The sequence below is a fragment of the Lepisosteus oculatus genome, chromosome 2 (assembly GCF_040954835.1).
Source record: "Lepisosteus oculatus isolate fLepOcu1 chromosome 2, fLepOcu1.hap2, whole genome shotgun sequence".
Classification (NCBI taxonomy): Eukaryota; Metazoa; Chordata; class Actinopteri; order Semionotiformes; family Lepisosteidae; genus Lepisosteus; species Lepisosteus oculatus.
Window position 1 is genome coordinate 26,768,861 of NC_090697.1, and position 60,948 is coordinate 26,829,808.

Here is a 60,948-nt window from a genome sequence, read left to right on the forward strand (position 1 = left end):
TTCTTAAAGGAGTCTTTGACTGAGAATTCTCTCTCTGTCTCCTCGTCATGCTTGGCAGCTGCTGTTTAGCATTCTGCCGGCTGCAGTGATGTTGTGTGCGTGAGGCTCTCTGTGTGTTCGGTTGATGTCCTACGGGACAAAGTCAACCCCATGGACTGAAACAGGAGCCAGCTTCACGTTTTTGCGCCTCTGCCAGTGTTTTGACTGAACCAGAGCATTCAGGTCCAAGCAAGGTTCCCAGAGAGCGAGCTCTGTCTCGCTCCCCTGCTTCTGCCTCGCGCCTCCAGACTGCAATTAACTTCTCATCATCAAAGAGAATACCGAGCAGGGAGACAGGCAGCAGGAGAGAGGCAGAGATAAGACACAAGAATGGGTTTTGCCGCTGGAGTTGGGACTGTTTGAACAGAGGCGGCGAAGCGACGCTCTTTGGGTGAGAGCGTGCGTTTTTAGTCTCGCATTCCTCAGAGAGAGAAAGAGTGAGGGAGGCTGAGAGAAAAAAAAAAGCCCTGAGGGAGATTTTTTTTCTCTGTGTTTCTAAAGAACAAGAAGTCTTCCTTTATCTGTTGAAAAGCAAATAGAATTGCCCTTTTCCAGTAAGCTGTCTGACGTGCACGGATTACTAGCGTTGGAAAGATGGCAACATCTTAAGAGCAGACAGATAAAAGCAAGACAGAGAAGCCTGGGCTGGGAAGGAGAGAACTCCTCTGAGATGATGATGGCACTGTGTTTTTCAGAGAGTCGCGATTAAGAGGTGCCCAAGGTAGGTGACAGCTCCTGAATAGCTCCTAATTAACCAAAGTATTTCTTAATCTAATAAATTGCTTGTTAACGCAGATCAAGATAAGCCTCTGCATCATTTTGGGCATTTTATCTTACCAAACAGCTAATTTTCCCTTGCAGAGGTATAGCGGGGAATGTTCTTGAAAGACAGCACTAAATGAACCTTTAATCCTGTTCTCTGCCCTTATGTCTGTGTATAAGGACACAGCACAGAACTGCCACTTTTTGAACATCAAAGCCTTTTTGCAATAATGCTCCTCTCTTCTAAATTGAGGCTTTCATTTTGCCTTAGGTCTGCACATTTTGTTTCTGTTTTACTGTAGTATGATTGGAAAAGTGGGAAATAATACACAAAGCAAAAACAGAAAACACATGGTCAAATAAATAACCATTTAAATAAGGATGGCTCCTGAACAGCCACAATGAGTGGTTCCCAACACAATGTGACAATTGTGAACACTGCTTTTACAGTACTATAAATAGGTAAATATGGGTTCATGCTGTTACCCATGTAAGTCTAGAATAGTGTTCGAATTAATTGAAAGATAGGCAGAGAGAGAGGTGGGAGTGTTCAGGTGCTCTCTGGGTCCCTGTCCATCTGAACACAGAACCTCCCTGGGAGGGGTGTGGCTGTGGGTGGTGGGGACATGGTAACGGATCTGCAGTGTGTGGGGGGGAGGGGGCGTGGCAGGAAAAAGTTTCATTGAGGACCTGTGCTGAAGGGGATATGGAGGTTTGCAGAGGGAATAGAGACACTGTCACTGTTCTCACGGCTCACACAAGCTTAAATAAAACAGACAGGCTGGCTGGTGGAAAATCTCTGCCCAACACTATGTGTCATTCCTTCTTGAGGATCCGTTGTGTACCCCAGAGCAAGGATCCTCAACCAAAATTAAGATTTTGCATTGCACTGTCATTTTAAACACCATTCCAGAACTCCTACTAATTATGCTAATAGGTTTACTCAGACATGTAGGTCTACTTTTTTCCTATGTGCTCAAATGTATTTATTGTTGAATGTATTAAAATATAAGACACTTTAATGCCCTGTAGGTATATAAGACAAGTTAAAGATTTGATCTTGCACCTGGATTATAGTGACACATCTTGCTTAAGGGGGTGTTGCAGAAATATACACTTGTTCTTCATTAGGCTGAATCACTGCAGTGGCTTTTCACAACACACCGACCACTAGCTCCCTCCCTGTAATGCCAGGTGTATTCAAACCAGCGAAAATGTTGCATTGGAAGGAAAATATTTTTTTCATTTGGTTTTCTACCATCCAGGATTTTTGGAGTGAAGGTTCTGCTTGTGATCACAGAATGACACAATTTGCAGAACACTGATTAAGCTAGAAGCTACATACATCTAACATCTGGTTAAAGAATGTAGATGTCAAAGCAATTCTAGTTTCCTTTTTTTTTCTTGCTGCAGCCTCCAAATGACTTAAGATGAAACACAAAGTTTTCAAGTGTGAACTGAGGAGGTGTTAATACATTTTGCCCTTGCATTACAGATGCTGATCTCGCCCAAGGCTTGTTCAAATCAGACAAAGTGATCATTGATGTTTTTCAGTTATTCCAGAGAGCGCCGTTCACTTTTAGACACATATCTGCCGGCCATTTCTTAAGAACAACTGTAGGGCAGGTCTACGCAGGGTCATTGTACAGTACGTGCTTGCATGGAGCACAACATTTTGTGTTCCACTGGAGTGCTGAAAAATCACGTCTTTTTCACAGGTTGTGCAGGGACTGGTTTCCAGGAGCTGTATAGGCAATACAAGGGTGAAAGCTTAATATTTAAATATTGTACTCTGTATAACAAAAGAGACAATGGTGTAGTATGTAGTAGTTATGAATAGCAGCTCGTTCCTCAGTGGCTGTTCTTCCTCTCCTCTGCCAGCCCCGAGCGCGTGAGAGATGACCCTGGTCTTGTCGATGAATCCCTTCTGCGATCACGCTGCCTCTGAAGGAGATCCTGCGGCCCCACAGTACCAGCCCATCTGGGAGTCAGAGCGCTTCAGCAAGAGCTGCGTCTCCAGCCCCTCTCCACTGGAGTGCGCTGTGGAGCAGCTGGCAGAAGGTAGTGGCACCTCAGGGCCTGACAATGTACCACAGGCGGACAGAACTCCCCAGCCTCCTTGCCACTAGCTGGTTCCCAAGTCAGTCCGGTCATGCCACATGAATGGAGTGGCTTTCCAGCATTGTCCTAGTCACAACTTGTTAACATCACAGTGCAAACACATACATGACCACTTATTTCCTTTCCTTTCAATAAAAAGTGTCTACTGTGTATGCTAGTGCTCTCTTAAAGAAAATGTGCACTGAAAATGAAAATTGCTCAGAAATTTGGACGATGCTGTTGTGATACATTATTTGGGCTCTCTGAATTATGTATCGCTCATATGAAAGGGAAATGTTGTTTTTGAACTACTGAATGTGAAATTTGACAAAATTTAGCATAAAACATGAAACCACAAAATACTGTTGTTCTGCTCCCTTCAGGCCATGTCTGCTGCAAGTGGAGGCCCCCGATTTGTTCAATGATAGAAGAATGGGGTTGGCATGGCAGCATGGTGGTCAGTGCAGCAGCCTCTAGGGTCCCGGGTTAGATTCCAACCATGGACACCTTCTGTGTGGAGCTTGCATGTTCTCCCTGTGTCCGTGTGAGTGTTCTCTAGGATGCTCTAGTCTCCTCACATTCTGTAACTAACAACAAATCGCTGGTTAGGTTAATTTTGTCCACTGAATCCTGTGTGTTTTCTGTGTCCTGTGCTGGACTACCCCAGTCAAGGTGTAGGTTTCAGGATGGGCTCCAGGATGAATCTAACTTTCTGATAATGGTGGATAGAAGAATATGCCTGTGTATGACATCAGGCTTGTACATGGCTTGTATATAACACCAGACCAGCTGAGCGCTGGTCTCAGCACCTGTCCCAGATGTGGTGTCACATAGAAGAAGGTATACATTTCAAAAAGACCGTGTTTCATCAAAGAACTGTCTCATACATTTCACAGTGTTCCATCCTTTTTGATTTATCTCTCCAGAGCCCCTTTACAGAAGAGCTCCAGATCATGTAGCTGCTTCCCGGATTGCCTACTTTAAAAGGAAGTATGTGGAAGATGAGGACTCCCATCTTACCTTCAGGAGCTGCTGTCAGACAGTGAGTGTCATTTCACAAGCTTTCTCTCATGCTCGTAACATTTTTATTATGTATTTGCTTAACAGACATCCTTATTCAGGGTGATTTGATGAATATGAAGTACATTCAAGGAGCAATAATCCAAGTACATCAAGAATAAATTAATAAACTGATAAGGCTAGTACACACAGACAATACAACACAAGTACACTACAAATTAAGAATATACATATAGTGTGGAAACAAAAAACAGTCTGATAGTGTTTCATCACATCAAATCTTGGATCAGTTAGGTACTACAATCCAAACAAGTATTTCCACACAAAAGATCAATTTATAGATGGCAAGTATTTGAGGAAATGTGTGAGCATTGTTTTGAGATTTGGTTAATAAACAACAGGAGGTACAGAATATTGTACAAACAGTTCTTTCCGGATCCTATGCGGATGACACAATCCAGAATAGTGAGGAAGGAATACACTAGGAAAAAGTCATGCAGGAACAGGGATGAAAACAGGGGTATGTGTCCATACGGTGCTGGTGATCCGGGGAGGTGTGGCCGAGGTGAACAGTCCAGAATAAATCCAAAAGGGGAAATCCAAAAACGAAAGCAAAAGGTCCAAGGCTGGGAAATCCGTCCAAACAGGAGATTAAAATCAGGTGCCAGGTCAGGACCGGCGGGGGGCACAATGACAGGAGCAGGAAGCTAAAAAACATAATGGAGCCAAGCGTAACCAGGTCCCGGGCTCACACAATGCAGAGCGCTGGGTGAACTGAGCGCCTGGCTTTTAAAGGCGAACAGAAACAGGGACGAAACAAGGAACAGGTGGCAGGAATGATACAAACGAGGAAGGGCTGGAGCGCCCTTAAGAGGAGGGGTTGCGATCGTGACAAATATGGGTGAATGTACAACTGGTTTAATGTTATTAGCAGAGTACCACAGGATACAGTACTAGGACCACTGCTCTTCCTAATTTGCAGTACCTCTTGACTTATCCTTGTCCCTTTAAAACAAGAACTAAAATGTAATAACATTTCACAAAAGATTTATGAATTGGACAAAGTGCCTTGCTCAAAAAATGTAAAACAATACTTTTACAATACAATAACAAACAGTAACAAAGTCATATTCGTCATAAATGATTCATTTAAGCACAGAAAACACATTTACTGTTTTATAAATCCTCTTTTGGGATAGATTGTATTGACTAGGTGGCTCCAATTATGAGATTTTGTCACTTCTGAGGGTGGGTGTTTGGCTATTCCATCAGACAGAAGGATGTGGTCCTTCAGACCCTCTAGATGCCATTGTTGAACGGCCTTCTTGAGTTTGAATCTCGAATGTTCATTCTGACTCAGGATCTGAAGATTGAGATGGCCAGCCAAGAACATTTTAAGTTAATCATTCCTTTGTCAGTTTGCATGTTTACTTTGGATTATTGTCATGGTGGAGTGTTCATTGTCAGCCAAGCCTCAGTTTCTTAGCAGAGGTGTTTGGCCAAAACTCTGGTATGTGGTAGAGTTCATGACTTCATCTTGTCGAGGCCTCCAGGATCTGTGATTGACACAAAACAAACCCATAACACATAATAAACCCCCTCGCTATACTCACAGTGGACATGAGTGTTTTCCCCTCACATGCTTCACCTACGTAATGCTGATGGGGATGTCCAAGAAGCTCAATCTTCATTTCATTTGTCCATTAGACATCTGGGTTCTCAAGGATAATACATTCTTTTCATTCCTCCTGAGATCTTCATTGTTTAACTGAATAAACTTTTTGATTAACTGGACTGATGCTGCTTCCCAGATATGATAAAGGCGATAACTTGAAGAGTCCCATAACACAGCTGGTTTCTTTAAAGGCATTAAAAGGCAGGAGAAATTTTGGGACAGAGCAAAGTCGATTCTTTCAATATAGTGCTGGAACAGTCTAGAACCTAACAGGTACTATCAAGCAGACTGATTCTTTAGGTCTTAATCTGAAGAGGGAGGGGGGAGTGCGGGCGGGGGGGTGGGGGGAAAATAGAAAGAGCAAAACATTTCAGCTGTAAAGCCTTCTTCAGGTGTTATTTGAAAGCATGAATGTGTGTTCAGTAAATCATTGAAGAATATTAATAAGCCCAGACCCTTACGAGGGAAAACCAAACCAGAGTTGAGTTGCCGAAGTCCGTACTTGGGTTGCGTTAAAAGAGGATCACATTCTTATGCCGTTACTTTGTTGTCAAAGGAAACAAAACCTTTGCGGATGTTTTCAGTCTCTAATTCAGTGACAAAATGTGAGGCGAATATCCCCATTATAATTAACATCTCGGACCCCGCACCCTTTTCCTGTCCGGCAGGTTATGCCCGCCCTGGAGGAGCGGGCGCACGTGCTGCGTGTCTCCCTGGACAAACTGCGCTTCATCGAGGACCCCGAGGCGTTCCTGCGCCGCTCCGTTCTGGTCAACAACCTGCTGCGCCGCCTGCGGGCCGAGATCTTCCTGCAGAGTGACTGGTGCTTCCCCCCACCCCCTCCATGCTCTCCCCCCTCCCCCTCCTCCTCCCCAGCCCCGCCCTGTCCCTGGGAGGCCCCGCCCCCGCGGCCCTGCTTCGCCGGCCCCCTCGGTGCCCAGGGACCTTACCGCAAACGCTTCCGGTTGATCCGCGGGGAGGGCGAGGAGTGCTTCCAGGGCTGCTGCTGTTTCTACGGGGGCCGCTACCTGCGCCTGCCGTTTCCTGTCTGCGAGGAGGCCGCTTCTTCCTCTCACTGCCCTTCTTCTTCCTCCTCCTCCTCCTCCTCCTCCTCCTCTTCTTCCCCGCTCCCTCAGCTGCTCCCCCTTGAGGGTGGAGAGACCAGACTGGACCTGTTTTATCCCTGTCTGGACCTGCCACCGCCGGTGAACCAGGTGGAAGTGGAGGTCAAGGAACGTTCAAAGCTGAGGGACAAAACAGGCTTTTGGGAAGGAGCGCATGGGCGCATCAAAACTGCAGACAAGCAGCATGAGAAGAGAGAGGCGCACTGTGAAACTGCAGGCCATTCGAGCTGGAGTGTGGATACAAGTGAAGCTGGGCAGGAGCCCATGATGTGCTGCCAAATGAGCAGAAAAATATAGGAAAAAGGACACGTTTTTTGGAAATAAGCTGGAGTAGTTTTGTGTGTACCGTGCTGCCGTTGGGGTGCGTGAGTTCACAGCGGGTTTGCCACGGGCTTTGGATTTTAGAAAAAAATCTATATTTTCTGTTGTCCAAAGCAGCTTTTGTGTCTTTGTCTTTGCAAAAAGAAAAGAATCTGAATTCCCCCCCAAAATGGAGAATGTAGACTTTAAATACAATAGCACAGCAAAATGTTGGACCACAAAATGGGCTGACTGAGCAAAGACAGTCGATTTTCACAGCAACAATAATGTGTGGTGCCTTATTTTTGTAATGTTTATATCTCAATTTTGTTTTTTTTCCTGTAATGAAATGGTTTGTATTTTGGAGATCCTGTTAAAGAAAAGTGATTTGGAGCACTTCTGAAATAACAGCTTGGACACTTGGAACATGAATACCACTGACAGAGCTGAAGCAGATGATGAATAAAAAAAAACAATGAGGAAAGAAGAACAATTGTACACACTTCTCCTCTAGGAGGGATGTCCTTTATCCAGCGTTATTTTCCTGGCTTTCCTCAGTACACTTGGTAACACTTACTGTACCTAAAACTGTACCAATACTGAGGCAGATTGAGATACTAGTACCAATACAGGTACCAATGCCAATGCGTGCATAAAAGAGGGAATTAAAATGTTACTCATGAATTTTCAGCCAAATAACATTTGCTTGGCTGGTTCCACGAAAGTGTCTTTTGTTTCAGAAAGCTGGTTACAGTATGTACAAACTGGGAGATTACATCCAGGACAGATGTTCTACAAAAATTCCAGATACCTCGCACTTATTTGATTCCTCGTTTGGCATTCTACAAGTCTTCTTTCTGACACAAGCATCTGCTGATATTGGTTTCCACCTTGAGCTTTTTTAAGTATTTTCTGGCCTGAATCGCAAAATCCAATGATTCTTGTCTGTTTAAAAGTCTATATTCGGGGAAAGCGAATATAAAAGGACCCACATTTCAATTCTTTCTTTTTACGTGTTATTTTTTGCGAGTTTTCTCTCTGTTACTGAGTCTCGTCTTGGAAAGGCACCCAAAGCTCTCTAGCATTAAAAAAACTAAAACTGAGCAATACAGCAGTGTCAGGATAGCATTTCAAACTAAAAGCACAAGTATCTGCATTTAAAAAATGAAACAACTCTCGTTAGGAATATAAATGCTTTCAAAAACATTTTGTATGTGATTTTTGTGACAGCTGTAAAAACTGTAATGAATAAACCAAAAGAATGACTATATTGTTGTATTGTATATTCCCTTTTATTCTGACCAACAGTTCACAAGCCCAGCCCTTTCGGCAGTGTTCAAGTGGGTCAGCCCATGTACTATCCCAGTACTGCAATCTAACACTTCCTTTACTTCCTGTAACTATTGCACAGAACATTGCCTGTTGTACACTGTAGACCCACACATCCCATGAAACGCTATTTCATATTACCAACTTTGTTTGATATTTCCAATGAGAAAACATCTTTTTGAAATGTTCAATCTCTTTGAAATGTTCACGGAGGAAGTTTATTTGTATTTATTTGTCTAAGGAAAGTCTATTTGTCTATACTGTATAGAATATAGTCTTTCGCATTGTCCTATAACATGGTGGCACCTGAGCCTGCTTTCCGATAAGAACAAGTGGCAGTGAAGGGATAAGAAGTGGTAACAAGTACAGGTGCCCTTGCAAAGTGCAGGATGGGTTCTATAGTCCACAAACAGTTGGGTCAGATCTGAGTGATATTATGTTTTGTGCAATTATTATGATTCTGAGTGTTATTATGTTTGGCTGGCCCTGAGCCAGGCAAATAATCGCCGCTTTCTTCCTGTCGTTATGACATCCTGCAGTAGCCTGCTGTACTGCAGGTGAGATTTTTGAAAAAGCATATTTACTGATTTTATATTCTTAAAGAGAAGAGAAGGCATAGTCCAGCAGGTTTGATGACTGACCATGTCTATGTCCCTAATCAAGGAGCTCACTAGAACAAGGGCATTCCACACAAAGTAGTGGGACTGAAGCTTGTGGGCTTTGTTCTACCTGAGAAATTAGCTTCAATAATTGAGCCCTTAAACCTGAAATTATCTTTAATCTGAACTCTTATTGTTTTTCATAAACACAGGAGGTCACCTTTTAGCTATTACATTTCTAAAATAGAGGGAAAAAAATCAAAGGTTCCAACCAAGTGACTTGTTGGCTCAGTTAAGGATTCATTTAAGTGACGAGCTCAGCTGCTAACCAGCTGTAACCCAGAAGGTGTGTGGGTGTCCAGGGACAGGATTGGGAACGCCTGGTCTGTACTGATGTCTGCAGAGAACTGATGACAGATTTTAAATCTGAGCTCCATCCAACTTTATTTTGAGTGGATGGCATTCCTTATTCAGAGATTCGTCTCTTAAATAAATTCTGGAAAAACACCAGCTCTTCTCTGAAAGCATGGAGATTTTTCCAGTGTCTCCTTCCAACTTCTTAAACAGGGACGTGCCATGTTCATGATTTTCCAGTTGTGACAAGTACCGCTCTGCCTCTGCTGGGATTCAATCAGATTGCAATCAGGAAGAGAGCTGCAGAGAGCCGCATGATCCAGAGCTGCATGGCTCTGACTAATAATTCCTTTGGCTGAAGCTTATTATCCACAGCATCTTACAGCACCCATTTATACAGCTGGGTCTTTTACTGGAGCAATAATAGGTGAAGTAGTTTGCTAGAGGATTCTATAGGTGTCTCCTGGATTGTGAACACACAACCTTCCGTTTACTGTTCATTGAACAGCTATACTGTTCTGCACTATTGCACAAGCTCTAGTCCTGAGTCAGCTTTCTCCCCAGTAGTGCCGTCCACTAAAGCTTGGCCAAAAAAGCTGGGCCTCCCACCTGGGGAGTATTCAACACTATTCAGGTTCCAGGGTGTACCAGGCCCACTGTCACATGTGCCACTTTGCACGAAGTACAATTGATAACACTTCTCAATACGAGTAGCGGTAACAGAACCAATACCCAGAAACTCTCAAAACATTTCCTACACTGACAGGCTGAAGGAACCAAACCACTTTAGTCTTGAACAGAGACGACTATTGGGGAACCTGATAAAACTATTCAAAATTTTCAATGGCGCTTACAAAGATGAAGCTTTCTTTCAGAAAGAGGACTTGCTTATTTTATTTTACCAGAATTATCAAGCATAAAATAAACTTTTTCAGGGGAACTGAACATACTAAACATCATTACACCAAAATGAGTACCATCTCGTTTAGTTTGGTAAACGTATTCAACAGAACTTTGAAAACTTGCATGAATCACTAGTCTTTAAGATATCACTAGGCACAGGGATTTCCTTACAAAGAAAATCACATCCCTTCTACATCACAGTCCACTTAGTACTCTAGCTCTGAATCAAAGTAGAGAAACCATGTTGAAATAAATGCGAGATATAGGAAAATTTGGTTTGATTATTTCACAGTGAGTTGGGTGGCACTGTGGCACAGTGTTTAGCATTGCTGCCTTGCAAAGTTTGCGCCCTAGGTTCAATTCCTTGGGTGCTATCTGCATGTAGTTTGCATGATCTCCCTGTGTTAATGTGAGTTTCCTCTGGGTGCTCTGGTTTCCTCACATGGTCCAAAGACATACTGATAGGTTAACTGGTTTCTGGGAAAATGAACCCTGGTGTAAATGTGTGAGTTTGTGTCTGTGTGTGTCCTGCAATGGACTGGCATCCCATCCAGAGTGTATCCTGCCTTGCACCAGTTGCTTGCCTGGATAGGATCTGGCTCCCCTGTGGCTCTATATTGAATAAAGAGGTTAGAAAATGGATGGATGGGTGTTGGACAGTAAGTGCTGTCATCTGCATGTTTTTCTCTCCCTTGTGGTGTGTACTTACAGCCGTTCCATATGGACAAGATTCTGAGCTCTTGAAGACATCAGCACTCCCTCCTCGTTTATCTTCCTGACACACTGGTAATCACTTCCCCCTCCTTCTGTACGTTCTCCGTTATCTCTATGGAAACAATATTTACTGGCTGTATTGCGCAAGGTGGAATCATGATGCAAAGTAACACAGCTTGCGATGCCTGGAAAGATATTTTCTTACAAATTTTGCTTTGCAGTAACACCAGGGTAGAAAATTGCCAAATCAAACCTGCATCTTAAAAGCCCAATCTTCAATACCCTTGTGGTTACAGCTGCTCCTCTCTACAGCTTCCAGTCCATTTAGAGGGCAGTACAGGGAAGTTTATCATTACAGCAGCTCTTTGCCAAACGCACTTTATGTCTACAGTATGTTTTGCACAGCAGACTTTACAGAATGTACATTTCATCAGCTGCAATTTGGGATTTTGCATGCTTTCACAATACTTTTCTTTGACAAGTTGTGTATCAGTATAGAATACAAACAGGAAGCACGCAAAGGATTCAAGCAGACTGCTTCAGAGATACCGTAAGACAGATTTCATGTAAAATGCTCTTTGGATGCAGCACATCTTTAAAGCCATGAGCTGGTGGAGCATACTTTAAGTCTGGCTGGCTATGGCACTGCTTTTGTATTTTGATCATGCTAGTTTGATTTTTTTTATAATAGTGAACAAAATTCATTTTTTTATTGTGTGATAACATTTACAATAAGAATATGATGCATGCCTGCATCAGTCTGTATTTTGACAATGCAGAACTATCTTAATTGAGAAATCTGAGGATTAATCACTTCACCACATTAACACCAGTGATAATAATAATGATGATATACTGTATACTGCTGTGAAGTGTGCACGATGTGCAGTGTGCAAATATCGGAGATCTGATGGGTTCCATTCAACAAGAGTGTCCGTGCTGATGAAGAGTCCTGGGATTTCTCCTACCACTGGAGCCTGCTGCCTGCTGTCTTTGGGATTTGGTGTCTTACAGCAGGAAGGCAGACTGCAATGAAGGGAGCTGTCATTTGTCAACAAGAAACTTTGGCAGCTCCCTGTTTCCATGGGAACTGTCTGTTGCCGGGGAATGGTTTTGCATCACAAGGCCCTGAAATTGGTGCCAAAGACCTACATGGATCTCTTAACATAATTTAATTCTCCTTAAGTTAAAAAAGGGTGTTTTCTGAATGAAACAACGCCAAAATGTTTTCGTGTACTGTTACAATCTGATTTGATATAGAATCATACTTCTATTTACAAGGAACGTTTAAAAAAGTTCTAAGATGAACATATTTGTAAACACTAGTAAACATTTCTGTTTCTTTTGTATCAACGTTGAGTGTACTTTGCCAGTCACAGTATGATCTTAATCAAAGTCACAGTATCCTTGCCTATTTTAGTTAGGGATTGTTGTCTGGCATTAATTAATGCTGATAATTAAAAAATCAAATGTCCTGCGGTTATCAGATTGCTAGCAGCCACTGAACCAGAGGAAACGCAGAAATGCGTGTTAAAATGCTATTCATCTAAACAGCATTTTCAGCATGTGTTCACAAAATTTCATTAGACTGGGAGGTTTTAAAATCACATCTTCAGCTCCTTTAGAAACTAGACCTCTCATATGTTCTATTTTTCATAAAAACAACATCACATCACGTTTTCACATCATCAACCACAACAACATCCACAGACATACTAGTAGGTTAATTGGTTTCTGTGAAAACTGCCCCTGATGTGAGTGTGTGTCTGCCTGTCTGCGTGTCTGCGTGTGCCCTGTGATAGACTGGCGTCCTGTCCAGGGTGTATCCTGCCTTGTGCCCATTGGTTCCGGCTCCAACTTGACCTTGTCAGAAATAAAGAGGTTAGAAACAACAACAACAGAGTTAACAGTGTGCTAGAATTGAGAAGGACAGTTTTCAGTGCTGTGTACCTGTACTTAAATTCCATTTAGAAAATCAAAAACAATAGCAGCTTCATCCAATATATTGATGAGAGTTGTATAAAGTTTAAAAATGCAATCTAAGCTGTGCATTTTTGCAATAAATATTTAAAATGATGTGAAATATATTGAAATGATTTGATTTTGTTTAAAATAAAATAAAAAATAAAGTTCAATCAGATGGACTTAGATAAATAAAACTATGCATAGGAAAATAATAATAATAATAATAATAATTGCTTACACTTATATAGCGCTTTTCTGGACACTCCACTCAAAGTGCTTTACAGGTAATGGGGACTCCCCTCCACCACCAACGTGCAGCCCCTCCTGTCACGCCCCACACTCTCCCTCGCAAATGCCCTTGCATTCCCACTGTTTCACAATCTCATTCCTAATTGAACCCATCACATTCCCACATGCACCAGATTCCTCAAATTCTCACCCCAGACCACTTATCCAACCACATCCCTTTTCCTTCAGTATTTAAAGTTCCCTCACACACACCAACCCATACTCACTATTGAGAAGCCTCCTGTAGAATTCTCTTGGGTGTTTCTAAGCCTTTTGATTGATCTCCTGGTACCAAATCTTTGCTCCTGCCTTTTGACCATGTCTTTTGGATTTCCCTGGTTACTGGACTCATTGCCTCCATAATTGACCAAGCCCCTGGATTTTGACTTTTGGATTGTGCCTGTTCTTCTGTGCATTCTGTGGGATTCATGGTTCTGCATAAGGAACCTCCTATTCTACCAACTGGTTTTCTGACACCACCTGGATGGTGTGACAGCAGCCATAGTGTGCTAGAATGCTCACCACCCACCAGCTATCAGTGGGGAGGAGAGCAGAGTAATGAAGCCAATTCATAGGTGAGGGATTATTAGGAGACTGTGATTGATAAGGACCAATGGGAAATTTCCCCAGGATGCTGGGGTTACACCCCTCCTCTTTTTGTGAAACACCCTGGGATGTTTCCTGACCACAGAGAGTCAGGACCTTGGTTTTACGTCTCATCTGAAGGACGGTGCCTGTTTACAGTATAGCGTCCCCATCACTATACTGGTCCATTAGGACCCACCTGGACTGCAGGGTGAGTCCCTCCTGCTGGCCCCACTAACACCTCTTCCAGCCGCAGAAACCTTAGTTCCTCCAAGGAGGTCTCCCATCCAGGTACTGACCAGGCTCACACCTGCTTAGCTTCAGTAGGTTGCCAGTTGTGAGTTGCAGGGTGATACTGTATGGCTGCATTAAATTAAAGGCTACATTTATAGCAATGCCTTTTAGGTGTAATATAATTACATATTTAACATATGTTATATAATATAAAACCACAATGAAACTTCAGTGTAAAGGGTGTAAATTCATGTATGAAGTCTTAAACTTTGAGGAGATACAGTGAAACCATTATTAATACCCTTTTAGGGTAGGTGCTCCTTATTAATGATTAATTGCATATTCAGATAGTTTAATCTATACTGTGACTCCTTCATCAATAGCCTCTTTAATGTTGCAAGTCATGTTTGTACATAAAGTAGGATTTGCACCCTCTATGCATTATACATACAGTATACATTGAAACTGTCTGCTGGTATTTGTGCTACAGTAAGCTGAATGTCTCAATTCTGGTTTCAGGAAATCGGACATGTAGAATTAACGAATTCTATACTGTATACAGCCTACAGTATCTAAAAAAGATTGAGCATGCTCCACTCAGGGGTGTTTCTTACTGGAGTTTGAGAGTTTCTGCTTTCCAACCTTCAAAAAAATATAATAGCTGAAAAGACAAGGGAAAATAGGTCAATTTGTAAAAAATGTCTTTAACCAACTCAGAGTTAAAGTAATTATTTTTTAAACTTCTTGACAAGACTATTTATGATACACATTTATTTATGATACATTAACTGCTGGAGAAGTGGAATTGTATTTATATCAATTGTGCAAAAAACAAAATGGGCAGCTTGTTCAGAAAATAAGCTACATCTGCACATGGCAAGGGAGAACAACAAAAGTTAGAACTTTTCCTAGAGGAATGAAATGTGTCCCTAGACTAAATCCTGGGGGGTGCAGGAAATTAAGAAATAAAATACTCTACATCGGGCCTTTACTATCAAAATGTTGCATGTTAAAAACAAACAGAAAGCAAAAACATTATCTTCTATTTATGGAGAATTGTTCTAGTGCTTTTTTCTCAACTCAGTTAATTACAGAAAAACAATCCTGATACAGTGATGTACTTCCTTCTAGAGCACATGTTCATATTATGAGTACAGAGAGAACTGAACTAAAGCTTCATTGTTTGGGATACACAGTCGCATTGTTGGACTTACCATTTCAAAGATGGTCTCTCTCCTCAGCATGTGACTGTTTCTTTATAAGCAAAACCCCTTGATGGATTGTACAGCTGATGAAAGATAAAAATAGAAAAAGCTGCCATGCTTTGACCATATTAAATGAGCTAATGGGCTAAATTGCCTCATCTCATTTTTAACCTCTTCTATATTCTTCTCTTAGTTAATAGTTAGGTAATTCATGGCTTTTAAATATGAGGAAGAGATACCAATGCTTTTCTAGTTTTACAAATGAATGCTGAGCTGTGCAAGAAACTAATCATGACCCTACTTTCTTGATCTGTGAAGAAGGAAACTGTGAAGAAAGTATTGAAAATTGTTCATGAATAATTGACAGGATGTTCATTTTAAACCAGGGTTTTGACTACTGTAGATACAGTAGGTCAAGCAGCCTCCGGATATGTAAATACTTCGAAATAATTTTGATATAATAATATTTGGAAGCACTAAAGCAGAAACATCTAACCAAGTGAGATTAGCTTATTTTGTCCTAAGACAAGCTCAGAACATTTCTTATTTTAAGCCCTTTACCAGAGTCTCAACCATTTCTGAAATAACATGAGAGAGATTCAAAAGTAATAAAAATACTGTATAGCATAACATACATACTGTAGCTTCTGCTTGTGTCCTCTGGGCCATGCTGCATTGTTGTAACATTTGCTTGTGAGATTGTCTAGTGTAAATGTGCAAGAAAACCTAATGTGAAAGTTCTTTGAAATGTGAAAGGGCTTTGAAAGAATGAAAGAATACTGCCCATGCACACTTTCCCCTTTGTTTCCAAAAAAAAACTTGGGAACCAAGTGGATCTTCTTTTGTAAAATAGTCTGAACCATTGGAAACTCTGAATATGGTTGGGATGATTTTATGTTTGTCTTGAGCAAAATGTCTAAAATTCAAACATACTGTAGATAAACTCCCCCACTGAGTCTAAAAACACTACAAATCTTTTAGGAAAATGACAAAAATGTTGATGCATCACTTGAAGCTACCATAGGAGTTAGTGTCATCTCTTTTTAACATGCTCCCCTATGTTCCAGTCTGCTTTAACTCCCAGTCTGTGCCATGCTGTGCCTGAGGTAAATGTTGGAATGATCTCTTTCTTTCCATTTCAAGCTCTTGCAGAATTGTAGTGAAGGCTTCTTTTATTCTAAGAAGAAAGAAGTTCAATGCTTTTAAACTTAATGTGACATACTTCCAAGTATTAGAAGCTATCTTAGTACATTGCCCTGGCCCGGTCAGCAAGTTAATCAGCTGCTTCTGGGTGTGCCTAGCCCTAAAACCTTTAGTATCGGCTGGTTGGAACGCACACTTTTGCTTAAGGGTATGATCCCAAGTGGGCTCTTTGCAGACAGCTTACAGCACGCTGTCTTGTGTTATAAACTCTAAAAATAACTCTTTCCTCCAGCGTTTATCACAAAGATCAGAACAACTTCAGGTGTCAGCATCACAAGCAACAGTTACTGTAGATCTCATCACGGGCAGGCATTTCAGCATGTTAACACCAAGGTTAAGATCAAAGCTACATTTCCCCTTACTTCTCCAGACGTATCACAGCTCATGAAAACATTTTAGAAAGCCATCTATAGCTTGTGGGGTCATATTTACATTACATTAACATTTGAGCACCCTACTCCAGAACAAGGCTCAAGAGCTGAAATCTTGTGTTTCTGCTTTCTCCTGTGAGGTATTAACTTTACCTTGTTCCATCACAGTCAACACTTTTTCAGTGCTAGCTTTGGAGTCTTTGTTTTATATCCAGTACAGATCGTACTATATATGGCGTTATACTAGGTACAAAGGAGGTAATACATACTGTACCCAAAGGTACTCTCACTTGCTGGCAAGTTAAGCTCTACCCCAGGCCACAGCTGTGTGTCAGAAATTGAACCTTTCAGCTGTTCAAGCAGTCAAGGATGTAGTCTGGGTCTCACTATACTGCTGTTGCAAAAGTTTAATAATCATAAAAATAACATTCAAAGTCAGTGTATTAGGTAAGCAGTCAGATTTGTTTAAGATAATGATGAAGGCAACCTAACAAACCTTAAATCAAGATGACGAAAATGTGCAAACTCTGAAATTCTCTCTGATTGTGGCTTTGGCATGTCAGTGGAAAGGATAAACATTTTGCATATTGCGTGGTTTTATGTACTGTTGCGCCTGACGCTTCTTTGCTAGAATTTCAAGGGCCCATAATGTTCAGTTGGGACATCAATTTTCATTGATATTATTTATTTCCATTTACACTTCATGCTGGCATGGAAGATTAGCTTTAGTAATAAAAGCACAGGTTTGGCTGCAGAAAAACCTGATTAATAATTCAGTGCAGAACAATACAAACTGACCATTCATCTATCTGGTTTGTAACCACTTTATCCAATTCAGAGTCACAGAGGAGCCAGAGCCTATCCCAGCAAGCAACGGGCACGAGGCAGGATACACCCTGGACTGGACACTAATCAATGGTAAGACACACAGAGACACAAACACACAACCTCACACCAGGGCGCATTTCCCAAAACTCAATTAACCTGAAATGTACAAATCTACAAATCAGAGATGGTCGTTTGGCACATTGAGCCTGATTCTCTTGATCTCTTCCATGAAAACCTGAGTATCATGCTCTCTGGTAACACAACCCTTTGTGTAAGGAAGTGCCTCCTGTTCTTGGTTTTAAATTAACTTCCACAGAGATTCCACTTGTGTCCTCTGGTTTGTGTGTCACGGGTCTATCTGAAGAAGTCCAATGGACTGAGAACGTCAATCCCTTTGAGGATTTTAAACATATGAACCCACCCAAACCATGTTCTAATAAAGCAGCAAAATATACTGTAGCCTTTGGCGCTGTAGAACACCTGCATCTCTGGTATGCTGACAGAACCTGCTCCTTCTGACTTCTGACTTCATAACATTTGGTCTTTTTTTAATGTATCTTGACTTTCAAACATGGGTAGAAGTCTTGCTACGTTGTGGTTTTGGACAGCTTAAAATTAACACAATTAATTATAATGTTATTAAGAAATAAATGTTTCCTTTGCCTTTAGTTTAGCACCTATGGCCTACAGCACATGTACTGTAAATACGTTTCTATTTAAATGCAAATATTTGTGTGTGAATAGGGATTGCACTGTTGGAGAAAATTATCACAGTAGATACTGTAATTGTGTTGTTCTGTGTGGACAAAAACCTATGCATGTACATGTGGTATTTAAAGATCTATATATCTTTATATATGTACTTAACGAATATGAACAATTTAATTCTAACTATTATAACACCTTTAACCGTTATTAGTGTAGTTTAAATTGGGTGCAAAACCATTTAGTGATCTTAAATGCACCTTGATCTTCAAAAATCACAAACCACCGCTAATCTGGCTAAACCATAGTTGAGCAGCCAATATGAACTTCTGTATCAGCTATCCAATCAAATTCATCAGAATATTTATATCCTCCTGTCTACAAGTCTAGAAAACCAAAAGCCTCCTCACTGAAGTGCAACATAGAGACCTATGTGGATAAAGTGTTAGTTAGAACAGAACAATGTGAAAGGTGTAAGACTCGTGCACAACAGGGGGATTCTTTGCTTACCTATGTTTGCTTAACTTGTGGTTTTCTTAAAAGCGGCACAGCACCTGCATGAAGTTTGTGGAAATCTTTATGCCTTTTCAGTCCTCCACACCCTTCCACAGGGCTGCTGAGGATACCTTCCCCACAGCTCGAGTCAAGGGGAGCTGAAGTGCTGTGATGCAGGCTCACGCCACACACCCTGTCTGCTGTCTGCTTGCCTTGGCTGTGCTTCAGGCAGCCGATCCTGAATCAGCTTCTTGTTTCAACCCAGTGCGAAGCACAGGAATGCTCCCTCAGCCATTTGACTTGAAGTGCTTCCGTGTGTCTTTGAGCTGCGCAGTTAATCAGTGGCATGTTTTTTTTCCCATTCTTTTCCAAACCGCAGTACTGGCCCACTGTCCTATTTCCTTAGGCGATGCCCTGACTTATGCTGAGAAGCATTAATCTGTCTGACAGGGGTGATGTGTACTGGCAGCTCTAGCTGCAGGGTGTCAGGAGGTCCGGAGCTCGGCGTTTATGTGAGCCTGACAGTTATGTAACTCCGCAGAGAACGACGAGCGCTATTCCTGCAGGAGGAAACCCCCTTTCAGAGAGTAAGAGGATGGGTGTAAATGGTGCAACCACCTACAAGTCGACAGTATGTGAACTACAGCTCTTTAGTCCTGTTTCAATCCACACAACGAACAGGGAGATAATGTAGTGCAATTGTACACAGAACACCCCCTGTCTCAAAGGTAGCTTCTAGTGAATGACTAGCAGGAAGGCAAGGTTTTATTTAAGGTTTAATTTGTTTTTTAAGATTTAACTGGATGATCAATAGGTCTTACTAGGAACACCCCCTTGGGTCATGGTGATTAAAACCATGTAGTTGCTATCAATTATGGATACGAAGGCCAATAATCTCTTAGCTCTTTGTCATATCACAACATTACGGGATATCAAACTGTCTCATTCCAGTTTTTGAGCATAGAAAATCAGTTAGTAGCTACAGATAGTTGAGACTTTGGGTTTCATCAGCATGACATGGCTATCTTTGAAAGAACACATTCCAGGTTAGAATGAGAGAGCAGCAATTAGAATGATTTATGGATATGAATATTTATTGACCCATTGATCCAATCTTGTTGGTGTTTTCATTTTGTCCTTTACCCATAGCTAACTTCTATCTGTGGTGACAAACGAGAGGAAGCTATTCAGCCCATCTAGCTGGTTTCATAGTAGTTAATTGATCCAAGAATCCCATCCAGACATTTCTTGATAATTTGGCACTGAATAAGGAAATGCTTTTATTTAGATCAAGCCATTTGGCAAGGACTGGATCAGAATACCTCTCTGATGATGGCTTTTCTTCATGAAATTAAAGGTTGTTGAAGAGTTTGTTGTCTCAGGTACTGCCTTTAAAGAGTTTGAAATGACTTCGTTTTAATTCTGTAGAAATATCTGTATCTGCTGTTCCACAACGTTCAGTATAGTGCACACTGTTAATCCTTTTTTTAAGTTTTCTTTCCTTTTCATAAAATGTGAAAATCACAGTATTTGGATTACCATTCCTATGCACATTTCATTTAAATCTCTATTCACACTCAAATGTAAGCTCTGGGTACCTTTTTAATCTAAAATTGTATTCTTCATTTTGATAAGACTGATGTCATATTATAGGGTACCTAAAACCAGTGCTGTAACCCAGTCAACTCACAGCACTCTGCTTTTATCCATATGGAAGAACATGGAGGTGATCTTCGATTCCAGATTGACTGAACTTCAGTTAAAGAATATTGTAAGGAATTTGTTTTTCTATCTGTGAAACATGGGTCCTAAAACTCCTTGCACTGGCTTCCTTTCAGGTATTGAGTTGGTCTGATTATTTATTTTCTGGGCTTAGAAGTCCTTTTGCTTCAATTCAAGGCTCCACATGTCTTCACACTCTACTATTTAGCTGGTATGTTATCTGAAACTTTCCTCTCTGTGATCCATGCTCAGCTGGTTTATTGTGTGTCTCCACTGACTGCAGTGCAGAACATTGCTGTGTGCCAATGTTCTGGAAAATCATCCCAAAAGATGACTAGACAAGATGTTTTGTGATTGTCCTTTAAATATATATTTTTAGCTTTTTTAAGTTTAAATGTATTTTCTGTACTTTAATCCATTGCAAAAAGAGCTTTGAATGGGTGTCGTTTAAAAACATATTCAATATATTATTATTATTATTATTATTATTATTATTATTATTATATAATAAAACCAGTGCTGTAACCCAGTCAACTCAAAGCACTCTGCTTTTATCCATAAGGAAGAACGTGGGGGTGATCTTCGATACCAGATTGACTGAACTTCAGTTAAAGAATATTGTAAGGAATTTGTTTTTCTATCTGTGGAACATGGCTAAGATGACTCCCATGATGTCACCGCCCTTCCCTGTGAATAGCAGGGACCGCAGCCGCCGGTCTAACGGGAGATTTCCCTTTAGCTCAGGTGGCTGGGTCCCTGTTGAGTGACACTGGAGGTCCGGGTTCGAGTCCCCGACAGTCGGGGGGCCGACCTGAGGCGGCAGTGGCGAGGGCGCATACCCACGTGAACCCCGGAGAGCTACAATATGATTTCTATAACTTCTTCCTCTCACCAGATATTTTTCGGCAGTATCTTGTTAATCCAGATCTTAAAAAGAGATCAAAGCGATTTATTCCAGCACCTTACGAAGGATGTGTGCAGTGCCCATTAGTGCGATCTTCTGCACTTCGTCCGCTGGTGGACGGCCTGGGAGCAATAAAAGGTTATGATCAAATCCCTTTTTGAGTGTCCCTAGTGCTCCAGCTGTTATTATTATTATTATTGTTGTTGTTGTTGTTATTATTATTATTATTGCTGTTGTTGTTGTGGCTAATTGGCCCCAAAGCTGGTTTGATGGGGACAAGAATGGTGACATAGACTAAGCATGAGACAGGTTTCACGGACCTAGGTTGGCCTTGTTTGTTTGTTTTCTTTCTTTTTTTCCCTTTCTCTCTTTCTCTCCACCAGGTTTGTGTTTCGAGCCATAGTTCGTTTGGTGATGGTTAATTGGATTGAGTTGGGCAGAAGATGCTTCCTGTGTTGTTATTGGATGTTGAGTTGCTGGCCTGCCTCTCGTGTCCAATTAAATTCCAGTTTCCTCTCGCTTGATGTCGGAGCTTCTCTTCCACTTTACAATCATGTAGAAGTGGAGCTTCTTTCTTGGCCTCGTTGTGTAGAGCTTGAGGTTTTTTTGTTCACTTGTCGTTAGTGTGCTGGTGTGCATTAAATGTGTACTTAATGCGAGTATGGACTTTTAATATTAGGCAACTACTGCTTATGTTCTCCCATAGTTTGTCTTGTTTACGTTGTGCTTTTTTTTTGTCTTCATTTTCTCTTGCGGTTAGATAGATTACCTTCTGTTAATCCATTTAGTGATGTCCCTGTATTGTAATTTATGTTAGATAGTTTAGAGAAGGGTAGCGAGTTAGGTTGACCTTTCTTTGGCTTTGCCATTTTTGTTTTCCGACCTTGAGTTCGGTTTGTCTTTTCTTTATGGCAGTGTTGTTGTTTTTCTTTTCCGGGAATCCCTATCGGATCTTGCACGACTCTTACTTATTCACCTTTAAATATTTGTGTTTGCTGTAATAATATTCGTGTCTGTACTGTTTTAGAATAAAAGATTGACAGAAGCGAACCTCTACCTGTGTCGCCCTATATCTGCTCCCGAGGAACAGGCCCTGGTATTTAAATCAATTATGATTTTATTTCTTAACATTTTATGTTTGAGGCTCCTTCATCCCCTAGTGACTGAGTGAGCCAAATTAGGGGGTCATACCACAGGGCTACAGCTTCACAAGTTCTTGTGATTACAGAGATGTGCTATTCACGAGGGAGAAAGACTGCAGGTAGAGAGGGAGGGGGAGAGCAGCCTCCTGTAGCTTGACTTGCGGTGCATGAAGGAAGAAAGCTGGGGGTGGGTTGCTCCCCTTATGTAGTGGGGCTGGAGGTGGTGATGGAGAGAAGGTCAGGGGGCACCGGCACAGTCCCAGATCCTGGATAGGGGGGAGCAGAATGTTATAATATTTCTGAGTTGCTACAGTAGTTCACTGACTAAACACTATTGCATAGAGAAGTGAAAAGGTCGTTTAGCACACTCAGTAAGTTTTCCAAACTTCATTTTTTTTTCATTTTGCAGTCCAGTCAGTCCAATATCAAAAAGGATTGATATCAGAATACAGATAAAGACAAAAAATTTCAAGGAGTATAAATGTAGTTAATGGGCAAAGCAACAAACAGCTACACTGGTAACAAAGTATTGTACATGAATAAGAAAATATAAAAGAAAATATAAGAAAACAGAAATTAACTAGCTTAGTTTAGCTTTCACAAAACAAAAAAAGAAAGCACTTTTGGAAGCGCAGCAGAGTTTGTGGCTACCTTCATGGAAATAAAAATAAATCAGCCGACGGAAGGAAATTGGTCCGAAGGGAATTTTTCCCAACATGAAGCCCACTGAGCAGCTCTGTTCTTTCTGTGTGTCTCCTTCATATTGATAAATGAGGGAACAGTGCTTCTCAGTACCAAAAGGGGAGTTTTAACTCCAGTTTGGGAGGAGGGATTGCTCACTCTGTCTCTGCATCTTTCACACTGCTTGCTTTTCATCTCTTTGCCTCTCCACCCTCGTTTAATAAAAAATACTGATGCAGTCGGGAATCTGCCTCGTCCAGCAGGCCCAGGTCAAAGTGCTTAGATCAAGTGGGTTACCAGTCAAGCAGAAACCTCTGTACAATCCCTCCTGCAGTGTTTGTCTTGTTCCAGTGGCATAACTTAAGCAAGTCTTTAGAGACGGGGGTCCTGAAGAACCACACACCTGCTGGTTTTCGTTGCAGCTGAGCTCTTTCCTTTAATGAATCATTAAGTGAACAAACAAGTTCCTTGGTCACAAAAGTTTTTTTTAAGTTACTTAAGTTATGAAGATCGATAGTTAAAAGACAACCTCCTTCTTGTTTGGGACCTGAAAGCAATTAAAATGTTCAATTTAATCCTATAAATTGGTCTATTTGGAACTCCAGGGTTAGAGGTTGAGCACAAGTTATAATTTCTCCAAGAGCGTGCCACAATCCTCTTTTCCATCGTAGAAATGGGGCTGACCTGATTTCCTGAACTCCGGGGTGATGAAAACATTTATTTCCTTTGAGCTCCAGGTGTGTTGCAGGCATGAAAAAATACAGGTAGAACACAATTTCTTTTCTCTGATTTTTAACCTTCATTTCATACAGCTTTACAGTTAAGCATTTCAAAACCTTAAAAAATGCAGCTAAATTTTGTAAATTTAATCCATTGGAGGACCGCACACGTCTTTCATCCTGTCCGTTAAAACACGTTAATGGCAAATCTTATCTAATCTTAAATCTTACGTACTGCCCCGAGGCACTGTTATATGTTACAGTGCTGGTAAGTTACCCCAAAACTTATACTGAAGTCTGTACATATTTATAGGAAGTTTTAGAATATTGTTACCCACTGGAGTTATTATTCAAAGCAGGCTTGAAAATGTGGCATAAAGATGTAGCCAACATGTTTGTATGTGTTTGTCTGAGCAAGGCTGGCTATTCTGTATCACTGTATTAAAAAAAAAAGTTTAAAATCCACCTTTCAACATCTGGGTGCAGTTGTACGGAATATGACTTGTTTTGACTGGCCTCTTTCAATGTAGACTTTTTTTTTCTTCTATGGTCCAAATTGAAGTTTCTTTATTTTAGGCAAACATTCAGCTGCCCTCCCTGCGATGGCTGCAGTCTCTCAACAATGGACTCAGTGTTTGGAGAAAGCCACAGAAACGCCCAGTGTGTGCAGGCCAGACAGGGCAAGACAGCTAAAGACACATTCTTTCAGAGGAAACGCTGAGGTTCTGGGCAAGATTTTCTTTTCTGTTTGGCTTGGAGCACTTTTCTATTATTCTTGTCTAACCTGTGGTAAGCTGGCAGATTTTAAATAATTAACCTGGAAGCAGACCTGGCCACCACACAGCATGTTACCAGAGCATCTCAGAAAAGCAGACCTTTTTTATGTTTCATAACACACATTTAAAAAAAGCTCACAGCATGAGGATGATCGGATTTGAATATACCTGTTCAGGCACATCCCTCTTTTCTGTAATAATTCAAATGCCTTTTGCAAAACATTAACTCCAGAGTATGTGCTCAAACCTCTTCTGCTCAACTATAAAAAGACTGGAAACAGCAGAGATCTTTCATGGGAGAAGCTAACCTCTAGATATTGCAGTTCCTATCATGGGCCAGTGGTTTGGTTTATCTGCATGAATGGAAAATTGTGGAAAGACAAACTTTAAGCTCTCTGTCAAACATGAAATGAGTTATACATTGGACAGACAAACCTGAAGCTGGTGTGTGGGAGACAAAAAAAAAGTGTTCTTTCTCACAGGTTGACCCCCTGCTGGCTTTCGTCTAATATTGAGACCGTGTGCCCTCTCACAGTTGCATTACGCTGAGTGTGGTGTAGTGCACATGGTGCCAGTGAGTGTCTGGAGGTCTACCAGCCTTTGCACTCATGGATAGTCATGGAGGCAGGTTGGTATAGAATAGTCAGAAGGGATTTGTCTTTCAAGCTCATCCAAAAACAATAACCTCGCGGATTTTTTAACATTTACAGCGGGTCGCTGTCATGGAGCAGGCTGCCAACAAGACTGGCTTTGCCGCTAAGTTATTTGCTTGGCATGTGCCTGCTATCCTGTATCCAAGGCATACGCAGTGCCTGTACTCGTTAGTGTGTTTGAGGGAGGCTCCACTTGGATCACAGGGCGGGATCCTGGGCCAAGCGGCCATCATCACTGCACACTCCTCAGAAGCCTCGAGAGCAGGGCAGGGCTTTGCCTTTCAAACCGAAAAGCACTGGAACATCCCTCCTGCTGGTGTGCAGCAGAATTAAAGGACCAGACCTGTGCGGAATACAGCTTTTTTATTTCTTATTTGTTTTCCACCCTTGCTCCCAACTGGTCTGTGGTCATATTTCCCAAAGGAAAGTGTTACTGAGAAACACAAGTCCACATTTTCCCTCTGGGCGAAGGGTGGGCAAGCTGCCCTCCCCATAAGTAAATGCATGAGATGGGCCCACAGGGAAACCTGAGCTCATGGTGCTTAGGTTCAAAGCCTTTGGCAAAGTATTGCTCTGCAGGGGATTTGTCTTTTTTCACCAGGGTGGAAGAAGGAGAAGAATCTCCAAGCGCCACTCAGTTCGCAAGGCTTTTGGCATCAAAGAATGTAAAAGAATCACAGAGGTTAAAAAAAGACAGAAAGAAAAATACGACTGGGGTTTTGTGCAGGGGGATAGTCAGAGTACAGTACAAGCTCTGTATTCTTTTACTTCAGGCCCTGCCAAGGGGTTACTTCACCCCAGCTCCCTTGGCCTGAGCTGCACTGTGTGACTCAGTGTCTGTAGTTCTATTAACCAGCCCTGGCCTCCTAAACACCAGTGTCAGTGTGGGAAAGAATTGCACAGGCTGGTTACTATTATTCCTTTGGTAACTCTAGACAGGGTATTCAATATCTTCAGCTATGCTCCAAATTGTGTCTTGGCCTGTGCATCGTGGAAAATCCCAACGCTTTGGAGCTGGTGTGGGCTGCTGTGTTAACATCTCTATAACTACTTACAGATACAGTATTTATGGCCATTGTATCCACTTTTCTCATCACCGGACAGCAAATTAGTAACACCAGCTGGAAAAGTTAGGACTTGAGGGATGCAGCTGGAACTCTTTACCATGGCTTTTATAAATCACTGTGAAATGCCAAAGAGTCTGATCCCTTAACCACACACACAAACCTTGCTCTCTCAGACACACACACACGCATTACAACCCCTTACACACACTCTCTTTCTAGCATACAAACACAGACCATCATGTCTGCAATCACAAGCAATACAGATGGATATTTGCACCCAGAGCTCAGGAACAGGATAACATCATTATTGATGAAAGATGACAGATCCAAAGAAAGACATGCACTTTTGGTCTGTACTGTACTGTATATCTGCCTTTCACCCCCAGACATAGTAGAGGCCAGTACAGTAGATGTTTTCTATACAGTATATCTACTGATCTGTTGTATTGTCTATTATTCAACGCAACATTTCCACCAACTGGGCAAGCCTGGAAGGAGAATTGTGGAAAGAGTTTTAAAACCAAAAATTCATCTGATATTCCAATCTTACATCTTATTCTACCAGGACACTACTGTTTATCCAGGGACTTGTAGCGGGATATTTTTTGTTTAAATCTCAATAATATAATTTCTAAAGAATTTTTACAATACTCCCGATTTAGTTTGTGCAACTCATCGCTCTCATTGCAACTTTCTTGTGCAATGTCAAGACACTGAAATTGAGGAAAACAGGGCATTGGGGTAGGTCAAATCTTCCTCAGTGCAGAATGTATCTTGACCTACCTGTAATGTGTCATGAAAGAGATTTCACCTTCTCAAAGTGAAGAGAAACTTTCAAATTCAGACAAGTGGAGGTCAGAACCTTTATGGTTTGTTAGTTAATGGATGCATGGTTCTCATCCACTCATTTCCACATTTTTCAGCTTTAACATGACAGGGAAGTTGGTTCCAGACTCCCATAAGACTTTCTGTAAACAAATGCCTCCTGTTCTCTGCTTTAAAAGCAAGTCCTCCGAGTTGATCTCCTTGATTCCAAAGAAGTCCATTGGGTTGACATAACCAGTGCCTTTGAGAATTGTGAAACCTTGACAGAGATCCCATTACAGTCTTCTCTGTTTAAGGCCAAACAAAATGCAAATCTTTCAGCCTGTCAAAGCAGAACAGTCCCTTAAGCCCAGGAATGTACCTGAATGCTCTCCTGCTGCATGATTCCAGAGCTGCAATATCTTTTTTGTATTACAATGACCAAATTTCTCCCGAATAAACTATCTTGTTGTGAAACTTCATGCTAGGATATTAATAATTGGCCATATGAGGCTTTGTCCTCAGTCCGCCCCGTCATAAACATCTAAAGCAAACAGGCAGATGTAAGAATATTTGCCATGGATATTGTCCCAACACACAGACACATCCCGCATGGGCTCCAAGTGAATTCTGTTGAACTGAAAACACGTTACAGGAAGCAAGCAAATCTTTATTTTTGGCAAAAGCAGTGTGCTGCTTCAAAAGCAGAGCTGCTGGCGGTGGTCCACTCTCTTCTCAGAGTGTAGGTGGCAGCAATCAAAGCTCAGCACTTAGACACTGTTTGAAGTCCCTTGCAACTTCACCATGTGTCCACGCAGCACGGAAACCTACACTATCTCAGAGAGGAAAATAAATTGAGAGTAATAGCGAACAGGGAGAAATCTCTTTTTTTCTACTCCCTTTTGACAGAGCTGCGCCAAAAATAACATTCAAATTGTAATGAAAACCAGGCTGCCGTTCCCTTTTTTATTTGTTATTGAATGGTGAGGTAACTTAAAGTACTGTATCCCCCCCTTCCTTGTTAAGTCTAGCAGTGAAGCCACACTTCTCTGTGTGTTTCATAGATTAGAAACACATTGCCACACATCACTCGGCATCATTAACGCCACACATCTGTCAAAGCAAGGGCTTACATTGGAAGCCAATGGTGACATCTGTTTTACATATTAGAAGGGCATGGCTATACTGTCAAAGTTAACCCTTCAGTTACAGATTGACCCATGCACAGCTGAAACACTGCAGTCCCCTTGTATCGCTTGAGACAAATGTGTTGCTCTTATGGTGTGCTTTGTACTGGCAGCCTTTGTGAAGGTTAATTTCTCAGTATTCCAGTCATAGCAATGTGTTCTGCAGAAGCACATTGATAGAGCAGCCATACCAGTTTAGCATTCTGCTCATTTTTGACCACCTCACCTAGAAACATGTTGCGTTTAGCAATCTTTATTGTCGTAAAAGGCAGAGATCTGAGTTGCAGAAAAATGTGGTGTGTAGTTTTTTGGTTGTGTCACTAAAGCGTTTAGGACTTAATTGAACAATGTACTGTAAGTTGTTTTTCTTCAGGAGGTGGTGCAATGTCTCCCCCTTCTGTCAACTCCCATTCCCCCCAAATTCACTCCTTGACCCCTGATTGGAAGGTACACTTCCTGAAGGACAATGGCATCACAGATGACATGACCAATGTCACCTGTCCCAGAATTCCCAGCTTTGAAGACCAAGCATCTTCTGTGACAATTGGGTGCTTGCCCTGTAACTTTATACGTAGCTCATAACAATGTGTGAAATTCTAGATTTGTTTTGCCTGGGATTTTTGTGTAAATTTATTATTATAATTGTGTTTGTACCTTGCAGTGTGGTTAGGAGTGTTGTACTGGGAAGCAGTTTCAATTGGTTTATTTTCAAGTTTCATGTTCACACTTCAAGACATGAGCTAGACTTCTGCCCAAACCCTGTCTTGTGTGTCATGACCCAGGTCATTAGTTTCTGTTATATTAGACAGTATGTATACGTGTGTTTAGTTTGTGCTCAGTTATACAGTTTGTGTAAATGACCATTGATTTGATTGTTGGAAACACAGATATATCTCCCACGCAAGAAAGAAGGAGATTTTTTAAGCCAGTAGTTGAATAAAGTGGAGAATGTCTGTTGAGGAGAAGGTAAGGTGAAAACTTCATCTCAGACTTCCCTCTGTGTGGAAGACATATGGGTGAAACTGTGTATAAGATGTTAGTTGTGTGGTTAAATTCTGCATTTTTTAAAACTTTTTCTAAATATATTTTGTTTAAATCTTGTTTTGTTTTTTCTTTTATACAACAATGGGTGTAATTGTGTCCTTAAAGCACTGTTAAAGCATTTGTGGGAAACTCCATCTCCACTAAGGACACTGTAATTTAAAAAATCAACAAACCAGAGGTGTCAACAGTGGAAACAGAAGATCACCCTGGGCTGAGTCAGTCATTGAGCTTTAGTGCATCAGAACATAAGAAAGATTACATGCGAGAAGAGGCCATTCAGGCCATCGAGCCTGTTTGATGATTAACACTTAATTAACCCATCTCCTCCTCAGTTCTTGAAAGAATCTAAGGTATCTGCTATAACAACATAGCTGAGTAACTTGTTCCAGACTCCTACAACCCTTTAGGGTTAAAAAGGAATCTTTGTTTTAAGTGGACTTACAGTGGACTTAAGTGGACTTACAGTTTTTACTTGTGTCTTCTGGTTCATGTTTCACTGTTTATTAAGAAGTGCACCGATGATGCTGTTGTGTCAGTTCACTCAGAAGCACATATTAAGAAACTCCTTGAGCAGGCTTACAGTATATCATTTGTGAGCAGTCCTTAGCTGCTTTAGTTTATATTCATAGCAGTGTTCTGGAGAATAGTGAGATCTTCCTATGCTTCAGATGTCATTTCTCCCAGACAGGTGACATAGAGAATGGCATTCGAGAGTTGGAACATCACCCCAAATGTGTACATTCAGCCTTCAGTCACCAGAGGAAACTCTCATTTGAAGAGAATAACACTAGATCTAAAACCAAGCTAATGATTTATTCATCAGTTGTGATTCCATATCTTACGCTATAGAGCCCAGACAGACAACACGCATGAAACACTTCAAGGGACTAGAGAAGAATCATCAGCAATGTCTGCATAATTAATAATAATTGCTTACACTTATATAGCACTTTTCTGGACACTCCACTCAAAGCACTTTTACAGGTAATGGGGACTCCTCTTCACCACCACCAACGTGCAGCCCCACCTGGATGATGAGACGGCAGCCATATTGCGCCAGAACACTCACCACACATCAGCTATCAGTGGGAGGGGAGCAGAGTAACACCGGAGTTACACCCCTACTCTTTTCAAGAAATGCCCTGGGATTTTTAATGACCACAGAGAGTCAGGATCTCAGTTTTACATCTCATCTGAAGGACAGCACCTGTTTACAGTATAGTGTCCCTGTCACTATACTGGGGCATTAGGACCCACATGGACCGCAGGGTGAGCGCCCCCTGCTGGCCCCACAAACAGCTCTTCCAGCAGCAACTTTAGTGTTTCCCAGGAGGTCTCCCATCCAGGTACTGACCAGGCTCACAACTGCTAAACTTCGGGGGTTGCCAAGTTGTGAGTTGCAGAGTGATATGGCTGCTGGCCTAAGATCTTCCAAATACATCCAGAAGACAGAAGACCTAAGCTTCTCATAAGAAAATAATTATCATTGAGGCAACAATAATTTCACATCAGCTTCATTGGGCTGGTCAAGTGGGTGAACGATGAACCCCAGTCTCCCAAGGGAACTTTTTGTGTGATTGGAGAACTCATCGTGTTCACAAGTAATACTGGACTTGGAGCACTGGCAAATACTGTATAAGCTGCAAAAGAATTTCAGGAAGATTTAGCCAAAATTGTCTAAAGTGTACACTTGGCAGATGATATTTTAAAAAGACTAGTGTTGGATGTCTCACATAACTTGAAGAGGCTGCACATGAAAAAGGTGTTTAATTGACAAATCACATACAACCTACAGCATTATGTGAAAAAAGTATCTGTCATTTGAAAACTTATTTTCAATATAGTTCTAATTAATCAAATTGATAATTTCTTATTGACAGGCTTACACCTGTCAATAAGAACACATAAAATCATCAAGGATGACACTCGTGCTCAACTGTGGAAAAGAAAAGATATATTATGGTTCTGGAACCATTTTATAAAAGTAAAATTTTATAGAATGATTGATTTTTATAAAATGAAAAAATGATGGTCACTCATCTCAAAGCATTGAAAAGATTTTTGATGTTATTGGCAATTTCTGAAAGGAATACAATCTAAAAACATTTTTTATATACTGCATATACTGTTCTTAAAACATCATCTCGAGGCATTTTAGGATATAACAGCAAAGGCACAAATTAACCCTGGAGCAGCAGAACAGAAAGCCCAGTCTCCCAGCATCATTTCACAGCCTCCCAGAATCTCCCAGGATCCATAATCTTCCAAGATCTCCAAATATTCAGAACCCTGTACTGGGACCAGAAACAAGGCCAGAGCCCAGACCATTTCCTGGCAGTTCTTATATAGTATGTTGTTGATGTCAGCGAATTCACCATTCACAAATTTGCTTATTCGCAATTCAGTCTGGCCAACCATGTCTGGGACGGAATAGTATTGTTGGTTGAAACCAAGCTGAAGCTTTCAAATGAAGTGTAACTTTCAAATTAGCCGCACGACAGACTTGGATCGGGAGACGAATCTAATAAGTGAGTGAGCCTATCCCCTGCCCACGTACCCACCAGTCAGCATTGGCATTCCAATGTGGTCTTGTTTTCATCTTGTAACGAACACTCCTGGTTCTGTGTTTGTGGCTTGGGGAATGGCAGGCTGGAGTCAATTTTATGTGCTCACTGACAGTTTTATTGTGATTGTTATGGTTAATGCTGAATGTTTTATTAGTCAAAAGATATTTAATTTAGCTTAAAGCCAATGTAGTATCATATAAGAGAGAGTTACCTATGTCTTTTATCCATATCTACTATATACTATAGTACATCATGTAATTTTGTATAATGTCTAGATGCTGGTAATAATAAAGTCATTGTTCTTTAATCTGGGGGTCTTATGTGCTGGAAGAGAACAATGCTAAGACCAAAGTTGTGTTTGAGCTCAATGTGCTGCAACTTGTGCTGCATGCCTGCTGTTGGCACTCATGAAACATCATTTTCTTTGTTAACATTCCAGGAATGATACATACCATTGTTACAATATCATCGCACGCTTCCTGCCAGCTATTGTTGGATCTTACAGAATTAGCTGAATTCTTAGGCGTGTTTCATTCCACCAAAGTTTTTTCCAGAGTGCTCAAAGAGACCAACTCAGAAGTTCCCTTCATGTTATCAGAAGTACTGTTGACATTGAGGACAACTTGGAGAAATTTCTATCATGACTCTGCAGTATGTATTATATATAGTTTATCTCGAATTCAAAGTAGTAGTTTACTGCACGTGATGAGTGATTTCCAGGTGATAAAATTACAAAGAGGCCATCCGGCCCATCTGACTCCTTTGCTTAAAAATCTGACCTTTAACAACAGGACTCAAGCACTGGCACAAGAACAGCATCCATTTTTTCAGGAAAGGAAAAGGCTACAAAAATCAGGAATTGTATGAAGACTCCTTCCTGAGTGCCCCTGAGCCAGGGACTGTGAGGGGCATAGCCGAGTGGAAAACCAGGGTGGCGATGTGCGAGACACAGCACTCAGCCAGCGTACACAAGCTCTTGTGAAGTGATGGTCTGGCACGAAGTCCCTGTTCTTTTTATTCAGTAACAGTACTTCACCCTCAGGGAATCAGATGCATTCTTAGAATTTCAAACTGCTGAATGTTAAAACATCTCTTACTACTGGAGGGATCAAAAAATAATTACAGTCACAAAAATGGGATTTCCATGGATCCATTTCGAAATATTCGCATATGTTTTTCCCTGTGCAAGAGAAAGTAGGGTTTCATACCTGCAGGTTTCAGGTTTACCTACTGAAAGATAGTCAGAATTTATGCTGTGTACAAGAGCTGTCTGGTATTCAGTACTACAAATCTCTTCTTTCAACTTGTTTACTTCGTTATGCACAGCGCCTATAAAAGGTCTACACACCCTTTTCAAAGTAACATAAATGAGGTAAAATAAATTCTGATTTAATGTATCTTGATTTCAGGCTGATGAGCCACAAAATGTGTTACTTTGGAAAGGGTGTGTAGACTTTCGATACTTAGTTACTGAGGTGGTGTCTCGAAACGAAGCCAGTCCATTGCCTCGCCCACTAGCCTCCTCCATCACATCCTATCTCACCAGGGATCTACAGTACATCAATTTCCTCCTTGTCTGCATCTTCTTTCACTGAGTCAGGCCATCTTGTACTAGGTCTTCTCTGTGGCCTCTTTCCCTCAATATTCTCTCCTACCAACTCTTTTATTAGGTCTTGATCTATTCTCATTACATGGATAGACCACCACAGTCTTCTTCCTTTGACAGTAGCAACAATATCAGGGTCCTTATTAAGCTCTCTTAATTCTTTGTTTTTCCTTCTTCTCCATTCTCCATTTTCTTTCACTGGTCCAAAAATCTGTGGTAAGACATTGTTTTCAAACCCATGAGTTTACTCTCCATCTTTTTAGTGAGAGTCCAAAGCTCTGCCCCATACAGTACAACTGACTGGAATACCTACTTGTATATCCTTGTTTTGGTTGGTCTTGACAGCAGTTTTGACTTAATCATTTTCCCCATAGCGAATCTTGATCTACTTCCAGCCTGAATCCTTGATAGAATTTCTTCCTCTTTACTATTTTCCTTTTGAACCACTCCTGCCAAATACTTAAAATCTTCCACTTTCCTGAAGGAAATTCCCTCTACTTCCAGAGACGCATTTGTATTTCCTCATCTACTTACAGGGAGGTATTTAGTTTTCTCAATATTGATCTCTAGACCCACTCCTTCGGCCTCTTTCACTACAACCCTCATGCCTCTCGATTCTTGTTCGATTTGAGCTATGAGCACTACCTGATCTAAAATATTGATCTTTCTGCAACTTAATTCCTGTTTCCATTTCTGCGACTTTCCTTTATGGCTCTTTCTAACACTAAACTGAATAACAATGGGGACAGGCAATCTCCTTGTTTGACGCCAGTCTTTACCTCAAACATGTCTCATAGTCGCCCATTTACTCTTACTCTCCATCTTGATCCATCAACACTTTTTTGTAAGTCTTTTCAGTTTCTCTGGGATTCCTGATTTTTCCATTTCTCTCCAAATTGCTTTCCTGTCTATGCTATCTTCAGGAAGACTTTCTATAGGCACTGTAAATTAAATTACCAGTTAGTTTTGTATGGTATTTCAAAGAAGTATTTATTATTAGTGGAATTTATTGCATTAATTAATTGCATTCATACTGTATATAGTGCTAATCACTACAAGGGATATCAGCACTTTACCAAGGGAAAGGAAGTGATTACCATCTCCACCTGGGAGACACACAGCATCATTCTGCACCAGCAGCCCCACCTGGAGAAACACAACACCGTTCTGCACCAGCAACCCTACTGCACAGCAGACCAGGCAAAGAAATGAGAAATTCCTTCACAAATTGAATGCAGGAGGAACTTCAAGGAAGCCAGAGTGTACATGCCCAGAGTTACAGAACACCCCTATTATTATGAGCAGTACCATGGGCCCTGTAATTATCAAGTGGTCAGGACCTTGGTTTGCTGTCTCATCTGAAGGATAGTGCCTCTAAAGCACACTGGTCACCATACTGGGTCACTGGATTGGAAATTCTAGTCCAAAGGTAGGAGCGCCATCTACTGTTCCACCAACACTACTCACAGCAGCACCCTGGTTTTCCTTGAAGTCCTCCGATCCTAGCACTGACCAACTTTCAAGTGTGAAATTGTAGTCCATAGGGAAGAGCTCCACCTACTGGTTTTCCTACACCACATGCTGCAGTAACCTGATTTTCCTTAGAGTTCTCCTTCCCAATACTGACCAGTGCTGACATGACTGAGCTTCTGAGACCTGACAAGATCTCACTAGACTTTGGTAACCCTAATGTATGTGTATAAAGAACTGTATAGTGTCCTCTGTGCTTAAGGATATACTTTTTGGCATAGATGCCCTGTTAACACTTATTCCACAAAGACAGGCAAACTGGCATTTTTTTTTGTTTCTGTTAGACCCAGGTAATATATAGCTTACAGTACAAGATTAATCTCTTGTAATATTTTGATAGTTCAGTTTTAAATTCTCAATGTATTTTGAGAAAGGAAAAGCGTACGAAAGTGGTTAAATAAAAATTATGAGCAGATTTCAGCCTGAAAACCTGAAAACACGAGTTCCCAGTGACCCTTCAAGAGGCAGTCATGTATGGTTTTTGTGTCCATTATGTTTCAATCCAAAGACGTTCTTGTATTTGTAACCCTTTTTCTTACAAAACTGCAAATTGCCAGAAAAATCATAAAAATGACAATTTTTAGGAATAATGTCTAACTATAATTTGGATAGCAGTGGTATTCCTGGGATTCCTTTCCCTGAAGTTTTAATTTGTTCTTGTTCAATTAACCAAATGCTAATGCCATATTAGTTAGTTCCCCACAAAGACCTAATCTATTGTAAGACTAGACTTTCCTCATTGCCATTACAAAGAAAAACATATTGTAACGCTTACGGCCGACAGGCACTGTGTAAGAGCCGGCGTATCAGAGCAGGGGACGTCACCGCCCTTCCCTGTGACAGCAGGACTACAGCTACTGGGCTGTAGGAGAGATCTCTCTTTGGCTCACCGGGCTGGGTCCCTGCTGAGTGATGCGGGAGTCCCGGGTTCGAGCCCCTGACAGTGGGGGGCTGACCTAATGCGGCAAGGGCGACCGCCTGAGCCCCTGTTGTGTTACAATATTTTACATAGAAAACATAACCTCATTAAGAACATTTTAAGAAAATTCTAAACAAAAGCACCATTAGATATCTTCCTTTGATCTGCACAGTGATTTCTCTTCTTCACTAAATATCTATTTGAGAACACAAGAACAGCTGCAAACGAGAGGAAGAGCGCATTCAGCCCAAATGGTTGTTAGTAGCTTTATTAATCCAATGAAGTTAACCTGCTGTTTTTTTTTAAAGAAGCCAGGATAGCACAGCTGGGACCTCTGTTCCAACAAACCTTCACATAAAGCAGTGCCTCCTATCCTGATTGCAGGATCTTATCCAATGTTTTTTTAAGGAACCAGAGTATTGACTTCAACAACCTAACTGGGTAGCTTGTTCCACACTTCCACAACCCATGTCTCTTGTCCTGACAGAAGGATTTCATCCAGCCATCTCTTGAAAAGAAGCCAGGCTATCTGAGTCAATAACATGACTGGGTAGCTTCTTCCAGACCTTCAATGTCTTCATGATCATTAAGTTGAAGAAAAACACAATTTGGCTTTTCCTTGAGAACAGAAATAAAATTAGACAAATCCAGAATCGCTCAGTGATGTGATTACATCACCTAACAGACTTACTATGAACATAGAAAAAATGCTTATTAGTTTTAGGCACGGGATAAACTTTTAAGAATAAGTGAGCTCCCATGCAGTAGAATTAGGACAATGGTTTTCAAAGCAGTTGAAAAAGCAAAATATTTTCTAAGGGTATTTAATGGAGGACCAAATCCCAATCAAAAAGACAGGCAGACACCTACTTCAGTGAAATTGGAAAGTCAGTTTATTGTTCTCTACATACATGAATTAACAAGAGCCAAAAAGGGTACATTCTGTACATTCAAGTCAAATACAGGATTAACCACACTGATTCAAACATTGTAAACAGGTCATTAAGATTTTTCAACAAAGCATGCCATCTTATTTGTAACATAGTACTTTCAAACATGTGGAGTAAATGCATTTTAAAAATAAAATTGAATGAAGGAAGGAAAAAAATGAATATCTCACATTAAATAACTTTTTCAACAGTATTGTGGTGACTTTGTAACAATGTAACTCAGAACTCCCCTAAAATATTTCAACACCTCCAATAAAAATAACTACTGTACTGAAAGTTCCTTTCAGCTTCCTGCAGGTGGCAGGATAGCCCACAATGAACAGCTGGAATGGCAAGTTGAATATTTCACTCAGTTTTGCATGTTGCAGTATACAGCTGTTCACTGTAAGTGAAGTACTGTAAGTACTGCTTACAAATGACAGAAGTTCTGTTGGACTTTTGTGCTGTTGGAAGTCATTGGACTTTGTTACAAAGAATTAAACATTTAAGGAAAAAAACAGACTGAAATTATTTGGATAACGCAGCTAGAATGTTTCAATGGGCAAGGGACTTGAGAGAGGATAGCCACTAAGTGCAATGTAAGTGGGAGGAGAAATTGATGTCAAACTTCTACTAAGATTCATGCTGGAAAATGCCAAGCTCAGCGCAACAGCAGTGCCCTTTGTTTACAGCTATAACACTCTAGAGATTCTCAAAAGTCAGAAATACAGATGTTAAGCATCGTCTCAGAAAATGGAACAGAAATGTAAACAGACAGAAGGTGGCAGCACTACTTTCACTGCAGCTAGATCATCATTTTTCTCACCAAAAGCATCACTTACTGTACCTGTCAGAGTCATAGTGTATCTTATTTGTAATTATACAATGTAACTATCCTTTCACATGATCTCATACTGCTTATCTGAAGCTCCAAAAATGTAAAGCTCTCCATCAAAAGAAATATTTCAATACAGATCTGAGTTCTCCTATTTTGCTATGTACTTTTATAGATCTAAACCAAGACAATCAATCAAATCACAGTTCAATTTTATTTTTTTCTCTAAACAATTATGAAATGCCACTCTGCAGTGAGTCTCAGAGTGTGGAAGTGTGAATGAAATTTTATTTCAGTAACAATATTTGTTTTACTGAAACCTTTTCCTGAGTAAGTAAAAACAGAAGGATACTGTATATGTAAAATGTTGTTTCTTGTATGCTATGGTACCGCCTACATTCATGTACAACTTTAACTAAACCAATCAATATATATTGCTTTGGAACTTGAGTAATGAGTAACATCATAACATTTTAACATGGTAAAATCTGAACATGTCACTTCAGGTCTCACTTCAGGTCTCAGTTGGCACAGCAGCATGGTGGTTTGAAATGCTGACTTGAATTTCTTGTCATGGGTTCCATCCTGGCCTGAGGAGCCTTCTGCGTGGAGCTTGTGCGCTCTCCCTGTGGATGTGTGAGTGTCTACAAGGAACTCTGGTTCTTTTCCTCAGTCCAAAGGCATACAAGCTAGTTGGATAACTGGAGCCCTTGGATAAAACCCCCTTGAACACAGGGAACGCATGCAAACTCCATGAAGAAGGAATGACACTCAGGACTCCAGAGCTATGAAGCCTTCCCAGTAGCAGTAAAACTGTGATACATCTTTTCATGTTCTTTAAATAATTTTGAAATGCTATCTGAACAAATTTGGGAAATGCACTTAACCATCAGCTGGTTGTTAGAACACGTAGAAATACTTCCAATTAATGGAATTACCAAACGATCAACCTCTCTCCCCATATGGTATGCTTTAATAGTACCTTGAAATGCTTGGAGCTTGTCTACTGAGTGCTAGATATACCGTATCAAATTCAGGTACAGTGTTTTCTACTTACATTCCATCCTAATAAGCCTGGAGCAATGTGCTAAAATTAGAATATGTAACAAGTAACAGGTTTAAAACAAGTTAGACAGTATATAGTATAGTTTGAACAGCTGCTATTTGTCCATTTTTTGTGAGCATATTTTAGTTAACACCAAAATAAAAGATTACAGAAGTCAGGCTATCTTGCCCGTGAATTCAAATGCACTGTTTTCATGTTCTTTGGCAGTGGCGCGTCTACAGAAGCGAGCTGTTAAAAACAGCTTGTGCAGAGGCTTTCAACCCACACAGTAAGCCCTGAAGAGGCTGACAGGACACGATGGCAAATTCCCCCATCCACAGAGCTCTGCTGCCATGTGCGTGTATCTCGGGACAATTAAGAGACAGATAATTACTTAGTTCTTAGACCAGCCCCGACAAGCTGGTGAACGAAGGAAGAGCAGAGACAGAGAAGTACAGTAAAAGGGAGAGCAAGACAGAGAAAGAGAGAGAGAGAAATGAAGCTCTCTGCCCTGATGTCAGCAGCAGGCCCAGCAGAAGCAGGCCTAAGCTGTTTTTCTGACCACATGGATGAAGTAGCAGGGCACATGACTTTGCCCGGGGCTGTAGGCCATGAAGTCTCCGAAGACGCTATGCTCACACTTCCTGCCGAACGCCTCCATCAGCAGCTGCTTGAAGTTGTCAAGGCAGTGGGGGTAGTAGGACAGTCGGAATTTGCTGGAAGGAGAAAATGAAAAAGACAGCATCTCACAGGAGAGGCAGAACAAGTGAAACCCTTACTCACAACCCTCCTCTTAAAAAATAATCTCCAGTTATTATTATCCTTCTTATTGTATCAACCTGAATTTTGGAAATTATTATTTTTAATCAAACTGTACGACCAGGGACACCACTCTCACCCAGTATTCTTTGGTTCTGGAGAAATAAAACACAAACTCAGAGACAGTGGCATCACCTCATCTTTTATTAACCCTGACTAGTCTGCAGGAGAAGACACACCTTTACCACAGGATGACAGGGTCCCTGGTGCGCTGTGAGACTATAAGATAAAGATGGATGTATCAATAGGATGTATCACTAGTATCAGTTATCGAACCGTCAGGGATACAGATAAGAATGAAGGCCCTAAGAAAACAGTACACTAAAACCTCTAGATTTTTTTTTCTTTTCTTGATTTTATTCTAGTGAATAATTGATCATTATTAGGCTGATTCAGTTAGACAGCTCTATCACTAATCAGCGTGCTTGGGTTTAACCATGAAAAGAAAGAACCTTTCTGTGTGTCTGTGATACAAATGCAGTACATACTTTAAAAACTACATCTTACAACTATGAAATGAATATTTGTTAGCTACATTTGGATATAAAAATCAAACCTCCTAGACCAATTTCAAATTCAATTATTGTATTATAATAGCTCTGACACAGATACTATATACAGTATGTATAGTGCAATATTATGTATACAAAAACATATAAACATGTATTTTCTTGTTTATTAGAGAATGGAGATTCCTATGCTTGTTTATTTTATTTTCGCTATAGCGCAAAACAGCTTCAAGTTGACTTCACTTCCTAATTCGAACACAGCACTGCATCACCTGAGAACTTTTAGAGAAAGTATTTAGTCTCTTTGAGAAGTATCCCATTTATACTGTAAATTCTTTAAGTATAAAATACTGACAATTGACCTTAAATAAGTCATGAATGTGTTCGGCAGCTTTGAGCAACACTTAAGGAAAAGGGAAACTGCTATTCTTATTAGAAATCTATTGGCAAACAGTAGGAGAACTACCCTCTCCTTCAGCTTTCCCCAGGGGAATATTAACCTTTTACACTTGTCCATTGTGGCCAGTACCTGAGCTCAGGTGTGCTCTGCTGGCCCTGAGGCTGGGGCACCTGCACTGTGTAGTCCAGTGTGACCATGTGGGGCTTGCTGTTCACCCACAGCACAGAGGTGGTGATGTCCTGAGTCAGATCACTCTGAAACACAGAAGGAGAACAGTTTCCTTCAGTCTGCTGAGACCTCCAGGTGAAGATTTACTCCAGGATATCAAACAGGAATCTCCAGGAAGTGAGTGCTTTCAGGCTGCTTACTTTATATTGAGTAAAAGAAACATATATGACAATAAAACAGCATTATCCATGACTAGAATCTGCACCTGAGCCTGAAACTCCCAAAGCCAGGAACTGATCAATTGTTATAGCTGAAACTGGAACTGCTGATTTTGTATCTTTTGAAAAATCTCCTTACAATAAAAAACAATTGAAATAGTTCCACATTTCTTTTTTAAAAGCACATACTTAAAACTGAGATCATACTCATTGCTTTTACTGCAAATGTATTCTGAAACCTGATGTGGATTTAAGAACAGATGGCTTTCCTTCCTCGGCGCGGCCCATCGGTACATGAAACTGCATCTGAAACTGCAGCCTGCCCGGAGCACGGCTCTCTACACCTACGTCCTTTGGCAGGAGTGCATGTGTTTAATCAGAAGGCAGTCAAGGGAAGTGGATGCCTTTCAGAAAACGCATCCAATCATTCAATAATTATTACCTTATAGAGAATCACTTTATTTTGAAGGCTGGACTCCTTCTTTCAATGGTGGCTAGTGTTGCAGTGGTTAGCATTATAGCTCTGGGGTCCTGGGTTCATTTCTGGAACTGAGGTGCTTTCTGAGTTTGAATATTCTCACTGTGTTCACATGAGTTTCCTCCCACAGTCCAAAGATATACTAGCAGGTTAACTGGCTCCGAAGAAAGCAGGCTCTGTGTGTGTGTGTCCTCTGATGGACTGGCGTCTCATACGGGCTTTTTCCTGTCTTGCGTCTTTTGCTTGCTGGGTTAGGCTCTGGCTCCCATAAGACCCCGTATTGCATGAAGCAGCTAGGAAAGGGATGGGTCTGGGAATGGCTCCTTCAAGAAATGGCTGGATTAAATTCTCATATTCACCTTGCCACTAAAATATCAATTACAGATATACTTAGAAACACACCTCGACAAAATGAAGGAACCGAACCTCCTTAGTCTTCAACAGAGAAGACCATAAGGGGGCCTGGTACAAATATTCAAGCTCCTCAAAAGCTGAGACAAAGGTCACCCAGTGAACTTTTTCACAATCAATGGTGAAACGCAATCCATGAGGTGACAAATGGAAACAACGTGAAAGTGTGTCTGAAACCAAGAACAGGAGATACTTCTGGCATCGTCCATTCACTCTAGATGGCCAAGCCAAAGTAGTCGTGCCACTCTTACCTCCTCTTAGGCTCTTATTCACCTTACTGGGGGATCCTCATACAGCTCGTAGAGCTCAACATTCGTTCTTATTCGCCACTCTTCTCCTTCCTCGACTGACCCGTAGATCTTTCGGGGGATCTTTCTCTCCCACTTGTTAAGGAGTCCTGCATCTCGTTTTGTCAGCACCCATGTCTCCGCTGTGTAGGTAACCACAGGGCAGATAATGGTCCAATATATCACCTTCTTTATTCTCCTTGATAAAACTCTGGTCTTCATCGGGTCCCGCACACTAAAGTAGTATTGATTTCCTGCATTGATGCTCTCTCCAATTTCCAGGTTGATTTAATTTTTCTCAGAGATCAGCGAACCCAGGTATTTAAAAGAACTGGCAGCCCTGAATTTCGAGCGGCACATCGCCGGTGATGGCGCCCCTTCCTGGTCATCGCCATGTATTTGGTCTTCTCCATATTGATGGACAGCCCAGACCTGGTCGACGCTTCTTCCGGCTGAATAAAGTTTTCTTTAAGTGTCCGGACGCTCTTAGCCAACAAATCGACGTCATCCGCATAGGCTTAATACTGTCCCAATCTATTCAGTAATGTTCCTTCTCTGTTGATATCGATGTTCTGTATCACTCATTCTAGAACCAAGTTGAATAGTAGAAACAAGAGCGCATCTCCTTGTCTAAGGCCTTGTCTCACCTGAAACTCGACCAATACCTGGTTCTGCACCTTCACCTAACCACTTGTTTTGGTCATGGTCATGTTTACTAGCAGGATCAACTTCTGTGTTACTCCTAGTTGTCCTAGCATCTGGTACAAGTATAAATAAACTACTAACTACCAAATAGGTTGGATGGACTGAATAGCCTCCTCTGATCTGTAACTGTTCTTATGTTCTTGACTGCAGAGAAAGACTTTACTTCAAATTTCAACGTCCTTATTGATGCAATGAGCTGATTTAGCACTGTAACATACTTATTCGGCTATATAGGCGCCTGTTTTAAGAAATGCATTAGGATTCTATTTCTTGCTTTGTGATTGGTAAGCTAGACTTGCCTTCCTCTCTTGAATGATTCAGGAGATCTCTACATACTGTACAGTACAGTACCATGGCCATTTCATGATGCATGATCTTAGAAGCTACTGTATGCAAAAACATGCAGGGACCACAAACTTAGTCGTATACCTGTCCATCAAGGTGTAAAGATGTGCAAAAGGGTGAAAATGTCAAGCCTTATTGCCACATTTGTGATTAACAGCTGTAACCTCTGAACTTTTTGGTGGAAAAACACATCCAATACCATAACCTGCCACATTACAATTACAACACTCACTGGTGCTCTGGAAAGAGCATTTTCAAACATTTTTTGCAACTCTAATCGTAGTGACAATTGACAAATGTCCAGGACAGAACTCCAGGAGACCCAGCTGGTTACCTTGTAGTAGGTATTCTTGCCCTGGGGGGCCTTTCCTGTTTCCAGGATGTAGTCGTAGTTCCTGTGGTCGATGATGAGGATCCCCCCAGGCTTCACCATGCTTGCAATGTTCTTCAGTGCCAGTTTCTGGTCACTCTGGTCCCCTAACAGAATTACAAGCAAGTCCGGGGGAATATGTTAGGGACATTATGGAACAATCAATCAATTTATTTGCTATACTGCCCTTTGGAACACTTTGCTGCCAAATGCTGTACAGGTTTATAAAGCAGTTCAACAGCTGCTGCTGTAACAGCGACCAATCCACCTTGTGTGTGGATCTTGTCAGATCTCATAGGCTAAGAGAGGCTGGGCTGGGTTTGCAAGACCTTAAAGAATCAACATGTTGCCGATCTAAAGGGTCTTAATATACCACTAGGTGGTACTCTTGCTTATTGGTCATTGGTCATTAAAGATCTTGTGGTGCTGTTCAAGAGAGTTGGGCCATTAGTCCTGGAGTGTCTCATTTCCATTGGAGTGGGGGCTGCCGGAACAGGAGATCTGCTGTGAGTCACCCGTGTGGGCGCACCCCTTCGGTGGTGGAAGGAGTGGGTCCCATCCTATATGCAAAACAGTCTTTGAACCTTTGAGAGGAAAAACACTTTGTGCGAGAAAATGATTATCAAAACACAGACTTATTTTTTATTCTTGTTCTGATTATCTGCTGCTGGTGACTGGTAGTCTGAAGATAAAGCCACCCTTAAGAATTTGCTTATCATGTCAGGGCTCAGAAGGTAAAGGCAAGTCTTTGTTTAATTCCTAGAAAGACACCTTATGACCTTCTGACCTGAGGAGGAAAGAGCTTTTCAGTCTACTAACATCAAATAACAGTGAGTATAGCTTTTGTTTCATTTCTGAGCAATTTTGAAAAGTAATCTTGAACAAAATTGTAACATGGAGTTGGGGTAACACTGGACTTCACCTTAACAGACCTCAAATTTAATTAACAAAATCTGTGCAAGCGGAATTTTGTCTGTAAAATCAGAAACACCAACAGGACTTACTCCTTGCAAGAAAGTAACAATGAAATGCACAAATAATGAAACAAGGCAAAAATAAATACTAAACAGGTTTAAAATTCAGGAAAATCAGTGATGTCCGACAATTACTTTTAATGGGTGTTTTTGTGTAGTAAGTTTATATAGTATTAGTAAACAATAAGGAACTTCTCTTTCCTCCTAACAGCACATTAACCTGAGGTTTTACTGTACATGTCATTATGTAAGAAGACAAAACTAGAAATATATTACTAGAAGTGTTATACTTTTTACTTTATAGCATGACAAGTACAAGTAAGTTTTGTGTCAAGGCTATCTAATTCATTTCTTTATGGATCACTGTGCATAGAGATACATGGGTGAAGAATTAAGCAAACTGAGGTGTACTGGCCCCTTGTGAAGACCTGCAAAATCCCCAATCCAGCTTCACTTCAAACACCTGCCTCTCGGACTCACCTTTGAAATCTGGCAAGTGAGCAAAAGAGTTTCCCAAGCAGATGACAGCGTCAAACCCATTTCCTGGCACTTCCACATCATCAGGGAGAGACAACCAGTTTGCCTCCTCGATCACTGCACAGAGAAGAACAAGGCAAACCCCAAAAAGTGACTAAAAACAGACTACAAGGTAACTGTCTCTATTGTCATCCCTCATCTTAAGGGCACTCCGACCTTTTCCTATTTTAGTTCATTATGTGCACCTGTCCCTTGTTTTCCTTGTTATTATTTAAAGCCCGGCGCTCCCGCTATTCCCTGTTCTGCATTGTAAGATGGACGTCCGGAAGCACACCTACCAGTTGGTCCAGGAGAGACCCAATGGCATAGACTTCATCATGGCATCCTGACCTGCTGAGTCCGGGGCTCGGAGCACCTGGCCTCATTACTGTTTTTTTCCTTCTGGTTCCGTCCCTGTTTCTTTTCCAGATGCAGTTTCGGTTTTAATCTCGTCTGTCTCGGATTGGATCTCCCGGCTCCTGGACCCTGGACTGCGCCCCTGTTTCCCCTTTGGACTACCTCAGGACTTGTTCGCCTGCGCCACGCCCCCTGAGCACCCGATCCCAGCCATCACGCCCCCCTGTCTGTCATCCCGTCCTACTCCTGCTGTGTTTCCCTTGAAGTCTTATTCCAGTCACTTCCTGATTATACCGTCTGCATAGGGTCCTAAACTATGCTTCACTGGAGCCTGGACTGGCGTCCGTGACAGTAGCCTCTGGTTTTATTGAGGTTTCAGGAGCCCTGGAGGATCTTCTGGTTTTTGTTCCAACCTGAGTAGTCAATTAAGCCATTAATCTTATGATTTTCTAAATTAGACATATGTAAAATGTATTTAATGATTCACTGTGCAAGACAGATCATTGCACAAAACATGCACTTCATTAAAGCTAGAAATTACCTCAATTTAGGTTAAAATTATTACAATCAGATTATTAGACTGACTAACTGAAAATGCGGGAGGAACTGAAACCAGATGACAATGGGCTGTCCAGCAACAAGGTTTGAGAATCCTGCTTTAGAACATTAAAGGTTTCTCCTATATATACTATCCTCTGAGCACTCTCACAACCAGCAAGTTGTGGAAGGAATAACGTCTTTACCCAATGGGTTGTGGGAGTGTGGAACAAACTACCCAGCTGTTGCCAAAAAAAACAGCAGCATGACATCCTCCAATCAGGACAGGAAGCACATTTTAACACAAAGTGAGTATGGAATAAACTACCCAGCCACATTGCTGAAGCTGATATCCTGACTTCTTCAAGAAATGACTAGAAGAGACCCTGGGATCCATTAACAACCACCAACCAGGCTAGACTCCCGTTTGTAACCTTTCTTATGTCCTCATAAGGACATGGGGACATCAAATCACGCTGTTGTCTTACCCTGTTTAAAATCACTTAAGCCCCACCACCCACCAGAATGACAGACCCCAGGACCCCTTACCCCACTGGTCGAAGGATTCTTCTTTCCTCCTCTCCCACCGGGCCTTCAGGGCGTACTTCAGCATCTTGTCACTGGCATCCACACTCATCACCTTGAAGCCCTCCTCCACCAGCATGATGGAGTCCACCCTGACCAACACAGCACAGCACACGTCAGAGCCAATCTGCAGCACCCTTGCACCAGACACAAGCAGGGATAGCGGCACTCCCCATTTTCTGAAGTCCCTAAAATCACCGAGCTCTATCTTCACTACCTTCTGAGTGTCACGGACGTCCAAAGGGACTAACCGTGGGGAGCAGGAGAGCAGAAAAAGACCCATATGCGTAGCGGCGAGACGGGAAAAAGGCCCGGACTCATTAGTGCAAAGAGTTCAGGAATGCCGTATAGAAACCTATGCCCTCAGAGAGCGGACGTGGGGCGCCCTGGTGCTAGGCAGGTCTCAGGACATCCGAACGTCAATGCTGAGCGAGGACAGAGTGCAAGACCCGGAAATATATAGCCCAAGGGAAAGAGAGGGACAGGAAGGACAGCAGACCGGAAACTAGGGACAGGACAGAGAAGGAGCACCCTCTGGCTGCAGAGGGCGTGACACTGAGGAGTGTGGAAGAAAAGTCTCAGACACCATATAAAGTTGCATCTTTTCACAATCCAAGGTGAGCACAACCATGCAGGGCAGTCACCATATCTCTATTTCTTCCACACAATAAAAAGCTAATGTCCATAGCAGGGCCACAGCAGCTCAGCGAGACAGAGCTGAAAAAGACATTTATAAAGCACTCCAGAAAAATTACGTCCTTAAGTGTTTACAATAAGGACTAGTAACACCTGTAATGGTAATCTCCTGTGATTTTCCTTCTATATTAGACTCAAAACATCCAAGCAGCTGTAACTGCTTTATTTGGTCTATATGTTTATTCAAAACAACTTACATTTGTACCCATCTACTGTATATAGAGTAGCTGAAACAATTGAGGTAAGGTACCTTGGTCAAGGGTACAACAGCAGCATCTCACAAAGAAGAACCTTCCAATTATAAGTCCAGAACCCAGACCACTTCTCCACACCACAGTTTCCAGTGTATTCAATGTAAGTGCTATGCATCAGTGACAGAGGAACCTTACTCTACAAAATCCCACATTTTACCTCTATTTTTCTAATCTGAATGAATTGACTGAAACCTTGTTTGATCAGACAAATTACTCAAACAATAGGACTGGGCTTGGAAAGGCCTGGAAAATCAACACATAACTGCCCAGATGCTTCATTCATCCTTGTTAAGAAAGACAAGAATGGGTGATTCAGCCCTTCAGGGCTCACCTTTCCCTGGACACAAAGAAGCATACAGTACTGAAAGCTTTCAAAAATACTTGTGTCATCTCCTCCAATTGACTAGTAAAAAGTTGCCACAGGTATGTGCTCACATTCTGCATGCTGAACTTTCTGCTTCTGTTTATTAACTAGGCATCTTAAATACCTTAGTCAGATCTTCTCATAGGCATCTTAATCCTCACCAACGGTCAAAAACTTGATCTGAAGTACCAGTTCACAAGCGCAGCTATAATTCGATACTCCCACAGAGCTGGGATGTCTGAGAACACAGGCAGAGCTGTCCTGCAGCCTGCACAGCTGTGGTTTTAGCAGCTGTGCTGCATTCCCTCCTCCAGAAGGGAAGGCCCAAATTTAGCAAGGCTCCCACACCTACGCCTCTAATTTCCCCAATGACCCCGAAGAGTTGACATTACTAGCATGTGTACGAGAAAGCCCACACCTCCTGAAACCACAGAAAAGTAAAGGACACTGCGTTCATATTCGGTGGAAAGTCAAAACACTTTCAAGGAGAAACCACCAGCATTAGGAAACCGAAAATTCAAACAATAGAACACAACCTATAATTACAAAACAGCTCAGGAGTCCAGCATTTCCTAACCAATCGTATTACTAGTCATACAGCTCTAGACTGTGATTTTACCAAGGGCCTGAAAAGAAACTCAATACAGCAGTGACTATAACTGCAAGTATATAACAAACCAAGTCACTATCATTGAACTTGCACATACAGTAGTACTGCACCTTTTCAATTTGTATGAGTACTTTCTCAAAGAGCAACATTCTAATATATGTCAGCAAGTAAAAGATTCAAAATAATTGAAAATGCTTTTTTAGGCACTAAAAAAAAAATTCAGGAAAACGTGGCATGTTTGAATTGAGAATTGGATAAGAGAAAGCAGAAACTACAGATGAGGATGAATGCTCAAATTTGGGGTAACATAATATGTCATTAATGGAATACCACAGGGATCTGTACTAGGGCCACTGTTTATTTGACCACTCCTAATTTAAAGCAATCATCTAGATTCTGGTGGCATCCCATAAAGAGTGTATCCCGCCTTGTGCCTGCTGAAGAAGCAAGGTTTCAAGTTAGCTACTTCCACACTCCCACTCCCACTACTAAGAAAGGCTTCCTATTCTCTGAAGAGGGCTTTCTCTCATTCTTCCACTTTTCTCTTCAGCACTCTGGCCAAGACTCCAGCTGTGCAGCCAGAGACAGGACGGTGGTGCTGCTGTTTCAGGGAGGTGTCATGCTATCCTAGTATCTTGCATCTTCAAGGGGGAGAAATCCATGACACCTGCTGACAACCAGGTCCCTCTAGGAAGGGAGGTTTGCCTTGGCAGGTCCATGAGAAACACCTTCTGTCATTCCTCTTGCGCCAGAGGAAACTCCCACTGTGAGGTAAACTGTCTTCCACTGCCCCATTTCTCCATGCTTCAAAATCAATGTACTGCTCTGAAAACATTTTTCAAAGCCAGCCTGAGACTTAGTGAACTTAGTGAAATAAGATTTATAAAGGATTTCTACCTGGATAAACTGTAATATTTGACATACAGGCTCCCTGTGTAAACTGTCTACATTTAGAAGTACCTATGTTATATGTTAAAAAGGAATTAAAATACTATAAAATAGTTGAAACAATAGTGACGATGTGACCTCATACTAATCTCACGCATGAGCTGGACAAGCAGATTCCACTCCTGCACTTTTCTAATTTGTCATGATTAAATATGGTAAGAATTTTAAAATTACATTTTTTGCACCTTAAAAACCTGCCATAGCCTCTAAAAAGGAACTTATTTGTGCATATATCCTCAAATGTGTCGAGGTATCTTTACAGCAGAACAACTGTGCATGACAAAATGCAGAAGATAAATAACGTGCCCGGGGTTACAGGTGGAAATTGAGAAAACTAGTATATAAAACAAGACTGTTAATACTCAAAACATTCAGGGGAGATGAAGACACAGAGAGGGAAGTTGTGGGGGTTGTAGTTTATTAATTGTTGCACAGTAAAAAAAAGGAAAATCGCTTTTTGTCATCTAAGACAAATCTGTTTCTTTAAAGATTTAGCTGGGTTTAGAGTTGATTCATTTGGGCCCATTTGCAGCACGATCCCCACTGTCACAAAGGATTTTGCATAAGCCGTTATTTGGTTTACTGGGGAATCCTGTTTACCCAGCTGGAAGAAACAGATATTATTTTTGTCGATGGTGTGTTTTTCTTTTTAAAACTGAGATTAAGCAGCTTCACATGGATGAATGGCTACTTTCTCCAAAAACCCTTACTCATTTAAATGACCTTTTCAGAAACAAAAGTTTGGTATTTGCTATAGAAACTGGAAAACGTTTTTTTTTTTTAATTAAGTAGGGCCTATTAAAATAAAAAAAGCAAAAACTTAAAAAAGCCATCTTACAGAAGCATCACTACTTATTTATTTGGCCTCCACCTTTATTTGAAGCATCATACCCTTGTACTCATGAATACTGCTGGATATTTTACTACAGGAGTCTGAGTGAAATTTGTTGATGAAGTGGTAGTGTCTCCCTCCAGGATTTGGGGGATTTGAACCCACAGCCTTCTAGTTATGAATCCAAAGTATTAACCACCATTCCACTTATTTAAATTCCATTTCTAACCCAAAGGTAACATATTCCAAAAATACACAGTTAATCTTTAAATTACAACTTTGACGTAAATCTGTTTTAGCCAATATATTGACACATCCCTTCAAATCATTCCAATTACTGATTTCAAAATGTCCATGAGTTGTCATCATGGGAGATTTTAATTTACCTCACATAGTCTGAGAAAAGCCATTAGAAATTCCGGCAGCTGAAAATGTAATGGCAGACATGGCTTCATCACACAGTGAGAACACCTACAAGAGGGAACACCTGTATTGACCTACTGCTTTAAAACTAACAAAATGGCGTAAAGAAAACAGAGGTGAGAGAACCATTAAGAAATTGTATATGGTACTTTGAAGGAGTGCACCATAATAGGAGCATAATGAATTACAATCATATGTAAAAAGGATATTAGAAAGGCCAGAAGAGAGACAGAAATAAATACTGGAATATTTAACCTCACTACGTGACTATGTGAGGCTGTCGCTCAGTGACCACATCACTTTGTGAGGCTAATACAGACAATACACTTTTTTCAGTATCACAGCAGTAAATGAATAGTAAAGCACGACAGTGTCTCAGAGATAAAAATGGAAAATGTTTAGACTCTTAAGAGGAAATAAAAGATGCATTAAATGAATAATTTTTTAAAGATATTCACAATAAAAATATAAAAGCATGCTTCAGGCTGAGGAAATACTAAATTCTATATTAGGTATTATCATGATATAGGATATATAGACGAAGCAGAAGTGTTACGGGGACTAGAAACTCTAAATAAAAACAGATCTCCAGCGCTAGATACTATTCTACTAATTGTAAAGAAAATAGCTAATTCAGTGCCATGACAAAAGAATGTTAACTCTTAACCAGATATAGACCAATATGTCTCACTTGTATCACACATAAGATTATGGACTAAATAATCAAAATGGAAGCAGCACTGAAGAACTCCCCCCAGCACCACCCAACACTTGTAATTGTTATTTAATATATCACTTTTCACAACAAATCATCTCAAGGTACATCATATAGTAATCCTGATCCATATAAAAAGAACTGCAGGTCCAGACATTTGGCATCTGGGTTTGGCTGAGGTGTCAGTGGTGTAGAGCTCCCATCTGTGGGATCAGAATCCCTGCTAAACAGAAATAACACAAGGCAAAGAGAGACACAACAGAGACAAGAAAATCCAAATAATTGCAAGAAATAAATATTAAAAGATAGATCAACCAAGGACATTTTAAGGCTGGTTTTGAAACTGCAGACTAACTAGAAACTAAATGCTTTAAAATGATTGAGCCGCTTTAAAAAGCTGGTGTTCCAATTATTTAAAAATCAATGAGACTGTGCACTTGCCAGGTCTCAGCAACTGTGAAGGCCACTGCCAGAACAAACAGCCCAGCTGACAGCTTCCCAGCAGTCTGGTGCCCTTCTGCACCAGCGTGAGATGGGAAAGGCTCCTGGTCAAGGCAAGGCCACAATCTGCCACTCCCAGCATGCCATGGGAACAGGCGAGGAAGGTTCAGTTAAGACACAAGGCTCCAGGACATGGACTTCACAGCAGTGACAAAGCCAGCTTGCTTTTGATTTACATGATTGCAGAAGCTTGTTTTCATTTTAAACAGCTCAGAACAGCTGTGCCTGTAATACACAGTACCTAAAAACTTGCAGTCCAAATCATACAGTAATCAACAAATTGAGGAATAGAGGACTTCTGAAAAGCACTGTTTAAACAATTATGGAAGACAGCCAGGAAGGCTGAGAACAGCTTCAGCACTGCCTGTTTTCAATTCATAAGAATGGTTAGAAACTAAGGGACACCACTGGGCCTTCTAGCCTCATTGGTAGCTATTAGCTAATTGATCCAAGGATCTCATCCAGCTGTTTCTTGAAGGAAACTAAGATATTAGCTTCAACAACAGAATGAAGCTTGTTCCACATCACTGTGAGTAAAGAAGTGTCTCCATACTTCACACACAAGGATTTAACCAGCAAAGAGATATCTCAGAAAATTTGTCTTGCCACAGCATTTAAAGAAACTAGAACGTACCAATTCCAAATGCTGTGAAAAACTAACCTCTGTAGTCACAGATTTAACAACTGTAGGGAGTGTATACTGTAGAAATACACTTTATCTGCATGGCTAAGGAGAGATCTAGAATTAATAACTAAAGAAAGGTTAAAGTTAGAACATCTCTATTGCCTCTGAAATAAATGATCAATTTCTCTAAACCAGCTATTTGGGACTTTTTCTGTGTTGGGTCCACCCCCACCCTGATACTGCCAGTAATGTAATTTCCAAATAGATGCCTCTCAGTCTGCAGTTCCAAGGGGATTACAGATCTGAACTCATCTGGAAATCGCCCATCATAATTGCACACGCATGGCCCGAGTGACCTACCAAGGACAAACACCACACCTCTGCTTGCTGCTACACCTGGTGACGTCTTGACCTGTCACCATCCACGAAGAAACGACTTACAAGTCTGGGCTCTGTACACTGCTCTCTGAGGTCCTGGAAAACCGACAACAACTAAGCATGTGCCTGCAATCACCACCATCCTGGCTAAACCACTAGGACAAAAGAATCTATTTGAGAGGAACTGCCAAGAGGGACTAATGTAAAATAGATAAATTATGCCCAAATCTTCCTCAAATACTAGAGAGGTCTAATGATAAGAGCAATGCTTCCACTGTGATTTTGCCTGATGGCCAATACAACAGAGTGGGACATTTGCCAAATTAACTGAATATCTATGTATATTCAGAGTAGCAGCTACAAAATAAAGAGAGCTGGACTTTCCACGTTTATCCCCGGACTAGTCTCATGTTGTAGCTGGGTTCTTAAGTCCTAAGATTTCATGCATGCTCCTTCACCTGTAAACACACACCACTCTTGCCTTTCCTTGCACCAGGAGGATGGCAAAGTAGACAATGACAGGAAGAGCTTCATCGTGGCTCCAGGCATTCCTCTCCTTGCAGGACTTTCACAACCTGCCAGGAAACATCACCTGGCCACACACATTGATCCGCCTTTAGACTATTCCGTTTAATTTCATTAAACTGAACAGTTAGAGAACAATTCTATCATTGGAGAATTATCAAAGAATCTAAATGTAGGCGGGGAAACTAAGCAAAATCTGCAAGTGTAGCTACACATTAATCGTCTGCATGATAAGCCTGTTAAACCCATTAGAGGTCTGTATGTGCCTTGTGTACAACTAGTTTCTCATCCAACAACACAATTATGACCACAGAACGCTATTCATTTTCAGCATGATTTTCTGTAATTATCCAACTGGTAGTTTACAGCACTAGCCCATCAGCTTTCTAATGGGAAACTGAATATTTTTTTCAATGAATAACTAAATGGTGTACTGGTCTTGTAGCTACTGTAACACCAGCACTCTTTTACAAAAGAAGTCAAGAGAAGTATTTATAGAAATACACCACTGCAGCCTCACTTAAATGATATGAACATCATTTTACGTTTTGAAATAAACACAAGAACAATCCAGGTGAGCTGCTGGTTCACAGTCATTACACAACAGCATTTCAGCCTGTACTCTTTTGCTGCTGTGTGCTGTACATCAAAGAGATGCAACAAACATGTAGCCTTTTACATTAAGAATACCACAGGGCCTTAAAACATACTGCCTAGCAACCACGCACACTCTGTGGGATCACTAGATAGCCTGAAGAAATGTCTTCCATCTACATTTTGAAGTGCCTTAACAAGACTGCAGAGCTATTCTTAACAAACACATCCAATTGTTGCTAGATTACCGAGTGATGTGACAGGTGAGAAATGGCACAAGGAACATGGTGCTCTGCTGTGACCTACCCTCAGAAATGACACCACCGCACCTGCACTATAGAAGGAGTAACTGAGAAATCCGATCGTTTTACACCATGCCAGGATACAAATCCTGAAGCAGCTCTTTGTAGGGCCTTAACTCCTAAGAATCCCAGATCAGGGCCATCCAACCCTGGTTTGACGGGCTACTGTCCAGTGGGTTTTATACAGCAGGTCTGCTTATGTCACCAAAACCACATGAACCTGGAAAACTGGCAAAACCAGTCCAGCTGAGCAGAGCATGTGGGTTGTTAGGAGATGTAATAATAATATTTCTTTATTAGCCCTATACAATTTCATGCATTTGGAATTCGTCTTTTCACATCCCCCAGCTTTTCTCCATGGAGACACAGACAGGGAGAGAAGCTTGGGGTCAGAGTGCAGGGTCTGCCATTGTACAGTACCCCTGGAGCAGTTAGGGTTAAGGGCCTTGCTCAGGGGCCCAACAGAGTAGGATTCCTCTGCCATCCACAGGATTTGAACCAGCAACCTTCCAGTCACAGGCGCAGATCCTTAGCCACAGAGCCACCGCTCCACCCTGTCCTGGAACGAAAACTACCAGACACTGTTGCCTGTATTATATTCCAAGTCTCTATATATATTCACATCCCACTTGTCGAGACTGCTGGTAAGTTCCCAGTGCATTCCAATGCCATAGCGGGCTCCAGGACTAACGGAGTGTTAGCATTGCTTGTGTTTCTATAAATGAAACTTAACATAGTACACCAAAAATTATTAATCTTATACAGTACATGTGAAATCGATGTTGAGAACGTGTCTTATTTGCGCTCAACAGACTGGGCAGTGGTGATCACAGATGAGATCAGACAGCAACAGTCTCAGCCCAGCAGTGTTGTGATATTACTACATACTGGAACACTGACAACCCACGCAGAAAAGCAGACGGTCCTCAAGAAAGCTTTAACGTTTGTTTTTCCTTTTCAAGGCAAGAATACAAGAATACACGTTGACAACGTTTTTCTACCGGAAAAAAAACCGTTAACCGTTAGGTGTGTTAAAATCACCTGAGTAAAAAAAAACAGAATGAACCAAACGAAAGAAATGGCGGTGAATATTGTTCAGCACTGCTGACGTAGGGCGGAACAGATCAGATACAAAGATAAACAAATATCAGACAGGAGACAGCCAAATCAACGCGTTTAGCAGTTTTGTTCGCCATAACCCACTGTCAATATGACCATAAACGACAAGACAGACAAATCCGAAGGACATAATTCAAAATCTTGGTGGAGAACAAATATATCAATCATATTTTATATGAACAGGCCCATATTCGCAGAAGCATACCAGTCTACTGTACCGCTGTCCAACCATGATACGGTTGATCTTGATACAGCCTTAGGGTAATTGCCTGGGACACGAATTGGTCACCTTCATACATACAGAGTCCAAGGATTCTCAGCTTCGTGTTTCCTGTGGTTTATTATAGTACCGTACACAGTGTGTACCACTCCAATACATTTTCAGCAAGGGAACTGGATGAATCGATTCAAAACTAACCCACCGCTCATATTTTTTTACGGGTTTTTTTAGGAGGACCGATTTAATAATAGTTTCGGACTGACAGGGAACAGGGATTTTCATGGAAACTAGCTCGTCGTAACTCACGGCCATACCCCGTTCCGCAGGCGACATCCAGCACTCTCTGACAGCCGTGCTTTTTGAGCAGCGACAGCAGCCAGCTTCTGTACTCGTCCGTTCTGCTCCGGGTGTCGCCGATGTACAGCTGCCACACTTTGGCCGCCTTGCCGTCGGCATATTGATCAGGTAGACCGACAGCAGCTACACCAAGGGAGCGGGTCCTGTAAACGCTGTCTACCATAACTGCAGAGAGTTTATTCCTTACTTTGAACTAAAAAAAAAATCTTAAAATGAGGAAACCCTAAGGCTAAAAGAATGTGAAAGGCTTTTGGAAATCGCTGTAAGAACAACACTGACGTGGAAGATTCAACCTGACTGTTTTCGATACCCTCCTGCGTGCTATTTTGTTATATGCATACCATGAATGTAGAAAAAACTTTGGACCAATCAGAGGCCGGTATACCTACACGCCTTCTTTCCTATTGGTTCCTAATGATGTGACGTCTGACCCCGCCCATGCACGCTCCGAGTTCAGGGGAAGAGTGTCTGCGGACTGTACCTGCCAGCTGTCAGGGGTCGGCAATTCAATAACTGCAAAGGGACAAGTAAAGGTTTATCCCATGCTGAAAAGAGAAGAAAGGAAACATAACGTTTCGGCTCGTGTTCTTCGGGGTCTTCTCCACCCGAAGACGGCTCCACAGCCGAAACGTTGTGTTTCCTTTCTTCTCTTTTCAGCATGGAATAAACCTTTACTAGTTCCTTTGGAGCCTACGCATGTTGACGCAGCTACAGTACCTTCTTGAATTAAATAACTGGTTTAGCCATGCTGAGGCTCACTAACTATTTTAGCCACGAAGGCTATGTTTATTTTACATGATTTCCAAATAACACTCCATTGTACAAAGCAGATAACAAAGGCAATTTGTGCGATTTGGTTTGTAATGCATATCTATTCACACCTTTTTTCACCCCTCGGTGTAAAACAGTCCATTTTCGTTGGAACTCAATCTGGAGATAAGGAGAAGCGTAAACCTAATGAATACCTTTGTTCTGGCAATCCAGCATCTCGGTTCTTCCTTTGTTATGACACTCTGAGTATCACTGAGTAGCTCTGCAAAGATATTTTCAATACAGTAGTTATTTTTAGTCATAAACTCGAAACATAAATCGTGGTAAAATGCTTTAATACAGTAGTGAAAATACTCCTGCGAAGTGGCCAATAGTTTTGCGAATACATGCAAGGGAGAGAAAATATTTAAGCACTCAAGGTATAGAAATCTAATCCTACAGCATGCTCACACACATACTTCATTTAATTAAATGCTCCTTGTGCGCTGACTTTGGGGGATTTCTGTAAGGTCATACAGTTCATTGCTCTCACGACGGGTTTCCTTGAAACATTGTGTCACAACCAGGTGTTAATTTGTGTACACCTGCTCCTTGATGGAAATGATGCTATTGTAACATACTGGCTCAGTATCCCTGGAGCACCGGGGTACTTTGAACTCATTCATCTGCAGTAGGACAGCTACGTATAGTGGAAGCATCACCAAACTGAGGTTCTGTTTTATATAGATACACATGTTAATAGACATCACATTTAAAATACTTTCAAAAATTACTCTCTGTTGTTTTTGGTGTTAGCAGTCTCGCAGTGCTGGGGCCCTGGGTTCAGTTCCTGGGGCGCTATCAGTGTGGAGTTATCCCCATGTTTGTGTGGGTTTCCCCCAGGTGCTTCAGTATTCTCCCACAGTTTATAAAGTCATACTGATAGGCTAACTGGCCCTGGTGTATCCTGTGTGTATCCTGTGTGTATCCTGTCTTGTGCTTTTTGCTTACTGGGTTAGGCCCTGGTGTTCCTCATGACTCTATACTGGATAAAATGGTTGTGTCTGACTTCTGGCTATAAGTATTCTTATCCTTCTTGATCTTAGTGCAGCTTTTGATACTGTAATGTAGTTCAAATGCTTTTGGACATTCATGTCTATCAGCGGTACTGTTTTTAACTGGTACTTCTCTTATCTAACTGTTTCCCCTGGTCCTCATAACTCCTCCATGGCCCCAGTCAGTCAAGGTGTGCTGCAGAGTTCAGTCTTGTGCTTCTTATTTCCATGCTTACTCTCAGTCAGATTATATACAGTACCAAAATGGTCTTCGGTTTAATTCTTATGCAGATAATACTCAGATTTACATTAAAACTTTTCCCCCTTTGATCTCCAACCCCAGTCACTTATCTCTTGCAAGCATGATGGTTGACATCACATTTTATATAAGATCTTGTTGGAACAGATAAAGGTTTATTCCATGCTTAAGAGACACAATGTTTCGGCTGTGGAGCCTTCTTCAAGTGAAAAGGTTCTTCATGTAAAGAAGGCTTCACACCTGAAACCTTGTGTCTCTTTACTTTTCTTTTCAGTGTAGAATTAACCTTTACCTGTTCCTTTGCAGCCTATGCATACTGAGGCAGCTACCTACTTGAACTTCATAAAATCTTGTTACTGACTTTTAAGGTTACAAATAATATGGCTGCATCATATATCTCTGGATTCCTTCAAGTTTACATTCCATCCCATAGGCTCAGCCGAGGCTGGTGCTATTGTCCACTGTACCTAGGATCAAATTTTCTGCTGTCGCTCCTCTATTGTTAAGAAGTCATTTCATTTTCACGCTACTGACATTCCTAGTGGCTTTTCCCTATCTGTGCCCCCAGTCCTGACTAGAGGATCTCCTTCAGATGTGTCTAAAGAAGACATAATGGTTTGGTTGCTTATGCCATAATCCCACAACTCTCTGGGTAAAGAGATGCCTGTTCTTCATTTAAAATGCACCAATAAATGCATAACTAAGTGTATGTCCATTGCACAGGGAGACCATACAAACCCCTCACAGATGGCATCCCAGGGGCCCTGGGTCTCGCAGTGCAGGGCAGCAATACCAGCCACTGCACCACCATGCTGCCCTTTTGTACTTTATATTTTATATTATTCTATTATATAAGGATAATAGTATCGGTAATGGCTTGGGAAAGATTTATTATTTGATCATAATACAGAAAATAATAATAATAATAATTACTTACACTTATATAGCACTTTTCTGGACACTCCACTCAAAGCACTTTACAGGTAATGGGGGCTCCCCTCCTGGATGATGCAACAGCAGCCTTAATGCACCAGAACGCTCAGCACACATCAGCTATCAGTGGGGAGGAGAGCAGAGTAATGAAGCCAATTCATAGAGGGGGATTGTTAGGAGGCCATGATTGGTAAGGGCCAACGGGAAATTTGGCCAGGACGCCAGGGTACACCTCTACTCTTTTCAAGAAACGCCCTGGAATTTTTCATGACCACAGAGAGTCAAGACCTCGGTTTTACGTCTCATCCGAAGGACGGACAGTGTAGTCCCTGTCACTATACTGGGACATTAGGACCCACATGAGCCGCAGGGTGAGCGCCCCCTGCTGGCCCCACTAACACCTCTTCCAGCAGCAACCTTAGTTTTTCCCAGGAGGTCTTCCATCCAGGTACTGACCAGGCTCACACCTGCTTAGCTTCAGTGGGTTGCCAGTTGTGAGTTGCAGGGTGATATGGCTGCTGGCTGTAGAAAAGGAAAAGGAGACCCCTACTATCTGATACATTTGATTCTGCAGCATGTTTTATCCTTGATATCATTTGTTAATGTTTATCACTAATAGAAGAATGAACATACCGTGTAATAATAATAATAATTATAATAATTGCTTACACTTATATAGCGCTTTTCTGGACACTCCACTCAAAGCGCTTTACAGGTAATGGGGACTCCCCTCCACCACCACCAATGTGCAGCATCCACCTGGATGATGCGACGGCAGCCATAGTGCGCCAGAACGCTCACCACACATCAGCTATCAGTGGGGAGGAGAGCAGAGTAATGTAGCCAATTCATAGAGGGGGATTATTAGGAGGCCATGATTAGTAAGGGCCAATTGGAAATTTGGCCAGGACACCGGGGTTACACCCCTACTCTTTTCGAGAAGCGCCCTGGGATTTTTAATGACCACAGAGAGTCAGGACCTCGGTTTTACATCTCATCCGAAGGACGGCGCCTGTTTACAGTATAGTGTCCCCGTCACTATACTGGGGCATTAGGACCCACATGGACCGCAGGGTGAGCGCCCCCTGCTGGCCCCACTAACACCTCTTCCAGGTGTATCAGCAAGTGTTCCACGTATTTGGCCAGACTTGTATTACTTGCACCGTGAACATAAAGCTTTTTAAAGCCAAGTCCCGTGTGTCAGTTACAGTAACACTCTTGTAACTGTCTGTGGCCCAACAATAGTGATCCTCGACCATAACACAGGCCTGTAGGCTCTTTCAAGTGCTTTCAAGTGCTTTTCAAACAGCTAGTCCTTCTCCTTCACCTGAACAGCTGTTTAGAGAAATACCCAAAACAAAAATAACCTGATAGGTTATTGATACATTATTGGTTAGCATGAGTTGACAGATTATTGACATTGGTAAGTTATTTTCTGTATTAGCTATTGGCTGGCACATATTCATAGTTTATTGGTTAGTATGCATTGATAGGCACACACAACCAAATAAGTTACAGTAGATCAGTCGAATAACCTTCTCTCAATTGTTCTTCTCTCCTGTGTTCTTATCTTACCTGTCAGTCTGTCAGGATTCTTTTCTTGTCTCTGCTCAGTTTATACCCCTATTGCATTGCTCATCCTGTGCCAATCTGGTAGAAATACCGTTCCTGTTTTCAACACTGAAATTAGACAGCAGTGTTAAAAAGTAAAAGTCCTGCTCTGAAGCTATTGAGATTTGTCCAAAGAAAATATTGCCCAAACAAGAATCATGACCTGCATCTCAATTGCTTTGTTTTTTATTTTGCTTATTCCCTTTCATCCATGGACTTTATTCCCATTTTGAAGCAAAAGTTTAAATCATTTACAAGATAGTAGATTGT

At 41.4% G+C, this 60,948-nt stretch overlaps 2 protein-coding genes across 4 annotated transcripts in view; one reads left to right on the top strand and one right to left on the bottom strand.

Moving 5' to 3' along the window:
• Nucleotides 1-8,288, top strand: part of sertad4 (SERTA domain containing 4) — a 24,039-nt gene extending 15,751 nt beyond the window's left edge. For 2 of the 3 annotated variants that reach the window (XM_015357295.2, XM_015357325.1), the window contains exons 2-4: nt 2,683-2,862; nt 3,828-3,943; nt 6,265-8,288. In XM_015357295.2, the coding sequence (XP_015212781.1) occupies nt 2,700-2,862; nt 3,828-3,943; nt 6,265-7,017 (1,032 nt within the window). In that variant the 5' untranslated portion in view covers nt 2,683-2,699 and the 3' untranslated portion in view covers nt 7,018-8,288. Of the gene's footprint in view, nt 761-2,682; nt 2,863-3,827; nt 3,944-6,264 lie in introns of all 3 variants that reach the window. The other variant, XM_015357302.2, reaches the window with a different exon arrangement.
• A 28,703-nt stretch (nt 8,289-36,991) lies between these two features.
• On the bottom strand, nt 36,992-56,393 carry gnmt (glycine N-methyltransferase). The gene is made up of 6 exons (XM_006626341.3): nt 56,028-56,393; nt 46,572-46,699; nt 45,093-45,206; nt 43,603-43,745; nt 40,786-40,910; nt 36,992-39,644 (listed from the first exon to the last, which is right to left on the bottom strand). Exons 1-6 carry the CDS (start codon nt 56,231-56,233, stop codon nt 39,473-39,475), a joined length of 888 nt encoding a protein of 295 aa, XP_006626404.1. The 5' UTR covers nt 56,234-56,393; the 3' UTR covers nt 36,992-39,472.
• Nucleotides 56,394-60,948: the final 4,555 nt, after the last annotated feature.

Excerpts from the sequence above, each read along its gene's own strand:
- gnmt (XM_006626341.3), bottom strand. The coding sequence starts at position 56,233 with ATGGTAGACAGCGTTTACAGGACCCGCTCCCTTGGTGTAGCTGCTGTC. Across the intron at positions 46,700-56,027 it reads GATGTCGCCTGCGGAACGGG|GGTGGACTCCATCATGCTGG; the intron begins GTATGGCCGTGA and ends TGTGTTGGTCAG. Across the intron at positions 40,911-43,602 it reads GCAAGAATACCTACTACAAG|AGTGATCTGACTCAGGACAT; the intron begins GTAACCAGCTGG and ends TCTGTGTTTCAG.